This window comes from Dipodomys ordii, unplaced genomic scaffold, assembly GCF_000151885.1.
Source record: "Dipodomys ordii isolate 6190 unplaced genomic scaffold, Dord_2.0 Scaffold105, whole genome shotgun sequence".
NCBI classification, from domain to species: Eukaryota; Metazoa; Chordata; class Mammalia; order Rodentia; family Heteromyidae; genus Dipodomys; species Dipodomys ordii.
In genome coordinates, this window is record NW_012267321.1 from 2865755 (window position 1) to 2937696 (window position 71942).

Sequence of the window (71942 nt, forward strand, 5' to 3'; positions counted from 1 at the left end):
GAGGTCGCAGGTGTGTGTGCCTTGTCTAGGACCTGGCCCCAAGCATGCATGCATGCATGCTATGCAGCGGCTGCTACTAAGTGGAGTATGTGGTGTAGTAGCCAGTAGTGGGCAGTGTGTGTGATCTTACGTGAACTTGGAAAGTGCATTGTTTCTATTGAACTGTGCGCTTCAGGTCAGAGGAGGGCATGGTGGGTGTGCTGAGCGTCTGCTCCCAGCACTGTGGAGCTCCCTTAAGTCTGGGATTACTGACATTCTCCCTCCTTATTCTCTCCTCAGCTTCTCCTAAACAACATCAAGAAGCTGTCCACCATTGCCTTGGCCCTTGGAGTGGAAAGGACCCAAGTGAACTCCTCCCCTTCCTTACAGCTGGGGACTCTTTGGGCCCTGTGCAGTGGGGGTGCCTGGAGATGGCTTCTGCTTAATGAGAGAAGCCCACGGCAGGGGCCTTAGATGATGGGGTACAGAGGCTGAGGGGCAGGTAGACAAGCTTTATGTACTGCAGGACTGTGTTGAGGGGAAGGCTGAGGAAGAGGAAGGTGGAAGCAGGATGTCCTCTTGGAAGTCTGCTGGAAGGCAGCCACAGCCCTGGAGTAGACTCCCAGCCTGAGACCTGCCTTGGGCTCTGCATGGTGGAAACAGTCGTGTGAGTCATACTAGAGGCATGGAGAGCATTCAGTCCATTTAACACATAAGTCTTGGCTGTGAGCACAGTCTCATCAGACAATGTTCTGCCTACCTGGATGGAAAGAACTGGGGCTTGGGATGGGGGAAATGTGGGAGCTTCAGACCAAGAACCCCCGGGGGATCCAGACACTTGGGGTCAGAGTCCCAATGGGAGTTAGGTTCCTTCTTCTCTGGACTTGTTGCCTGGGATCCTCTCCAGTCGCATGTGGCAGGTGCTGTGTCTTTGGAAAAATGAGGTGCTGTCCACACAGAAAAGCAGAAGACTCGGCCTCACGCCTGCAGAACATGCAGGACTGGTTTTGTGAGTGATTACAGCAGCATGATTGTGGGCTAGAGCAAAATGCCAGGCTGGCATCTTAAACAATAGCAGTGTACTGTCGCAGTTCTGTAGGTTGTGCTCTGAGCCCTGGGTGCTTCTCTTCCTGTTGTGAGTCCTAGGTCAGAAAGGAAGAATACCCAAGATCGCTAGTGCCCCAGTCTGGCCTGCCTAGCCATGAGGCCTGAGATTGTGGCTGGGCTTGTCACTGTCTTCGGGTGGGAGCCGGGCACATGGGCTGGTGCTTGTGGGGACGCTGGGGGAGGGACAGCCTGCAAAGCCTCCAGGAGACAGTAGCTGAACCGAGTCTGAACAGATAGAAAAGGATTTTTGGCAGAGAACAGTGCTGAGAGTGTAAGCTGTACCTGAGCAGGAAATCTGCTTGCCACACTGTTGCATAGGATGGGACTCAGTCTCCCCTCCCTGAGGGGTGTAGAGTAGCCCTGTCACACATTGTTCTGCTACCCACCGCCAGCTCATATCTTTTCTCTGTGCTGGCCATATGGGAAAACTCTGGGTACTGACAGCTAGCTTGTGCATCTTGGGGCCGGGATCCCAGGGTGAAGGGGCCCCAGGAAACTGGAAGTGGCACTAAGCTCCAAGTGGTAGAACACTAGCCATGAGTAAAAGAGCTCAGGGACAGCAGCCAGGCTCTGAGTTCAAGGCCCACTACTGATTTTCCACTGCTTCCCTCCCCTGAAAAAAGTCATTATAACAAGGATCCATCTGCTTTAAAGGTTTCTCCACCAAGGCACTATCAGCTGTAAGAAGTGAGTAGTTAGGGATTTTAATGAAGTAGAAACAATGGGAAGGTAGATACAGTCTGGTAGAGACCTGACAAGGCAAGGTGTGTGCAGTGTACAATAGTGGCCACCATCATGCCAGGGCTCGGGTGTGACCCAGGAACACAAGTCACATGGTGCCTGTGCTAGGCGACAGTCAATGGTTACTCCCAGATCTGACCTGGTTTGAGCGCTTCCCCCAAAAACCTCTCCAGGACTTTCTTGGCCCTTCTGGATTCTGCTGTTTTGATCGCAATGACAGCAATTCACCAGACATGTGGTTTTTTGAGAATGGCGACCACAGTGTGGCCTGCTCTACCAGCAGGAGGTGCACAAGGGGTGAGGCTGGAGCCCCTAAGCTACGGATGCAGGGGGGGAGATTGCTATCCTCCCAGCCAGTTCACAAGCTGAGTCACACCTTTGTGTCACAACACATTTTTCTTGGAAATATTTGTCAGGAACGTCAAGTCATCCCCACGAGTGAGAGGTGAGAGTGTCTCATCCCTCCTTCATATTGAGCATAGTTACGAGGTGCTGCAGTGAATGAAGCCAAGTAAGGAGCTGGCTGTGAGCTCTGGCCGGCAGGTGTGTGGCGGGGGAGCAGGAGTCGGGAAGGGTCCGGCCACCGAGTGGAAAGGACACAGGGAACAGGAAAGGGATTGTACAAGATGGTGGCCCAGAACTGAGGGTGCTCAGGAAGAAAGGAGGAGACAGAGACGGAGACAGACATCCTGAATGTGTGACCTCTCAAGAAGGAAGGAGTCCAGGCAGGGCTGCATGTCAGCGTGACTACAGGAGGCTGTGCTTCCAGCAGACTACAGGGGTGTGTGGGGTGCAGAGCCTAACCTTGAGCTGAAGAGGTGAGGGAGAGACAGAACCTAGGCCCAGAATTCAAGCCCCATGACTGAGCAAAGAAAAAAAAAAGAGGAAAAGTGTGTGGAACATTGCTGAGTGCTGTGGGGGAGGGAAGCGCCGGGCGTGGGTTGCCTTGGATTTCGATCATGCTCAACACAGTGTCATGTGCTGGAGGGTGGGGTACTCCTGGGAAACGGGTGCTGAGAGGGGGTGTGGTGGAGGGCAGGGAAAGCCTGTGTCCCCTCACAAGGAAAGGAGCTGATGGAGGACGCGCGCTGCCCCTAGGCCAGGAGGCTAAGTCCATATCCATGCTCTCAAAGGTGATACAGACTGGGAGGATCTCTGGGGATGGGAATACCAGGGGTCAGGAGAGGACCAGGTGTGGGTGAGGTTAATGATGACACTAGACAGCTCCCCATGGAGCCCAGATCACGTGTGTGCTGGGTGGAATGACTTTGGGCTTGATTAATGGCGTGGGGTGTGGAGGGAATTTGGCTGATACAAGTGTGGGGGGAGGCAGTGCAGGGTCCGAGGGGCCTGTGGTTCAAGCCATTCTGTGGTGGGGTGGCTGTGGGAATTTCAGGATCAGGAGGAGAGCCTGGCTCAGAGCCCACAGTCCACTCAACACCCGGCATAGTCCCGGGATGGCTCCTGGAGGCAGGCCTGCCATCTGCTTGCATTCCTTTTCTGTGCCGATCCCAGGACTTGAACTCAGGGCCTGGGGCATGTCCCTGAGCTTTTGTGCTCAGGGCTGGTGACTGTCCCCGGACATCAGTGCTACTTCTGGCTTGCTGTCACCCTGCAATTCATTCCTGCGAAGAGAAGGGTGGAGGTGGAGTGCCAAGGACAGGAGGCTCCTCCTGTCATTGAGCACAGCAGCCCTGACCTGCACCCCAGAGGCTGTGGTAAAGTGACCTCATACCAAGGGACATGAGGAGCACTGCAGGAAATGTCACCATAGCCAAGCAAGGGACTTTCTCAAGGAGCCTTGGTGTTTGAAAAACAACTTTACATTAAAAAATATGCTTTTCATAAATACACTTAATGTCCTTGTTGAATTAGCAGAGAGTCTAGAGATATGTAACATACACCGTCAAGGAAAATAAAGAGTGGTGAAAATAAATTATGTGTAAGAAATAAGCACAGACAAGACTAAGGGAGTAACTGTCAGGAAGGAGCCTTGATGTTTGTGGTCAGAGCTACACCAGCAGGACTCCCTTCCTTCCTTCCTTCCTTCTTTCCTTCTTTGCTTCCTTCTTCTTTGCTGGCTTGCCATCTCTCTTCTCTGTCTGTCTCTATAGGTCTGTCTCTGTGTGTCCCTCATTCTCTCTTTCCTTCTTTGTGCCAGTCCTGGGGCTGGAACTCTGGGCCTCCATTCTATCCCTGGGATGATTTTGCTCAAGGCTAATGCTCTACCACTTCAGCCACAGCCCCAACTCCATCTTTTTTTTTTATTGGTTTACTGGAGATGAGAGTCTCAGAGAGTTTTCTGCCTAGACTGTTTTGAAATGTGATCCTTAGATCCTGCCTCCACAGGAAGTCAGAACACAGGCATCAACCACCAACACCCAGCTGCTATTTTATTTCCAACATCGTTCCTATCCAAAACAGAAAGGGCTTTAAGAATGATTTGCTTCATTGCATAAGGAACTATTAAAGACAGAAAGAACAAAAAATCAAAGACTCAAAATGGAATTAGGAAAACATGTTAGGTGAGTTTAACCAGTTTATCTTGAACTTGACATGACCACCACTTAATGGAGCAGATTCTCTGGAGGAAGTTGACATGATCTAATAAGCATTATTTCAAAATCTAACATTTTCACTTTCATATAGTTTTGTGGGCCAGCACAATAGAGACAGATGAACACACACACAGATATAGAGCACACAAATGGGCAGGTGTGGACATGTGTGCACACCACTATCTCTCAGCAGATGACTTTTATCTAGGTGTGGAGATTGTTGAATGGCCAAGCAAAGTTCAGCAGAGATGCAAGCTTGGTGGTCCTCAGGGGAGGACCACTTTCTTCTTCTTTGTGCAGGTGAAGAAGAGGCTACAGGAAGTGGAATGTCCGCTCATGAGCAGGAAAGGGCTGAGGGATGGGAAACAGCTCATAGCAAACACCCCTATATGGTGCAACACAGGGCTGGGGTTGTAAATCACAGACAAGGAAATCTGATAGATGCAGGACATGGTGTAAAAGGAGACAAAAGTAATCACCAGTAGGAAGATGGTTATGGTAGCTCTGGACTCGAGAAATGCTCTGGTGGAGACACTGGTCCTCTGCATATGTCCCATTCTCTGTTTGTGTCTGTACAGAACAAAGAGCGTGGAGGTGCTGGCCCAGAGCATGAGCCCCAGACAGAGAACATCAGGCACCGAGAGCATGGCCACATACAGCACATCAGCAGCAGGGTCGTGAATCACGGAAGAACAGTATCCATAGGCGTTTAAGCTTGTCATGTTGTAGCGTGCTTTGGGTCCGGTCATGTACATGAGAAAAACAATGCTCACCAAGAGGAAGACCCCCCAGCTGAGATAGACATTTGAGGCAATGTGCTTGTGGGCTCGCCACCTCAGCCCTGCCCACCTGGAGTCCCCCTGTCTGATGCTGACAGCAATGAAGATGCTCAGGGAGCAAGTGCTACCGATCGACACACCCCTGCACACTCGGTAAAGATAGAAGATCATTTTGCACCCCACATCATTGAAGAAATTTCTCCAGCCCCAAGCCACCATGGTTTGCGGAACACCCCTACACAGAAGACTTAGGAAGTTGGCCACAATTAAGTGCCTAAGAATTAAATCTGTGGCTCTCATCCTGTTCCCCATGCAGGAAAGGAATAGACAATTGGAGAGAAGATACAAATTACCCAAAAACCCAACCACAGTCTGGGCTAAGAGGATCACCCCCATAAACACATGGGCATCTCCCATCCTCTCTGTTCCTTGAGTCTCATCCAGAGGCTCTGGCTTGGGACACTGAGTCCTACACAGTGGCAAGGGAACTCAACATTCTCCATCCAGCATTCAGACCACTGGAAATACTCTCCTACTGTCTCTCATGTATTAGGAAAAATACAATTCTGTTCATCCATCGGGAAGAGGAAGATGGCATGTTCAGGGAAATGGGTGAACCTGGAGAAATGGCATTAAGGGAAAGTGAGTCAGGTTCTGAGATGAAGGCGGTTGCTTTTCTCCTCCATAGAATCAGATCTAATCAAGCAAGGCCCTAGTGGCTCAAGCCTGTAATCTTAGCTATTCAGGGGCCAAGACTTTTGATTCCCAATTCAAAGCCAGCCCAGAGAAGGAAAGTCTGTGAGACTCTTCTCTCCAGTTAAGCACCAGCAAACTGGAAGTAAACCTGTGGCTCAAAGTGGTAGAGGCCTAGCCTTGAGCAATAAGGGCTGAAGGAACATGGACAAGCCCTGAATTCAAGCTCTCTGACTGACTAAAGGAAAAATTTGAGGGGCTGAGAAGGTGGCTCAGTGGAGGAGCGCTTGCCTTGCATGCATGAGGCCCTGGGTTTGATTCCTCAGCACCACATAAGCAGAAAATAAAAGCTGGAAGTGGCGCTGTGGCTCAAGTTTTAGAGTGCTAGCCTTGAGCTGAAGAGCTGAGGGACAGCGACCAGGCCCAGAGTTCATGCACACGACTGGACCCAAAAAAAAATTGAAACATGGTGACACGTTCCCAGGATCACGTGCACTTATACCTCAATTCCCTGGGCATGAGAGTGGATCACAGGTGTCACACTTTTCTCAACACAGAGCCCACATTTCACAGAAGAAATACCAAGAAGATGAACCAGGTCTGCGGTGGGGATGGAGCGGGTGAAGGAGGAGGTGGATGGCAGAGATAGAGAAGGTGCAATTTTAGGTTCAAATACCATTCTAGAGTCGCTGATGTGAACACATCGTCCCCAGCCCCTGGACAATCAGGTTTCCTCCTCACTTGTCATAAACCAGGACAGTCTCTGTGAGGGAGAAGTAGTTAGGAACCAACAGGGCTTGGGGGTGAGGGGCCAAGAACCCCAGTTCCTTTCACTGCCCTAGCCCATTCCTACCTTCCTTGTGGCTTTGTCATGCACCCGGGTTGAATCTGGAATCCCTGCTCCTAAGGTGATCCCTTACGCAGAGTGTGGAACCTGGGGTCTCTCCTGCAGGCTGTGCCTCTCCAGTGGCAGTGAACACAAGTGCTCGCCTCTTCTCTCAGGATGTGCATGGCAGGGCGGTCGTTTCTGAGATGCACATGGGCACTTCAGAGCTGCAGAGGGCTCCTTAGATAGGAGTCCAGGAGGGGGGCAGCTGAGGTCGTCTCCCACGGGAGCAGTGATTTTCCCTTCACCTGGTGTGAGAAGCCAAGTTCTCAGTAAACTTTTTCTTTTCCCCCATGTGACAATTATCAAGACACTTTTCACTTTCTCGTGGGTGCTTCTCCAGGGGGAAAAGGAGTGGTGCAGTCACTTATCTCTCCTGGATCCCAGTAGGCCAGCAATAGACACTGAGGCCCAACCAGAAATGACTGTCTGTAAATAACCTCAGTGCTGTGTAAGCCATGTTTCCCCAAAATTCCTTACCCAAAGTGTCCCTTCCCTTTTTTTTCCCTGAGACTTGAACTCAGGGCTTGGGCACTGTTCCTGAACTGCTTTTGCTCAAGGTTAGCACTCTACCATTGGCACGACAAAACAACTTCTGGCTTTTTCTATGTGTGTGCTGCTGAGGAATTGAACCCAGGGCTTCATGCATACTAGGCAAGCACTCTACCACTGAGCCACCTTCCCAGCCCTCCTCATCTCAGTCTGCTTTTGTTTTATCATCATATATGTTGTTAGAAAACAAAAATGAAACCCTGTACTGATGCAATCTCAGGAGCCTGATATCAGAGAATCAAGGTTCAAAGCCAGCCTGGTGAAGAAAGCCCATGAGATTCTTATCTCCAATTCTTATCTCCACTGTCTGGTGGTTAGTGCCAACCTGCAACAAAAAAACTCAGCAACAGCATCCAGGTCCACAGTTCAAACCACTGGACAGGCAAAAAAGAAAGGAAATAAATGAGATATATCTGTGCAGAAATACCTTTGGCAAAAATGGCTATTTTTTCTAAAAATGTTTTCATCCCTAGAGACCCCATTTGGAGATTAGAGGTAAGCATTTCATGCATATTCATGAAAGCAAGGGGACGAGTGATCTCTTTTCATGCCTGTTCGTTATTGGGGAGTTAACTTCAATCTCTAAGTCCCTACTCATTTTCATCATTTTCAGTGGTGATTTTGAAGCAGGAATTTGTCACTATGCTCAGGAGAGGATCAGTAGTGACTCCTTGCCCTGGGTATCTGGTCTACCTCATTGCATGTGACTCCATTCCTCACCTGGACCCTTCTGGTCTTCCTGACAATTCCTTGCCCTATTCTTGTCTGTTTCAAGAAGATGCATTTGCCTTTCTGTGTCTGACTTCTTGCATTTTCCACAGCGATCTGTACTTTCACAGATGTGGCAGCAGATGACAGGATTTCCTTCTTGTTCCTGGCTTAGTCTTAATTTTTGATGCAAATAGGCTACATCTTCTTTATGCATTCATCCAGATTTGGGCCTGTGACTCCACTACTCTGAACCTGCCAGATTTTGCTCCAGACGACCATATCCAGTGTCACTTGTTGGGAGCTGACAGCAAAGTTTAAAGGTCATCTTGACCCTGATGCTCACTTGAAGGCATGTACAAAACACCAGTTGCCCGGGATTGCTTTGCAAGGTTTGTAGAGTTTGTTTTACTTTCTACCAGTTGACCTTGTCTTGTTTTTACTGCATTCTGTTTTTACTGAAATGTTCCTTGTTTTTCTGGACTATTGTAACCTTATGTTACCTCTTGAATTCTAATAGTATATATTAGGGAAAGTTAAAATTAAATGTTGCTGCAGTCTTGAGCTACAGACCTCCGTACCCCATTCTTTGTCTTAGGTCTTTATTTTTCTGCATCCTCCCCCCCTAATTCAGGATTCCCTTTCATTGCCAGCAGACTCCGGTAAGTGGTGCCCAAACAGGACCCTGAAAACCTGGGATCAAGGCAGAGGACCACGCTAAGGTAAGAGGACTTCCAGAACCATAAAATAGAGAGTGGGAGAGAGTATAGTCGGGAGTAAGAAACTATGGGGCAATTAACAGCCACACGCTGTATTTGCAGGCTCTCAAGGGTATGCATCAAGCTGGAGGAGTGAAAGTTAGACGTAGTCATTTGAATGTTTCTTTCACTTTGTTGAGGAAGTATGCCCCTGGTTCCGGGAGGAAGGAACCATTAGTTTAGAAACTTAGCAAAAAAAAAACAAAAAACAAAAAACATTCAGGGACACTATGATGCAAATGCCCTGTAAGTTAAAGCATTTCTGCTTTGTAATTGTCTGGTATCTGTGTAGCCTGCAGGTTCTGTATTGGCGTTGGCAAGAGGTCTTGGCAGAAGGGCTATAAGACAGCCAACTGGGCCGGTGGGAGCCATCCCCCAGATCCCCATCAGGGTAAACTATCCACTAGTGGGGACATTTGGGCCCTTCTGTAGTCCAGCACTTTCTGTCTGACAGTCTACAACGCACATGCTTAAATTTTTTTTGTCTCAATGTTTGTGTGTATGTATTCTGGAATTCTTGGAATGTTTCTTCTCTCAGATTCATCCTGATGCTAAAGCCCAGAGGAGACTGGCTAACACTCCCTTTTAATATCTGTTTCTCTTAGCTCTTTTTTACTTACACTTTAAACTGACCCCCCTTTTCTACCCTTCATTGACACTTCCTCCACCCTCTCTGGATCCAGAAGTAGGGGGAGTTCTGTGGGGTGAAACACCTGGAGGATGTAAGAATAACTTAAAAGAGCTGGCAGGGAGATCTCGCAGCAGGATGAGAATGCCACTGACCACCTGCAAGTGACACCAGCTACATCTTAGCCTAGGGCCTTGGCCCAGGGGGTCTGAGTATGGGGGAGAACCTGTCAGGCTGAAGGGAAGGCCACTAGGGACTTCTTTCCCTTGCCTCAAGATGACTGGGAATTCTCCTCTGACTTAGAAGGCCCCTGGGTCAACGTTTGAAGGAATCTATAAAAAAAATCCTCCGGAGGTGAGTAGAAAGGGTTCCAGTCCCCTGGTAAGTGGATTTGAGTCCCACTTGTGAATGGTGGTGAGATGTTGCCCCATTCACTGAGACCTGATTTTGTCTTCGTGGCCACTTGTTTGTCTTGTTTACTTCGGTGTGTTTTCTGTTCTATGTTTTCTGAGGTAAGGATAAACTGGGGGCCATTATCCCCCAACTCAGCCTTTGGTTGTTGTCTTGTCTACTTCTGTTTTAGATTTGGTACTAGTTTCAAATGTATGTAAAACTGATTTTGATTTTTGTATGCTTTAAGATCTGTGTGTTTTGTATGTGTTTGTCAACATGTTAAAGATAAAGATTATCAGCATGCTGTAACAATTGGGTGAGTTTAAATTTAAAAGGTTATGAGGTTTAGACATCACCAAAAATTGTTAAGAATTTTCACATTGCTTTGAATGACCTTTTAAGGATTCTTTAACTTAAAAAAATCTGGTATTTTAAAATGCATAAGGCTGTTTACACTGTAATCAAATTACCTGGCCTAACAAAAATGTCACCGTTACTCAGAAGAGTTGATTTGGGACTCAAAGTGGCAGAGTGCTAGCTTTGAGCTGTAGAGCTGAGGGACAGCACTCAGGCCCCAAGTTCAAGTCCAGCGACCAGCTAAGAGAAATGTAAATGAAGTATTTATCCCAGTGTAGAGAAGACACTCCTGGGAAAAGAGCAATCCAGAGGAATAAGCTGTGCTTGGATGGCAGAAATGTCAGATTCTAGAGTAATTTGTGCATGGCCCTTCAAAAATTGGTCTGAGCCAAGAGGTCATGGGAAGATAGATTGCCAACATGCCTAATGTCCATGACTATCTACATTGTAGGGACAGAAACTTGTTAGTAATCTGTGATAGTACTAAAAAGCTAAAGTTATAAAATGTGGGGGATGGTTTAAATTCCAACCCCTGTATGTGCCAAAAGGCCTAATTGGCAATAACTTTTGAGCCAACACCAGCTACATGAAATTTATCTGCTCAAGGAAAAAGTTTGTAAACCTGAGAGTGTGTTTCTATTAACATCTGTCTGAAGGCCTGCACAGGTGACATAGGCATTGTTAGGGTTACTAGAGGTCACATTCCTAAAGATGCTTTTACAAAACAGAGTACTAAATAAGCTACACTGCTGTAGCCCAAGAAAAAGTCTGTGCATTTGTCAAAAGTTAAAATATTGTTCTTAATGAATCTAACCCTGGTAAACTCTTTGTAAAATAGACTAAGTTTATAGGTTCCTGGGTAGGTAGGTTCAACAACCCTGAGTCAGTTACAGAAGATGAATCTTTGCCCACCATCCCCTTTTTAGAACAAGGGACCAGAGTCATAAAAAAAAATGTGGCACAATAGACAGAAGCAAAAGGCATGAAAAATAGTAGTACAGGCCCGAGTCCTCTATATCTGCCTTGAAAATCAGCCCTATTAAAAGAACTATCTAGTTAAATAGGTTTTCATCTTGGTAAATTGTCCTGGGATATTATCTAAATAGTCTTTTTTTTATTTTATTTGTGAAGATACTGTACAGAGGGGTTACAATTACATGGGCAGGATAATGCGTACATTTCTTACCAAGCATTGCAGCCTCCTCCTTTTGTTTACTCTTCACATCCCTTCCCAGCCCCCCCCCCCCCCCCAATCCCAATCTTTCTCCTGTCCCCCCTTTCCCCCCCCCCCCGCACCAACGTTGTAAAGCTTGTTTTGGACATGACAACTTGTACTTCTCATTGTTGCAACAGGTCCACCTGTATCTTTAAACAACTGGTTTTTCCCCATCTCCTCCTCAAGTTATACTGACATCAAATATAGTGAAAGCAGGGGTTATACTGTGGGGGAGGGACATACAAAGCAACAAAGAGATAATCTTATAAATGCATTAGAAACACATGCATGAAAGAAAAAAACATTAAGATACATATCTAAGGGTTCAATTTCCTGACATCACATTATCTGACCTTTTCCGCTTGACTCATAGATATACTAGATATTGCAAATAAGGGAAACCATGGGACCTATGATTCTTTGGGCCTGGCTTACTTCACTTAATATAATTTTTTCCAAGTTTTTCCATTTCCTAACAAATGGGGCAATGTCATTCTTTCTGATGGAGGCATAGAATTCCATTGTGTATATATACCACTTTTTCTTGATCCATTCATCTACTGAGGGGCATCTGGGTTGGTTCCATATCTTAGCTATGGTAAACAATGCTGCAATAAACATTGTTGTGCTGGTAGCTTTAGTGTGGTCTTGTTTGTACGCATTTGGGTAAATGCCCAAAAGTGGGATTGCTGGGTCATATGGGAGTTCTATGTGAAGTCTTTTGAGGAACCTCCATACTGCTTTCCAAAGTGGTTGAACAAGTTTACAATCCCACCAACAATGAAGTAAGGTTCCTTTCTGTCCACATCCCCTCCAGCATCTGTTGTTGTTAGAGTTCTTGATTTTTGCCATTCTAACTGGGATGAGGTTCTAAATAGTCTTAAAAACGAGTTGGGCCACAGCCTGCCAAGCCTATGTATTAGTTGTATCCTTAACCAGTCTGTGCAGAAATTTACAGCCCAGCACGAGGTGTGACAGTTCCTTGGAGCCACTGAGAGACCCTGCTGCTGCTGCTGCTACAGCCTGACAGTCATGTGGAGGAAAACTACATTGTTACCCAGACCACCACCACCGTGGAAAAAATTGACTAAATTCCTGCCTTATTCCATTTTTTGGATAGCTTTGCTTTGTCCATGTTACCATATACCTACTCTAATTTTATTATGGCTACTCCTCTTGCCGGGGAGACTAGCAAACATTGTATTACTCCTTCCCTACACTGTTTTGCCACTATGGGACTTCCTAAACATATTAAAACTGATAATTGTCCGGGATATGTCAGACAAGCTTTTCAAACTTTTTGTAAATCTTACCAGATTTTTCACTCTACAGATATTCCCTATATTCCTCAAGGACAAGATATTGTTAAACAAGCCAATGGGCTGTTAAAACACCAAATTTTTAAATTAAAAGGGGGGAATTATACCCCTTCTCTCCTGTTAATATTATTCTCATGCTTTATTTGTACTAAATTTTTAAGCTTAGATTTTTAATGGCCTTTCTGCAGCACAGCGGTTTTTGGAAAAAAGAGAGCAAAGAGCTTTTGCCCAAGTTAAGTGGAAGGATCCTTTAACAGGTGATTGGCACGGGCCTCGATCTGGTTTTAACTTGGGGTCGAGGACATGTTTGTGTTTTTTTCACAGGAAGAAAAGAAATCCCGCTGGTTGCCTGAGCATTGGGTTAGGATTGTGGAGGCTTATTCAGATGACACAAATGCTGACACATTGGGCTTACATGCCGGATCACCAGATTGTGCACCCTGCAACATGGGAGGGAGTTGAAGTACTCATTCATGTCAATAGATCAGCATACAGTACAACCCCCTATCCCTTCATCCAGCACACCAAGATGGGAAATATCTCAGCTTCAGGCATTGGAACTCCTTTTTGCTTTACCACCAGCTCTCAGGCTCCATTCCAGGCTGTATTATAATGCAATCCATGACTAATAAAATTTGGATCCTGGACACAAAATCAGATCTACAATATTCAGATGATATCTTTGCCAACTGCACACCCAGTTCATGCAAATTCTACTCCATCCTATATGATACCCCGTTTCATTAATTCTTCACAAATAGTAGTAACAAAAGGAGAGCCTCATCCAATAAGGTGCAGCCATGTACAGCCATTTGTTACCAATATTTGTGGAACTAACTCTCAATTAATAGACTGGTCTGGAGCTAATCTTACTAATAAGGACAATCTTGGACTGTGGTGGATGAATGGGCATCCTCAACATCATGTTTGGATGCTGGTGGCTGCACTCAACGTAACCTGGCCCAATTCATCCTTTAAAAAAATAATTATGAGTTGTGTATCACCACCTAAGTCATTATGTATGGACTGTTTAATATTTCTGTGGGAGCTAATTATTTTAATGTTACCTGCTCTAATTGTTCTTTTACTAATTGCTCGTATAGTGGCATAACTGAATCCATACTTATTCACAGACAACCATCTTTTGTTATGCTTCCTGTAAATATTTCTGAAACTTGGTATGAAGATTCTGGCATTCAGGTGTTACAACAATTGAAAGAACTAATGCGACCTCATCGATTTGTTGGGCTACTTTAGCTGATGTTTTGGCCTTTATTTCATTAGCTGCCTCAACAGCAGCAGCTGCTGTGGCACTAACACAAAATGTACAAAGTGCCCATTATCTTAATCAGCTTGCTCATAATACTACATAAGTCCTACCTTTGGGATCTAAAATGGCAAAAACTGCTAAAAAAAAACTGTTTAAACAATTTTAATGCTGTATTCCTTCCCTAACTTATGTTAAAGGATTGCTAATGTCATTGCTTGGCCTGGGAATGCTTTTGCTGATGGTTTTTCTATGCCTTCCTTGTATTATACATTCACTCCAAACTCTCTTATGAGTTTAGCCAGCCAGATACATAAAATCAAGCTCCAAATCAATGAATCCTCCCCCTCCCCCAAGAGGAACTGCTGCCAGAGACGGGTAACAGGGGGTGCCAGTCTGACCAACCTAAGACAGGGCCTTCAGCTTCACTCAGAAGTTTCCGATGATAGGAAAAGCAGACAAGGTGATCCACCCAACATAAGACAGGCTGGTTCACTTCTTTAAACAAAGATGGGGGAGATGTTGGGAGCCAACAGTAAAGTTTTTTTTGAGGGGGGTCCGGTCATGGGGCCTGAACTTTGGGCCTGGGCACTATCTCTCAGCTCTTTAGCTCAGGCTAGCACTTTCCACTTGAGCCACAGCACCAATTCTGGCTTTTTTCCTTTTTCTTATGTGGTGCTGAGGAATCGAACCCAGAGACCCTGTGGTAAAGGACATCACTGTGAGTGTCCTTTACAGCTTTATATCATTTTTTTTTTAGTTACTCATGTGTATTGAACTCTAGTTCTGGCTGCTATGCCTCAGCTCTTCAGCTGAGGGTGAGTACTCTAATACCTGAGCCACAGCCTCACTTCTGGTTTTGTGGTGGTTTATTGGAGATAAGAGTCTAATGGACTTTCCTGCCCTGGCTGGCTTTGAACCATGATCCTCAGATCTCAGCCTTCTGAGTAGCTAGTATGACAGGAGTGAGCCACCGGCACAGAGCTAGGTTTGTGTCTTCTAAAGTCTAAAGTATACCTGAGAAAAACATATTTACATTTCTAGTCTGGCTTGTTTTCCTTCCCAAGATGTATGATGAATTCCATTTCCAACCATTTTCCAGCAGGTGCCAGGCTTTGTTCTTCATGGAAATTTGTTTTTTTAGCAGAACAGACAAATATATGAGATAGAAAGGAGTAGACGGCTATAGATAATATATTAAAATTTTAGAACTAGTTGGTGATGGGGAATTGATGTACAACATAAAGCTGACAGTATTTTCTGGATCTGTATACACCTGCCCGAACTGTAAAGCAGTGACCCGGCTCTACCCTGTGCCTGTCAGCCAGAAAGAAGAGCTGACCCTGACCAGTTATAAACCAACACTGCATAGAGATGACACTTCACTAGCCAAGACTAAAAACTGAAAGTTCCAGGTGGAAAACTGTCCCAAGCAAATGGGAACTGACCTGAAAGGGAGCCCCAGTTGCTTGTCCCACAAGAGCAGGGGAGATATCAAACCCAAGTTAGGTTGATGAGATAAAGACCATCACCCTCTCCTGACAGACAGTGAGCCATCACACAGATGCCTACTGCTGTCCCAGTTTCATGAAGTAGTACCACTGGATGCCATGGACCCGTAAGTCCAAACCAAGTTAGAATGTTGGCTTAAGATCCCTCTCATCAAGAGATAGGCTGTCCAGCCCAAAGTGAGCCTTAAGACTTAAGGATCAAATGAAGGAACAAGTTTACAAATTCAAGAATCAAAACCATACCACAACTTTCCAGAAATTCTGGGATGCAGCAAAAGCTTCTCTGAGGGAATTTACAGCTATGCAGGCCTGGCAGGAAAAAAGTCAGGTGTCTCAAATGCCATCGACCACGAAGCACAGTCTAAAAACAAACCCAGAACAGTGGATAGAAAGAGAATCATAAAAATCAATATAGAGCCAGCAAGGCACTGATTGCAGCTCACCACTAATCAGAGCTATTTCAGAAGCTCAGATCTGAGGATTGTGGTTCAAAGGCAGCAGAAAAGTCCATGAGGCTCATTTTCAATAAACTATCCCCAGAATGTACAAAGCAGAGCTGTGACTCAATTGGTAGCGCCCTAGCCTGGAGTGAAAGAAGCTTAGCAACAGTGCCCAGGCCCTGAGTTCAAGCCCTAGGACAGGCACACACATAAACACACACACACACACACACACACACACACACAAATAAGGGTAAAAATGAAAAAAATGGACATTAAAAGAACAATGTAAAAAAAAATCAGTGAAAGAAGCTGAGGCCTGATGGCTCACACCTGTATTCCTAGCTACACAGAAGGCTGAGATCTGAGGATCATGGTTCAAAGCCAGTCGAGGCAGGAAAGTCCGTGAGACTCATCTCCAATAAACCACCAGAAAACTGGAAGTGGCGACTGTGGCTCAAGTGATAGAGTGCTCGCCTTGAGCTGAAGAGTTGAGGGACAGTGCCCAGGCCCAGAATTCAAGTCTCAGGACTGACAAAAAAAATCAGGGAAGGTAAGAACTTTCCTTGGGAAGATAACTAAGACTGATAAATCTTCATCCAAGAACAGTGAAGACATCAACAAGAAATCTAGAATATCATAACAGTTTAAATTCAAATTGTCACTGGGGAATATATTAGAAAATTAGTCCAACACATTAGAAAACACACAAGAAATGGATTCACTTCTTTGCGCGTTTGACCCATCAAGTTTGATCCAAGATGATTTTAGTCACTTAATTTCATCTGTAATCAAGCAGTAAATAGAGTCACTGATGGATTACATTAGGTGTTCAGTTATCACCAATGCCTCTCAGACAGGTTCAAAAACTAGGAAAGGAAGAATGCTACCAAACTCCCTCTCATACCAAAATGAGAACTGACTAGAGACAAGATTAGACACCTATTTCCTTGAAGAGCTCAGATGTAAAATATTTAATATAACATACCTGCAAGTAATTTCAAAAATGCATTGAGAGATCATGCACCATGCCCAGGTTGCATTCCACCCATAATTGCAAGTGTGGCTCAAAAAGTCCTGGATAATTTGAATAGTAAGACCCTAGACATCTGTGGCTCGCACCTGTCATCCTAGCTACTGAGGCTGAGATCAGAGGATCACAGTTCAAAGCCAGCCTGGGCAGAAAAGTCCAGGAGATTCTTCAATTCCTTACCAGAAAACTGGAAGTGGCACTGAGCTCTAAGTGGTAGAGCGCTAGCCATGAGGAAATGAGCTCAGTAACATCACCCAGGGCCTGAGTTCAAGCCCCACTACTCATATCCCACCCCCCCCAAATCATTATAATAAGGATCCATCTGCTTTAAAGGTTTCACTGCAAAGGCACTATCAGCTGTTAGAAGTGAGTAGTTAGGGATTTTAATGAAGTAGAAACAATGGGAAGGTAGATACAATCTGGCAGGGACCTGACAAGGCAAGGTCTGTGCAGTGTGCAATAGTGGTCACCATCATGCCACGAATTGGGTGTGACCCAGAAACAGAAGTCAGATAGCGCCTGTGCTAGGCGTCAGTCAATGGTTATTCCCAGATCTGACCTGGCATGAGCCCTTTCCCCCAAAACCTCCCCAGGACTTTCTTGGCCCTTCTGGATTCCGCTGTTTTCATCGCAATGGCATCGATTGGCCAGGCTGTTCTTTTGTGAGGATGGAAACCACAGTGTTGCCAGCTCTACCAGCAGGAGGTGCATAAGGGGTGGGGCCTGAGCACCCAAGCTAAGGATGTAGGGTGTGGAGGGGGAGCTGACTTCCTAGCCGGTTCACAGGCTGAGTCCCACCTTTCTGTCACAACCCATTTTTCCTGGTAGGCTTTGTCAAGAGGTTCAACTGATCCCCACGAGTGAGAAGTGAGAGTGTCTCATCCCTCCTTCATATTGAGCACAGTCACCAGGTGCTGCTGTTAATGAAGCCAAGTCAGGAGCTGGCTGTGAGCTCTGGCTGGCAGGTATGCGGCGGGGGAGCAGGAGTTGGGGGTTTGACCAACACGAGGCAAGGACACAGGAGACAGGAAAGGGATTCGTACAAGATGGTGGCACAGAACCCAGGGAGCTCAGGAAGAAAGGAGGAGACAGAGATGGAGAGAGACTTCCTGAATGTGCAAACTCTCCAGAAGTAACGAGTCCCATGGCCGACCAAAAAAAGGGGGGAGAAACTGCATGGAGCATTGCTGAGCCCTGTGGGGGAGGGGAAGCGTGAGGCGCGGGTTGTCTTGGATTTGGATCAGGCTCAAGACAGAGTATGAAGAGGTTGGAGTGTGAGGTGCTCCTGTGAATGGGTGCTGAGAGGGGGTGGGGTGGGGGCAGGGAAAGCCTGCATCCCATCAGAAGGCCGGGAGCTGGTGGAGGATGAGCACTGCCCATAGGTCAGGAGGCTAAGTCCACATCCAAGCTCTCCAAGGAGACACAGAAGGGGTGGAACTCTGGGGACTGGAACAGCGGGGGTCAGGAGAGGACCAGGTGTGTGTGTGAGGTTAATGATGACACCAGACAGCTCCCCAAGGAGACCAGAGCATGTGTGTGCTGGGTGGAATGACTTTGGGCTGGATTAAGGGTGTGGGACCGGTATGGAATCTGGCTAAAGCCAGTGTGGGGGGACGGAGTGCAGGGAAGGCAGGGTCTGTGGTTCAAGCTTTTCTGTGGTGGGGTGGCTGTGGGAACTTCAGGATCAGGAGGAGGCGCCTGGCTGGGAGCCCACAGTCCAAAGAACACCTGGCATAGTCCCTGGATGGCTCCTGTAGACAGCTCCTGCCATCTGCTTGCTTTCTTTTTATGTACTGGTCCCAGGATTTGAACTCAGGGCCTGGGGCCTGTCCCTGAGTTCTTGTGTTCAGGGCTGGTGACTGTCCCCGGGGCATCAGCTCTACTTCTGGCTTGCTGTCACCCTGAAATTCATTCCTGAGAAGAAAGGGGTGGAGGTGGAGAGCCCTGCCTGTCATTCAGCACAGCAGCCCTGATCTACACCCCAGAGGCTGTGGTTAAGTGACCTCATAACAAGGGACATGAGGAGCACTGCAGGAAATGTCACAATAGCCAAGCAAGGGACTTTCTCAAGGAGACTTCGTGTTGTAAAAACAACTTTGCATTAAAAAAATGAGCTTTTCAAAAGTACACTTAATGTCCTTGTTGAATTAGCAGAGATTCTAGAGATATGTAACACAGACTGCCCAGGAAAATAAAGAGTGGTGAAAATAAATTATGTGGAAGAAATAAGCACGGACAAGACTAAGGGAGTAACTGTCAGGATGTTTGTGGTCAATGCTAAACCAGCAGGACTTCCTTCCTTCTTCCTTCCTTCCTTCCTTCCTTCCTTCCTTCCTTCCTTCCTTCCTTCCTTCCTTCCTTCCTTCTATGCTGGTTTGCCCTCCCTCTTCTCTGTCTGTCTCTGTCTGTCTGTGTGTCTGTGTCCATTATTCTCTCTTTCCTTCTTGTGCCAGGCCTGGGGCTTGAAATCTGGGCCTCTATTCTGTGTCTGGGAAGATTTTGATCAAGGCTTATGCTCTACCACTTCATTCACAGCACCACCTCATGTTTTTTGGTTTCTGTTTTTGTTTTTTTAGTGGTTTATTGGAGATGAGAGTCTCAGAGAGTTTTCTGCCTAGACTGGCCTTGAAATGTGATCCTTAGATCTCGCCTCCTCATGAACTCAGAACACAGTCATCAACCACCACACTCAGAAGCTATTTACTTTTCTTTATTTTTTTTATTGTGAGATTACCCTACAGAAGAGTTACAATTACATGGGTAAGATAATGAGTACATTTCTTATCAAGCATTGTTGCCTCCTCTTTGTTTCCCCTTCCCATCCGTTCCCATACTCCCCCTCTCCCCCAACCCGATTCCCCCACACACCAAAGTTGTAAAGTTCATTTTTCCACATAAGTACTTGTACGTCTCATTGTTGCAATGAGTCCACCTGTATCCCTAGTTAAATGATTCGTTTTTTCCCTTCCCCTCCATAAATTATACAAACATCAAATACACTGAAAGCATGGGTTATACCTTGGGGGAGGGACATACAAAGCAACATAGAAACCATCTTATAAATATGTTAGAAACAATTGCCAGCTGCTATTTTTTTTCCAACTACTTTCTTCTCCAGAACAGAAAGGGCTTTAAGAATTATTTGCTTCATTGCATAGGGAACTATTAAAGAAAGAAAGAAAAAAATCAAAAGACTCAAAATGGAATTAGGAAAACATGTATGTGAGTTTAACCAGTTTATCTTGAATTTGACAGGACTACCACTCCATGGGGTAGATTCTCTGGAGGAAGTTGACATGACCTAATAAGCATTATTTCAAAATCTCACATTTCCACTTTCATATAATTTTGTGGACCAGCACAATAGAGACAGATGAACACAAATACACACAGATATATAGCACACAAATGCGCAGGTGTGGACATGTGTGCACACCTCTATCTCTCAGGAGATGACTTTTATCTAGGTGTGGAGATTGTTGAATGGCCAAGCAAAGTTCAACAAAGATGCAAGCTTGGTGGTCCTCTCAGGGTGTGCATGGCAGGGCGGGTCATTTCTGAGATGCACATGGGCACTTCAGAGCAGAGGCTGCAGAGGGCTCCTTAGATAGGGGTCCAGGAGGGCGGCAGCTGAGGTTGTCTCGCGCGGGAGCCATGATTTTCACTTCACCTGGGGTGTCAAGCCAAGTTATCAGAAAACTTTTTCTTTTCCCCCATGTGACAATTATAAAGACACTTTTCACATTCTCGTGGGTGCTTCTCCAGGGGGAAGGGGAGTGGTGCAGTCGCTTACCTCTCCTGGATCCCAGTAGGACAGCAGGAGACACTGAGTCCCAACGCGAGATGACTGTCTGTGGTGTGTAAGCCATGTATCCCCAAAATTTCTTACCCAAATTGTCACTTCCCTTTTTTTTCTAGTTCTGAGACTTGAACTCAGAGCTTGGGCACTGTTACTGAGCTGCTTTTGCTCAAGGCTAGCACTCTACCATTAGCCCCACAGCACCACTTCTGGCTTTTTCTATGTATGTACTGCTGAGGAATTGAACCCAAGGTTTCATGCATGCTAGGCAAGCACTCTACCACTGAGCCACCTTCCCAGCCCTCCTCATCTCAGTCTCCTTTGTTCTATCATCATATATGCTATTAGAAAACAAAAATGGAACCCTGTACTGAGGCAAACTCAGGAGCCTGATATCAGAGAATCAAGGTTCAAAGACAGCCTGGTGAAGAAGGCTCATGAGATTCTTATCTCAAATTCTTATCTCCACTCTCTGGTGGTAGAGTGCCAGTCTGGAATAAAAGAGCTCAGCAAAAGCATCCAGGCCCAGAGTTCAAACACCTGGACTGGCACACAAAAAGAAAGAAAATAGAATGAGACATTTTTGTGCAGGAGTTTCTTTGGCAATAATGGCCATTTTTTTTAAAAAATGTTTTCATCCCTAGAGACCCCATTTGGAGATTAGAGGTAAACATTTCATGCATATTCCTGAAAGCAGGGTGATGAGTGATCTCTTTTCATGCCTGGTCATTTCTGAGAAGGTAGCTTCATTCTCTAATTCCCTACTCATTTTCATCGTTAGCAGTTGTGATTTTGAAGCAGAAATTTGTCACTATGCTCAGGAGAGGATCAGCAGTGACACCTCACCCTGGGTTTCTGGTCTACCTCATTTCATGTGACTCCATTCCTCACCTGGACCCTTCTGGTCTTGCTGACAATTCCTCTGCCCTGTTCTTGTCTGTTTCAAGAAGATGCATTTGCCTTTCTGTGTCTGACTTCTTGCATTTTCCACAGCGATCTGTAGTTCTACAGATGTGGCAGCAGATGACACGATTTCCTTCCTTTTCCTGGCCTAGTCATATTTTGTGATGGAAATAGGCTACGTCTTCTTTTTGTGTGTGTGTGAAACATCTTTTTCTTAAACAGCAAAGCAGAAATGCAACACAATTTTAAATATTTGTAAAATTAGGTCACAAAAGGGATGCAAAATGTTTGCAGTATGACTATTACATCTTCATATACTTAAAGTCATTTATGAAATCTTATACTAACACATAAGATTATCCCATGATTAAAGTAGTTCAAATCTAGTAACTGTAAGCTATATTAGTGGATCTCGTTTCCTAGTATAATATCTTAATATTGCCTCTGATATTGATTCCTTTACCAAATGGAATCTATGAACTAAAGTTTAAGAAATTGTTATGAGAATGACTAAAATTCTACCAACCAATTAGTTGCCTTTACAAAATGAGATAAAAATACTGAGCTTACCAATTTTTATTCATATAAAATTCTCTCATTCATGATTCTAATACCAGTACACTCTTCAAGGAATTTGGTAACAGTTAATTGACTAGGTACAACAAATAAACCTTGCAACCAAACCCTAGAGCTGGAATAGCATAGCATGTGGCATATGTTAGATCAGTAAAACTTAAACAATTTTCATATATTTAAATATATATTCCCTGGAAGATCTGTTCTGTGCCAGAGACAAAATAAATCTGGAGTGAAAACATTTAGAGTTGGTTGCTACTTTTATAACGTTATTTTTTTTTTACCTATTTCTATGTATTCTTCCCACACTTTGTACATCTAATCGATACATAACAAAAATTCTTTTTTTTAGGTGGGGTCCAGTCCTGGGGTTGAACTCTAGGCCTGGGCGCTGTCCCTCAGCTCTTCAGCTCAAGGCTATTTCTCTACAACTTGAGCCATAGTGCCACTTCCGGCTTTTTTTCTTTTTGCTTATGTGGTGCTGAGGAATTGAACCCAGGTCCTCATACATGCAAGGCAAGCACTCTACCACTGAGCCACCTTCACAGCCCATAACCAAAATTCTTATCTTTTCAGATATCAAGTGGGTTATTTGTTGCAGAAGCAAGTTGGTTTTTTGTTTTTAAACAGATCTCAATTTGATAATTTAGTTTCAACTTAAAATCCTCTCTATAGCCCAAATCTGTTTTCAAATGATTAAAGAGAAACCATTAGTCCTATCTTATTATTAGAAAGTACAACTGACAAACTTTAGGCAAGTTTTTTGTTAACTTCAGGACTTAGGGATCAGATTACTGTCTGGTGATTACTACTCAAAGTACTTTTACAAATGTGAAATAATCTTTACTTAGGAGAAGGTAAATGGGGAGGATGAGGCAGATGGAGGAGAGGCACACAATGGTGAACAGGTAAATACATAAAGCTGTGCATTCAGTACATGATTTTGGTCACAATTTCACAACATGGTTATTTTCTTGTATATCTTACTAAGTAAGTGTGTAGTAAAAGACAAAGCCTATGTATCAAAGCAAATTCAATAAAACATTCATTTTCAAGTTTCATAAATACATGCAATTCTAATTATAAAGTCTCTACAACACATCTGCACATTTTCTTAGACTAACATAATACACAGACTCATGGAAGTCTCATGTTAAGTAGTTAATTTTGCCTAGATTTGAAATTATTTTCATAAGCATTCAATGAAGCCACAAACAAAGGTACTGTAATGTTTGGAATCTTCCCAAGTTTTAAAGGGGGGAAAGAGGGAAGGTGGGGGAAGGGATGGAGAGAAGGAAAGGGAGAGAGAGAGGTAGAGAGAAGCAGCAATTCCTTAAATGAGAAGGGAACTCAATCCCTTACTTTCTTTTGCTTTTCATGTCAGTTGTTTGGAAAACACTAGAAGCAGACATGAGGTTTTCCATATATTGTTCAAAACTTGGTCTTCTGATTTTAGCTTCAGTTTTCTTCCTTAACTGCATCTACTCTTGCTGAGAGATCTTCAAGTGTGTGTTGGAGTTCCAACACTTGATTAATGTCGTGCTTTTTCCTCCAGTTCCACCTGATTTTCAGCATCAACATCCATGTCCGCGTTCATCATCCTGGGCACTGAACTAGGCCTCAGATAGAAAAATCTTATTGAAAGGTCCTCAGAGGAACCCGGAGGGGCAGGATCTCAAGATCATGCCTCTGGACAAGGACTCCAGCACCGACTGACCAGGCTACATCTTCTTTATGCATTCATCCACAGTTGGGTCTGTGACTCCAGTGCACTGAACCTCTTCAGTTACTATTACATCTTCATATAGTTAAAGTCATTTGTGAAATCAAATACTAACACATAAGACTATCCAATGATTAAAGTAGTTCAAATCTAATAACCCTAAGGTATATTAGTGGATCTCGTTTCCTAGTATAATATCTTAATATTACCTCTGATATTTGTTGAGAGCCGACAGTAAAGCTCTAAGGTCATCTTGACCCCTGTGCTCAGTTGAAGGCACCTATAAGGAGCTGGCTTACTTAAAAAACACTAGGTGCCCGGGATTACTTTATTATGTCTTCAGAGTTTGTTTTACTTTCTACCAGTTGATCTTGTGTTGTTTTACTGCACTCTGTTTTTACTGAAATTTTCCTTGTTTTTCTGGACTATTGTAACCTTATGTTACCTCTTGATTTCTAATAGTATATATTAGGGAAAGTAAAAAATAAATGGTGCTGCACTCTTGAGCTGAGACTTTCCAACCCCATCCTTTGTCTTATATCTTAATTTTTCTCATGCTCACCCCCTAATTCAGGATTCCCTTTCCTTGCCTGCAGGCTCTGCCAAGTGGCACCCGATCAGGGACCTGAAAACCTGGGATCAAGGCAGAGGACCCCACTAAGGTAAGAGGACGCGTCCGGAAAAAGAGAGTGGGTGAAAGTATAGTCAGGAGTAAGAAATTATGTGGCAAAGTAAGAGCCGCACATTATATGTGTTGGCTCTTAAGGGCATGCTTCAAGCTCGAGGAGTGAAAGTTGGACAGAGTGGGTTAGAGAGTTTCTTTCGCTTTTACAAGGAAGTATGTCCCTGGTCTCGGGGTAAAGAACCATTTTTTTAGAAGCTTATTAAAAAAAATCGGGGGGAAAATGATTCAGGGACACTATGATGCAAATGGCCTGTAAGTTAAAACATTGCTGCTATGTGATTGTCTGGTATCTGTGTAGCCTGCAGTTTCTATATAAGGATTGGCAAGAGTCTTAGTGGACGCGCTATAAGACAGCCAACTGGGCTGGTGGGAGAAGTCCACCAGATCCCCATCAGGGTAAACTATCCACTACTGTGGACATTTGGGCCTGTCTATCGTTTGGCGCTTTCTGTCTGACATTCTACAATGCTCATGCTGTAAATATGTTTTGTCTCAATGTTTGTGTGTATGTATTCTGGAATTCTTGGAATGTTTCTTCTCTAAGAATCATCCTGATGCGAGAGCCCGGAGGATGCTGGCTAACACCCCCTTTTAATATCTGTTTCTCTCTAGTTCCTTCTTTTTTACTTACACTTTAAACTGACCCTCCTTTCTACCCTTCACTGCCACCTCCTCCACCCTCTCTGGAACCAGAAGTAGGGGAAAGGTGGGGGGGTGAAAAACCTGGAGGACCTAACAATAACTTAAACGGGCTGGCAGAGAGAACTTACAGCCAGATGAAACTGCCACTGACCACCTGCAAGTGACACTAGCAAGATCTTAGCCTCTAGCCTTGGCCCAGGGGGTCTGAGTATGGGGGAGAACCTGTCAGGCTGAGACGATGGCCACTCTGGACTTCTTTCCCTTGCCCCAAGATGACTGGGAATTCTCCTCCACCTTGGAAGGCCCCTGGGTCAACATTAGCAAGAATCTAAAAGAAAAATCCTCCAGAGGTGAGTAGAGGGGGTTCCAGTCCCCTGGTAAGTGGATTTGAGTCCCACTTATGAATGGTGGTGAGATGTTGCCCCATTCACTGAGACCTGATTTTGTCTTTGTGGCCACTTGTCTGTCTTGTTTACTTCAGTGTGTTTTCTATTATGTTTTGTGAGGTAGGGCTAAACTGGCGGCCCATTAGCCCCCAACTCAGCCTTTAGTTGTTGTATTGTCTAGTTCTGTTTTAGAATTGGTACCAGTTTTAAATGTACATACAACTCATTTTGATTTTTTCATGCTTTAAGATCAGTGTGTGTTTTGTATGTGTTTGTGAACATGTTCAAGATAAAAATTATCAGTGTGCTGTAACAATTGGGTAAGTTTAAGTTTAAAATTTAAAAGGTTATGAGGTTTGGACATTACCAAAAATTTTCAAGACTTTTCACATTGTTTTAAAGGACCTTTCAAGGATTCTTTACAATAAAAATTAAAAAATCTGGTATTTTTAAATGCATAAGTCTGTTTACACTGTAATCAAGTTATCTGGCTTAAGAAAAATGTATTGGCTGTTTGGAATTTAGTTCTCTTGGCTAAAATGTGGGGATAAATATTAAAAGTTCAAATATAAAAGTTTGTTTAACACTGTCAAAGACATTACTTGTTCTGTCTGTCTTAAAATGTGTATTTTCATTCAAAAACCAAGAGATAAGAAAACGAAAAAACTTAAAACCAACAAAAGACCTATCTTTAGGCATAAGGGGTAAACTCGTAAAAGTGAAGTTCAGCATGGTGGGACGGGCCATGGGAGGAGTTCACACATGATAAAAGAGGACAAGCTGGCACAAATGCAGTTCATCTTACCCTAAACAGTGAGATTATTTGTGTTCCCATTCCATAGGAGGGGCCACGTGGCCCAGTTTTGTTCTGTCCTTTTTCTCTACAGATAAATACTAGAAAAATGATGATAAAAATTAGTGATGTGATGATCAGATTAGTATTGCTAAAACTGCTACTTGGTCTTAAAAAGAGGGTTAAAAATGTATTTGTATAATGTGACTTGCTTTCAATGATGTTCTACAATTAGGATATGTTTTTAAAAGTCATAAATGTGTTAAATCTAGCTTCTTGGTATATGGATGTTGATTGTAATGCTTGCATTAAGGAAAAACTGTCATTTGAGTTTAAAAGTTTTAATGTGTATCTGTTTTAAAACGAACAGCCAAGAGACAATGAGTGACACTTGGCCTCGAAATTTAAGGGTTTTTTTTAATGTAACTAACAACTAAAATATAAAATAATAAAAGAGATTAATAGGAAGCTTATAAAATAAGAACAGATTTCTGGATATAAATTTAAAAGTAAAATTGTTCTTAACATTTGCCTCAAAAGAAAAAATTTAGGATTACCAAAATAATTGTTTAATTGCTATTCCAGTTTTGTCTTATAGGGTTTTTTAATTTTCCAGCAAGCCAAGAACAAAGCACAGAGGATTCTTATAAGTTTTTCAGATATAACTTTGGCTCTTAACAAATATCAGGTAAGAGCATGTTTAAAAGCTACTTGTATGTTGACCACCTTGTTGCTTTTCATTGGAGTAAAGTGGCCTTTTATAAACCTCATTGATCTGCAAACTGGTTCAAAGCCAGCCCAGGCAGAAAAAGGTCCCTGTGAGACTGTCACCTCTACTCAGCCAGCAGAGTGCTGAAAGAGCAAGCAGAGTTGCTTTGGGACTCATAGTGGCAGAGTGCTAGCCTTGAGTTGTAGAGCTGAGGGACAGCACTCAGGCCTGAGTTCATGTCCAGCAACCAGCTAAGGAAAATACAGATAAGACATTTATCCCAGTGTAGAGAAGATATTCCTGGGTCAAGAGCAATGGAGGAGCATCCAGAGGCAGTAAGCCACTGCTTGGATGACAAAAATTTCAAATCCTAGAATCATTTGTGCATGGTCCTTCAAAAATTGGTCAGAGCAAAGAGGTCATGGGAAGATATGTTGTAAGCATGCCTAATATCCATGACTATCTACTTTGTAGGGACAGAGACTTGTGATAGTACTAAAAAGCTAAAGTTATAAAATGTGGGGGATGGTTTAAATCCCAGCCGCTATATGTGCCAAAAGCCCTAATTGGCAATAACTTTTGAGCCAACACCAGCTACTTGAAATTTATCTGCTCAAGAAAAAAGTTTGTAAATCTAAGAGTGTGTTTCTATTCACATCTGTTTAAAGGCCTGCACAGGTGACTTAGACATTGTTAGGGTCACTAGAGGTCACATTCCTAAAGATGCTTTTACAAGCCAAAGTGCATAAAAAGGTACACTGCTGTAGCCAAAAAAAAAAAAGTCTGTGCGTTTGTCAAAAGTTAAAATATTGTTCTTAATGACATCTAACCCTGGTAACCTCTTTGTAAAATAGACTAAGGTTATAGGTTCCTGGGTAGGTAGGGTCAACACCCCTAAGTCAGCTTGAAGAAGTTACAGAAGATGAATCTTCTCCCATCATCCCCTTTTTAGAACAAGGGAGCAAAGTCATTAAAAAAAAGTGTCAAATAGACAGAAGCAAAAGACATGGAAAATAGTAGTACAGGCCTGAGCCCTCTATATCTGCCTTAAAAAGTCAGCTTTATTTTTAAAAAACTATCTAGTTAAAAAATTGTCATCTTGGTAATTTGTACTGGGATATCATCTAAATAGTCTTAAAAACTAGTGGGGCCACAGCCTGCCAAGCCTATATATTACTTGTATCCTTAACCAGTCTGTGTAGAAATTTACAGCCCTGCAAGAGGTGTGACAGTCCCTTGGAGCCAGAGAGACCCTGTTGCTGCTGCTGCTACAGCATGACTGTCACCTGGAGTTAATCTACATCATTACCCTGACCACCTCCACCGTGGAAAAAGTAGACTAAACTCCTGCCTGATTCCATTTTTTTGGATGGCTTCATTTTGTCCATGTTACCATATACCTACTCTAATTTTATTATGGCTACTTCTCTTACCGGGGAGACCAGCAAACTTTGTATTGCTCCTTCCCTACACTGTTTTGCCACTATGGGACTTTCTAAACATATTAAAACTGATAATGGTCCGGAATATGTCAGACAAGCTTTTCAAACTTTTTATAAATATTTCCAGATTTTTCACTGTACAGATATTCCCTATATTCCTCAAGAACAAGGAATTGTTAAACAAGCAAACTGGGTATTAAAACACCAAATTTTTAAATTAAAAAGGGAGAATTATACCCCTTCTCTCCTGTTAATATTCTTTTTTATTTGTACTTAATTTTTTAAGCTTAGATTGGAATGGCCTTTCTGCAGCACAGCGGTTTTGGGAAAAAAGAGAGCAAAGAGCTTTTGCCCAAGTTAAGTGGAAGGATCCTTTAACAGGTGATTGGCACAGGCCCAGATCCAGTTTTAACTTGGGGTTGAGGACATATTTGTGTTTTTTCGCAGGAATAAAATAAATCCCGCTGGTTGCCTGAGCATTGTGTTAGGTGTGTAAAGGCTCATTCAGATAACATAAATGTTGACACATAGAGCTTACATGCCAGATCCCCCAATTGTGCACCCTGCAACTTGGGAGAGAGTTGAAGTACTCATTCTCATCAATATCTCAGCATACAGTCCAACCCCCTATCCCTTCATCCAGCACACCAAGATGGGAGATATCTCAGCTTTCCTAATTCAGGATTCAATTTCGTTGCCAGCAGGCTCCGGCAACAAGGACTCCACCGCCTTGGCCCTCACCACTGTCTCCTCCACAGTGGCCAGTGACTCCAGTGTGGGCTGCAGGAGTGGGGAAGGGGTGGGTGGCACTGAGGCTCTGCTCAGCCCTGCAGCCCTGAAGCCATCCCCCTGGACAGCACCCCGTCCTCCCTCACATCATGTTTCCATGGCTCCTGTCTATGTCCAGGGGTTGGGAACAGGGACCCCACATGCCACTCACCAGCAGGCAGTGTACATTCTCTGGGCCCCCACCAGGCCAGTGAAGGTTCCCAGATGCTCAGCCAGAGCAAGAAGGACCTCATCCTCATTGAAGATGGTGTCTATAGGGGCAGGGCATTCCTATCACAGCCTACCCTGGGCCCAGGCACACTGGGATCCGGGCCCCAAGAAACGCAAGCTTGCTCTCAGTACCCAGAGTTTTCCCATATGGTCAGCACAGAGAACAAGATACGAGTTGAGGGTAGGTGGGAGAGTGCTTCATTACAGGGCCACTCTGCACCCCTCAGGGAGGGGAAACTTAGTCCCATACTGTGCAACACTGTGGCAAGCAGATTTCCTGTCCAGGTAAAGCTTATACTCTCAGCAATGTTCTCTGCCAAAAATCCTTTCTCTCTGTTCAGACTTGGTTCAGCTACTGCCTCCTGGAGGCTTTGCAGGCTGTCTCCCCTCAGCCTGCTCCCAAACAACAGCCCCTGTGCCTGGCTCCCACCAGAGGCAGCAGCAAGCCCAGCCACAGTCTCAGGCCTCAGGGCTGGGCATGGCAGGCCAGGGCACCACTGTTCTCTGGGATTCTTCCTTTCTGACCTAGGACTTGCCACAGGAAGCGCAGCACCCAGTGCTCAGAGCACCACCTCCAGAACCGCGACACTACATTGTTGTCCTTTAAGATGCCAGCCTGGCATTTTGCTCTAGCCCACAAGCATGCTTCAGTAATTGCTCACAAAACCAATCCTGCATGTTCTGCAGGAGTGAGGCCGAGGCTTCTGCTTTGCTGTCTGGACAGCACTAGCTTTCCCAAAAGACGAGGCATCTGCCACATGCAACTGGAAAGGCTCCCGGTCAATGCAGTCATTTTGGCCTAGAAACCCCTCCAAGGAGAGAGCAAGATGAGCATTGACTCGATTGAGCCACTCAACAACTGCCACCCAAAAAAGAAAAAACAATTTAGTGAGGATCCAAGCCATAATTCCTTTGGGTTTGGGTTCTTCACTTGACAATAGGAAGTGGGTCTGTCTGAGAGTACACCCGAGGTGTGCCTCCCCAGGGGAGTGTGAACCAACTCTAATGGCTCCCCCCTTTGAAATAAAACTGCAGAACTCAATGGAACACCTGCAAACAACCAAAGGGAAATGGGATCAAAAATAGAATATCTCCTCAGGGAAACTTCATCCAAGGCTTCTTGGAATTGCAAAAATATTGCCCGATGGCTGTCTGTAATTGTAATAACTTCATGGGGCGTCCTGACTTTTAGTAGGGCAAATAAGGGCACAAGACTATCTTTAGGGACAGAAACCCATGGCAACAGCCAATTGATTTCCCCTAAAAGGCTCTGAAGTTGGGTTAAGGTCAGAGAGGCTGGAATATCCAGCAAAGGCTTAAGGGCCTGGCCTGAGTCAAGGTAAGGTGGGTTCCAAGCACCTTAAAAGGTGGTACCTTTTGAAATTTATTGAGGGCTATGTTATGGTGAGAACCTGGGCCAGAAGGCCCTCCAGGCGGCCTGGGTCTTGGTGCCCCAGGATTATATAGGCATAGGCTAGGGAGGTATCTGAACCAAGCATAGGCCCTAAAAGTGTGGCCAAGTATTGTTGGCAAAAGGACGGGCTACAAGGGATGGAGAAACAAACTTCTCTCAGTCATCTGGATGCAGGGGGATATTTTTTTAAAAATCTTGAATATCAATCACAACCAAGATATATTCTGAAGTTATAGCAGGAGTACAGGGCCTGCCTCTTAGGGGCGTTCCTACTAGCTCCATCCTTTCTTTTACCTTACTTAGATATTGGAGCATATGCCAAGCCCCAGAGGCTTTTTGAATAACAAATAGGGGTGTGTTCCAAGGACTCACAGAACGAAGTATGCATCCAAGGTTTTTCTGTTCCTCCACCAGAAGTTGGAGGTATACGAGTTTAGGTTTGGTCAATGGCCACTGCTCCACTCAGATAGGGCTTCCTGGCTTCCACTTAATGGGAGGTACTGAGGGTGAGGGAGTGCCCTTTAGGATTGGGGGTGTACCCAAGTGGGTCCCCTAAGTTCTTCTCTGTAATTATGAAAGTTAAAAAAATCCTTTTCCTTAATTCCCTCTAGATGCTGTTTAAGCCTTTGTGCTTCTTCCCCATCCAAGATATCATCATAGGATGCTCGATGGTCTGTGGTGTCCATGGCATCCATTTGTCTTAGCAAGTTTTGCCCTAGTAAATTGGCAGTGAAGTTCTTTGCCACTAAAGGGTGTATCTTTCCCTGCTCTCCATCTGGACTAGTCCATTTCATAAGGGTGACCATCTCTTTGGACTGGGAGTTGCCCTGTACCCCCAATATCTGGGGCCCAGGTGCAAGCTTACAGTCCAAGGGCACTTCCTCCTCCCTGAGTACAGATCGATCTGCCCCTGTGTCAATTAAGCAGTGAAACTGCTTTCCGCCCATGTTATGAGACTACTCATTATAGGGCGGAGTCCCTCCACCAGGGAGACAGTCCAATGGGCTTGGGTCATCCTGCCATGAGGCTGCCTGGGCTCCCAGCAGAGGGGGTTCCTCCTTGAGTTAACGAGGCCGGAGAATGCCCCTACCCTAGTTTAAAGGCTTTCCATCTAAATCAAACTTGGTTCAACAATCCTTTTTCCAAGGGTATACCTTCCTGCACCTGGGGCAGGGTGTAAGGGGCAGTTTGCCACTTCCACCTCCCCTGGGCCCTTTGGTTGGGGATTGCTGTAAACATTCCCTCTTAAAGTGCCCCTCCTGTAACATTTAAAACAAGTCCCTCTCCCCAATGATATTGGGGTTCCTTGGCCCTGGGCTGCAGGTGATGGGTAATAGCCTCAGTCATTGCCGATGTCTGAGCCTGTAAGTCTAAAGCTAGTTATTGGGACTGGTGCTGTTGCATCCCACATTCTGTGAGGCCACCATTCATCTACTCAGGGAACTCTCTCTCAATCCCACGCAGGCCATGTGGTGGTCTGTATACATCCCTTCCCAGAGCAGCAGCTTTACAAACTGATCTCAGAGGTTTCCTGCTGGCAGCTTGCAGTTAATACTCTGTTGGACTTGGTCTACACACTCAGCTAGAGACTCACCAGATTTTTGTCTCACTCCTGCTCTGGGGGACTCAGTAGGCCCATCATCCAGTTTGTACCATGCTGCAAGTCCTGCCTGCCTCACCTGGTCACAGTACAGACCAGGTATTGCGGCCTGTTGGACACCAGTGGAGTACCCTTCCCACGTTTCTGTTAACATGGAATAAGGAATAGGTATCTCGGGTTGAGGCTGTGGGTTATTCTCCGCCCACACTCGGCATTCCTCCTTAAAGAAAGCACACCATTTAAGAAACTGAGAACTGGTGAGGATGGCTTTGGTCACATCCAGCCAGTTCTTAGGGACACACGGGTGATAAGCAATGTCAAGTAATAGGGTCTGAGCCCAAGGAGAGTTAGGGTCATCCTCCACCACTGCCTTGCGGCACTCTTTAAGGTCCTTAGCTTCCCATGGATACCATTCCAAGGGCCTGTTAGCTCCTGGTGCCAGATTGACCAGATACCCTTGGGGAAGCAAATCCTATGACCTAGGGTCTGGACTCCCAGGTGGCCCTTCCTTTCCAGGGTAGGCCTCTGAGTAGGTTACTTCCCCAGCCCTCAGCCCCTCCGTGGAAGGTTGGTAGGGGTCCAGGTCTTGCAGGTCCCTCTTGCAGGTCGCTTAGGGTGACATACCTCCCCTCCAATCAGGGGAATAGGGAAGAGGCCTACGACCATCAGGGGCACCTGAGTCAGAGGGGGTAACTTTCACCCTTGTTTTGATTTCCACTGTGCATGTTTCAGTGCACTCTCAGTCGAATTTGACCCATTCCTTTTCCTTCCCACTTCCCAAGTCCTCCTTTACTCCCTAAGGCCTAATGTTGCCTCCTCTTCTTCTGTGAGATAGCATTACCCATACTAAGGGTTTCATTTACCCTGAGAGACTGCTTAGCCTAGGCTGGCATCTTTACTTTCATGCCCCAAGTTGGGTGCCAGATATCAGGTCTTTGTCTGTTCCTCGAAGACAGACAGGGTCCGAGGAAAGGTAAGTGCGGCAGCTCGCCCATTCCCCAGCCTCCCTTTGCCTGGGAGACAATCAGACACAGTGGAGAGTCAAGTCAAGAAGGAAAACTTGTTTATTAACACACAACAAGCCCTTTTTAAAGCAAAAAAGAGTGGGTGGCATGGCAGAGAAGGAAAAGGAACCAATCACAGTCAACTTCCCACCCTATCATACACCTAAGCTTCCACGGTCTAGCAAATTGGGTAAAGCAAATCGGGCTCTCTCAGCACCATCTTGGCTGCCCATGTGCTCTACACACAACCGTGCTGTTAGCAACACTATGGGTGAATGGGAACCCAAGACTGTACAGGTGAGACTGGACTGTACAGGTGGATCTGGGTGCTTATTTTCTGGCTCATTAACTCCCTCTGGAATGCAGTCCATAGAACCTGAGCTTTGTTTCAGAGCATAGCCATGGTAACTACTGCACCCAGCTTTTCCATCTCAGAGCCATCAAGCAGAATCCTGACCAGTGTCTGACAGTACATCCCTTTACCAGTTTGGTGAAGGATCTAGCCCCACGTGCCAACATTAGGACCACAGAGTGCAGGCCGAGACTCTGCTAGGCCCCCAGCCTGGCCCTGTCAGCACCCTGTCACACCCTTTCAGCTTCATCACACTTTGACATGGTCTTCCCCATCCAATGAAATCTGCATTAAAAAAGTACAAAATGAAAGATTTTGAGAGCTTCCAGATAGCTCAAGATGTGAGGGTCTGTGGAGCATAGTGAGTGTAGACAAGGCACTCTGCTCCCAGGGCCTTGCCATACATATATTTTCAGTGGCATCCTTTATGGTGAACCTGTGAGGATTTGTTGTCAGTCCTGATTCCTTTGAGCTGATCAGCCCCACGTGGGGGCAGAGTCAGAAACACAGGCAAGAAACCTGGGCCTTCACATCCGCAGCATTGGAAGTTAGGGTGAGGAGTGAACCGAATTAGAGGGGCCAGGCTATGTCTGCTGTTGCATCAGGAAATGCTCGGGGTGGGAGGTATGACTCAGGAGGTAGAACACCTGCCAATGAGCAAAAGCATCAGATACCTACTTCAAGTCCTAGTCTCAGATTTAAAAAAAAAAGGAAATCCGTGCTTGCTAATGGGGAGAAATGCTCAAATTTTCAGGGCCACAGCTTTTATGTTGACTGTGCTGGAAATGTGGAGAAAAGTCAGGGATTTTGTTTTTCATTACACATAGCCTGTAAGCTATTTCCCAGTCCCAAGCCAGTGCTGGTGAACAGGAAAGTAGTGTCTGTAGTTGAGTGTTTCTACTTCACATGATGAGTTCACTCTGAATTAAGGGTGGGTCCTAGAGCCAACCACAGTGTCCTCCTAAGCACCCCAGCTGGAGACGCCCCAGTACACAGAGGGCACAACCTGGGAACAGAGGCAGGGGTTGGCTGAGGATACATCTATAAGCCCAAGAAAATCAAGAACCATTACTGGGCCTCAAGTGAGGAGAGGAGTGCAGAGTAGATCCCCATAGAAGCTGCGAATGTAAGCCACTGTGTGAGGCTATTTGTCCCAACAGACCCAGAGAACAGGTGCATCAAATTTTCGTATTGTGTGCACATGAAGGGAGAAAGCAGCAGTGAGACCCTCCCTCCCCTGCAGAAACCAGACTGGGAGCAAGGGACACCAGCCTAGACCAGCCTGGGAGGACCGTGTCCTAACCTCAATGCTCCGATTGTGACCACAGCAGCGGACTGCAAACCCTCCCCTGTGTGCTTCTCCTGCCTTGCTCCAGTGCAGGGAGCACAATGACGTCACATGTGCTGAGTGCAGTGACATTACTGAGACCAGCTAACCCTGATGGGCACAGAAGGCCTCCTTCCTCAGGGCACGGCAGACCAGCAAGCTGCATTGAGGTGAAGAATGGTCCTATGCCCCAAGAAGGCGAAAAGTGACTGAGAGCTTCCCTGCAGATGATCCTCTGGTCAAGGCATTTAAGTATCTCTTTGGGATCACAATGGAACTGATGAACAGTTAGGTAAAAAATGCAGTTGGGCTTCGTGATGTGCACCTGAAATTCCAGCACTGAGGAGACTTATGCAAGAGGATACTAGGTTCAAGGCTAGCCTGGACTACACAGTTGAGACCCTGTCTTCAAAAGCAAAAGAGGGTGTAGGAAGGTGGCTCAGTGATAGATTGCTTGCCTTGCATGCAGGAGGCCCTGGGTTTGATTCCTCAGCACTACATAAGAGGCAAAGGCTGGAAGTGGCAATGTGGTTCAAATGGTAGAGCACTAGCCTTGAGCTGAAGAGCTGAGGGACAGTGCCCAGGCTGAGTTCAAGCCCCATGACCTACCAAAAAAAAATGAATGGAAAATGAGGTGCTGGGAAGGTAGCTCAGTGGTAGACTGATTGCCTTGCATGCATGATAACCCAGGACAAATTACCAAGATGACAACATTTTTAATTAGATAGATTTTTTTAATAAGGCTGACTTTTTAAGGCAGATATAGAGGGCTCAGGGCTGTACTACTATTTTTCAGGTCTTTTTTGTATATTTTGTCAATTTTTTTTATGACTTTGGTCCCTTATTCCAAAAAGTGGATGATGGCGAAGATTCATCTTATGTAACTTCTTCAAGCTGACTTAGGGGTGTTGATCCTACCTACCCAGGAACCTATAACCTTAGTCTATTTTACAAAGAGGTTACCAGGGTTAGATGTCATTAAGAACAATATTTTAACTTTTGACAGATGCACAGACTTTTTTTTGTCTACATCAGTGTAGCTTGATTAGCACTTTGGTTTGTAAAAGCATCTTTAGGAATGTGACCTCGAGTGACCCTAACAATATCTAAGTCACCTGTGCAGGGCTTTAGACAGATGTTAATAGAAACACACTCTTAGGTTTACAAACTTTTTTCTTGAACAGATAAACTTTGAGTAGCTGATGTTAGTTCAAAAGTTATTGCCAATTAAGGCTTTTGGCACATACAGGGGTTGGGGTTTAAACCATCCCCCACATTTTATAACTTTAGCTTTTTAGTACTATCACAAGTTTCTGTCCCTACAAAGTAGATACTCATGGGTATTAGGCATGCTTACAACCTATCTTCCCATGACCTCCTCTCTCTGACCAATTTTTGAAGGGCCATGCACAAATGACTCTAGGATTTAACATTTTTGCCTCTGGATGCTCCTCCATTGCTCTTGTCCCAGGAATGTCTTCTCTACACTGGGATAAATGTCTTATCTGTATTTTCCTTAGCTGGTTGCTGGACATGAACTCGAGCCTGAGTGCTGTCCCTCAGGTCTACAACTCAAGGCTAGCATTCTGCCACTATCAGTCCCGAAGCAACTGTGCTTGCTCTTTCAGCACTCTGCTGGCTGAGTAGAGGTGAAATTCTCACAGGGACCTTTTTCTGCCCGGGCTGGCTTTGAACCAGTTTGCAGATCAATGAGTCTTATAAAAGGCCACTTTACTCCAATTAAAAGCAATAAGGTGGTCAACATAGGAGTAGCTTTTAAGCATGCTCTTACCTGAAACTTATTAAGAGCCAAAGTTACATCTGACAAACTTATAAGAATCCGCTGTGTTTTGTTCTTGGCTTGCTGGAAACTTAGAAAACTTCTTTTTTTGAGGTGGGGGTCATGGGGCCTGAACTCTGGGCCTGGCCACTGTCCCTCAGCTCTTCAGCTCAAGGCTAGCGCTCTACCCCTTCAGCCATAGTGCCACTTCCGGCTTTTTACTTATTACTTATGTGGTGCTGGGGAATCAAACCCAGGGCCTCATGCATGCAAGGCAAGCACTCTACCACTGACCCACCTTCCCAGCCCCAAGAAAACTTCTAAGAATGAACTGGAATAGCAATTAAGCAAATGTTAAGAACAATTTTAGTTTTAAACTTTATATCCAGAATCTGTTAGTAATTTTTAAGCCTCCTATTAATCTCTTTTATTATTTTATATTTTAGTTTTTATTTACATTAAAAAAATCCCTTAAAACCTTGAGGCCAACTGTCACTCATTGTCTCTTGGCTGTTTGTTTTAAAACAGATACACATTAAAACTTTTAAACTCAAATGACTATTTTATCTTAATGCAAGAATTACAATCATCACTGTACCAAGAAGTTAAACTTAACACAATTATGACTTTAAAAACATATCCTAATTGTAGAACATCATTGAAAGCAAGTCCCATTAAACAAACACATTTTTTAACCTTCTTTTGAAGACAAAGGGGCAGTTTTAGCAATACTAATCTAATCAACACATCACTAATTTTTTCCATCATGTTTCTAGTATTTATCTGTCTAGAAAAAGGACAGAACAAAACTGGGCCACTTGGCCCCTCCTATGGAATGGGAACGCAACTTATCTCACTCTTTAGGGTAAGATGAAGTGCGATTGTGCCAGCTTGTCCTGTTTTACCATGTGTGGACTCCTCCCATGGCCCGTCCCACCATGTATGACCAGCTGAACTTCACTTTTATCAATTTACGCCTTATGTCTAAAGATAGGTCATTTGATGGCTTTTAAGATTTTTCCTTTTCTTATCTCTTGGTTTTTGAATGAAAATACACAGTTTTAGACAAACAGAACAGGTTATGTCTTTGACAGTGTTAAACAAATTTTTTTATTCAAACTTCTAATATTTATCCCCAAATTTTAGCCAAGACAACTATATTCCAAACAGCCAATGCATTTTTGTTAAGCCAGATAACCTGATAACAGTTTAAACAGCTTTAGGCATTTTAAAATACCAGATTTTTTAATTTTTTATGGTAAATAATCCTTAAAAAGTCATTTAAAACAATGTAAAAGTCTTTAAAATTTTTGGTGATGTCCAAACCTCATAACCTTTTAAATTTTAAACTTAAACTTATCCATTTGTTACAACACACTGATTATTTTTATTTTGAACATGTTCACAAACACCTATAAAACACACACAGATTTTAAAGCATGCAAAAATCAAAATCAGGTGTACATACATTTAAAATTGGTACCAATTCTAAAACAGAACTAGACAAGACAACAACCAAACGCAATGTTGTTGGCTAATGGGCCCCCAGTTCATCCCTACCTCAGAAAACATAACACAAAACACACTGAAGTAAACAAGACAGACAAGTGGCCACAAAGACAAAATCAGGTCTCAGTGAATGGGGCAACATCTCACCACCATTCACAAGTGGGACTTAAATCCATTTACCAGGGGACTGAAACCCCCTCTACTCACCTCCAGAGGATTATTCTTTGAGATTTCTGCAAACATTGACCCAGGGGCCTTCCAAGGTGGAGAATTCCCAGTCATCTTCGGGCAAGGGAAAGAAGTCCCTAGTGGTCATCCCCTCAGAATGACAGGTTCTCCCCAATACTCAAACCCCTGGGCCAAGGCCCAAGGTGAACATCTTGCTGGTGTCACTTGCAGGTGGTCAGTGGCATTTTCATCCGGCTGTGAGTTCTCCCTGCCGGCCCTTTTAAGTTATTGTTAGACCCTCCAGGTTTTCACCTCCCACCATTCCCCTACTTCTGGATCCAGAGAGGGTGGAGGACGTGGCAGTGAAGTGTAGAAAGGGGGTTCAGTTTAAAGTGTAAGTACAAAAGAAGGAGCTAGAAAGAAGCAGATATTAAAAGGAGGTGTTAACCAGCCTCCTCCATGCTCTCGCATCAGGATGAATCTGAGAGAAGAAACATTCCAAGAATTCCAGAATACTTACACACAAACATTGAGACAAAACACATTTACAGCATGCGTGTCGTAGACTGTCAGACAGAAAGTGCCTAACTATAGACAGGCCCAAAAGTCTGCACTACTGGATAGTTTACCCTAATGGGAATCCGGGGGACGTCTCCCACCACCCCAGTTGGCTGTCTTATAGTGCTTCGGCCAAGACTCTTGCCAACTCTAATACAGAACCTGCAGGCTACACATATACTAGACAATCACAAAGCAGCAATGTTTTAACTTACAGGCCTTTTGCATCATAGTGTCCCTGAATCCTTTTTTCCTTTTTTTTTCTGCTAAGTTTCTAAACTAATGGTTCCTTCCTCTGGGACCCAGGGGCATACTTCCTTGACAAAGCAAAAGATACTCTCTAACTGACTCTGTCCAACTTTCACTCCTCAAGTTTGAAGCATGCCCTGAAGAGCCTGCACATATAACATGCGGTTCTTACCTTGCCCCATAATTTCTTACTCCCGACTATACTCTCAACCACTCTCTTTTTCCGGATGCATCCTCTTAACTTAGCAGAGTCCTCTACCTTGATCCCAGGTTTTCAGGTCCCTAATCGGGCACCACTTGTCAGAGCCTGCAGGCAATGAAAGGGAATCCTGAATTAGAGGGCGAGGACGAGAAAAATAAAGACATAAGACAAAGGATGGGGTCAGGAGGTCTACAGCTCAAGACTGCAGCACTGTTTATTTTTAACTCCCTAATATATATTATTAGAAGTCAAGAGGTAATATAAGGTTACAATAGTCCAGAAAAACAAGGAAAATTTCAGTAAAAACAGAGTGCAGTAAAACAAGACAAGGTCAACTGGTAGAAAGTAAAACAAACTCTGCAGACATAGCAAAGCAATCCTGGGCACCTGATGTTTTTTAAGTAAGCCAGCTCCTTCTGGTACCTTGAACTGAGCACAGGGGTCAAGATGACCTTAGAGCTATACTGTTGGCTCCCAACAAATATCAGAGGTAATATTAAGATATTATACTAGGAAAGGAGATCCACTAATATAGCTTATGGTTACTAGATTAGAACTACTTTAATCATTGGATAATCTTATGCATTAGTATATGATTTCATAAATGACTTTAAGTGTATGAAAATGTAATAGTCATACTGCAAACATTTTGAATACCTTTTGTGACTTAAATTTACAAATATTTAAAATTGTGTTGCATTTCTGGTTTGCTGTTTATGAAAAAGATGTTTCACAAAAAAAAAAAGATGATGAAGCCTATTTCCATCACAAAGTACGACTAGGCCAGGAACAAGAAGGAAATCGATTTATCTGCTGCCACATCTGTAGAAATACAGATCCCTGTAGAAAATGCAAGACATCAGACAGAGAAAGGCAAATGCATTTTATTGAAACAGAGAAGAACTGGGAGGAGGAATTGTCATCAAGACCAGAAGGGTCCAGGTGAGGAATGGAGTCACATGCAATGAAGTAGACCATAAACCCAGGGTGAGGAGTCACTGCTGATCCTCTCCTGAGCACAGTGACAAATTTCTGCTTCAAAATCACCACTGATAATGATGAAAATGGGTAGGGAATTAGAGAATGAAGCTACCTCCTCAGAAACAACCAGGCATGAAAAGAGATCACTCATCACTGTACTTTCAGGAATATGCATGAAATGCTTACCTCTAATCTCCAAATGGGGTCTCTAGTGATGAAAACATTTTTAGAAAAAAATGGCCATTATTGCCAAAGAAAATTCTGTACAGGAATGTCTCATTCTATTTTCTTTCTTTTTTGTGCCAATCCAGGGTTTGATCTCTGGGCCTGGTTGCTTTTGCTGAGCTCTTTTATTCCAGACTGGCACTCTACCACCAGAGAGTGGAGATAAGAATTGGAGATAAGAATCTCATGGGCTCTCTTCACCAGGCTGGCTTTGAACCTTGATTCTCTGATATCAGGCTCCTGAGATTGCATCAGTTCAGGGATCCATTTTTCTTTTCTAACAGTACATATGATGATAAAAACAAAAGGCAAATGAGATGAGGAGGGCTGGGAAGGTGGCTCAGGGGTAGAGTGCTTGCCTAGCATACATGAAGCCCTGGGTTCAATTTCTTAGCAGCACATGCATAGAAAAAGCCAGAAAGTGGTGCTGTGATGCCAATGGTAAGTAGAGTGCTAGCCTTGAGCATAAGCAGCTCAGGAACAGTGCCCAAGACCTTAGTTCAAGTCTCAGAACTGGAAAAAAAAAGAGAAGGGACACTTTGGGAAAGAAACATTGGGGATACATAGCTTACACACCGCTGAGGTTGTTTACAGTCAGTCATCACAAGTTGGCCCTCAGTGTCTCCTACCGGCCTACTGGGATCCAGGAGAGGTAAGCGATTGCACCACTCCTCTGCCCCCTGGAGCAGCACCCATGAGAAAGTGAAAAGTGTGTTGATAATTGTCACATGGGGGAAAAGAAAAAGCTTTCTGAGAACTTGGCTTTCCACCCCAGGTGAAGGGAAAATCACTGCTCCCGTGGGAGACCACCTCAGTTGCCGCACTCCTGGAACCCTATCTAAGGAGCCCTCTGCAGCTCTGAAGTGCCCATGTGCATCTCAGAAACGACCCACCCTGCCACACACATCCTGAGAGAAGAGGCAAGCACATGTGTTTACTGCCACTGGAGAGGCGCAGCCTGCAGGAGAGACCCCAGGTTCCACACTCTGGGTAAGGGATGGATCACCTTAGGAGCAGGGATTCTGGATTGAACCCAGTTGCATAACAAAGAAACAGGGAAGGATAGGAATGGGCTAGGACAGTGAAAAGAACTGGGGTTCTAGGCCTCTCTCCCCCAAGCCCTGTTGGTTCCTAACTTCGTCTCCCCTCACAGAGTCTGTCCTGGCTTATGACAAGTGAGGAGGAATCCTGATTGTCCAGGGGCTGGGGAAGATGTATTCTCATAAGCGACTCTAGAATGGCATTTGAACCTAAAATTGCCTCCTATCTGTCTCTGACATCCACCTGCTTCTTAACACCCAACATCTCCAACGCAGACCTGGTTCATCTTCCTGGTATTTCTTCTGTGAAATGTAGGCTCCGTGCTTAGGAAAGGATGACACTTGGGACCCACTCCTGGAGCCAGTGTATTGAAGTATAAGTGCACATGACTCTGGGAACATGTCAGTCATGTTTCAAGTTTCTTTCTTTAGTCAGTCAGAGAGCTTGAATTTGAGTCTTGCCAATGTTCCTTCAGCCCTTTTTGCTCAAGGCTAGGCCTCTACCACTTTGAGACACAGATCTACTTTGGGTGTGCTGGTGCTTAACTTGAGAGAAGAGTCTCAGAGACTTTCCTTCTCTGGGCTGGGTTGAATTGGGAATCCAAGGTCTCAGCCCCTGAGTAGCTAGGATTAGTCTTGAGCCACTAGGGCCTTGATTGTTTAGAATCTTAGATCTGATTCTACAGAGAAGAAATGCAGCTGCCTTCACCTCAGAACCAGACTCATCTTCCCTTAATGCCATTTCTCCAGGTTCACCCATTTACTTGAACATGCCATCTTCCTCTTCCCGATGGATGAATAGAATTGGATTTTTCCTAATACATGAGAGACAGTAGCACAGTATTTCCGGTGGTCTGAATTCTGGATGGAGAATGTTGAGTTCCCTTGGCACCATGCAGGCCTCAGTTTCCCAAGCCAGAGCCTCTGAATGAGACTCAAGGAACAGAGAGGATGGGAGATGCCCATGTATCTAAGGAGGTGATCCTCTTAGCCCAGACTGTGTTTGGGTTTGTGGGTAATTTGTCTCTTCTCTCCCATTATCTATTTCTTTCCTGCATGGGGAACAGGACAGCCACAGACTTGATTCTTAGGCACTTAATTGTGGCCAACCTCCTAAGTCTTCTGTGTAGGGGTGTTCCCCAAACTATGGTGGCATGGGCTGGAGAAATTTCTTCAATGATATAGGGCGCAAAATGGTCTTCTATCTTCACCGAGTGTGCAGGGGGGTGTAGATCAGTAGCACTTGCTCCCTGAGCATCTTCTTTGCTGTCAGCATCAGTCAGGGGGACTCCAGGTGGGCAGGGCTGAAGGGGAGAGCCCACAAGACATTGTCTCCACCGTCTACCTCAGCTGGGGGGTCTTCCTCCTGCTGATCATTGTTAATCTCATGTTCATGACTGGGCCCAAAGCACAGGACAACATGACAAGCTTAAAGGCCTATGGATACGGTTCCTCCATGTGTCACAATCCACCTGCTGATGTGTTGTACGTGGCCATGCTCTCAGTGCCTGATGTTCTGTGTCTGGGATTCATGCTCTGGGCCAGCACCTCCATCCTTTTTGTCCTGTACAGAGACAAGCAGAGAAAGGGACAAATCCAGAGGACCAGTGTCTCCACCAGAGCCTCTCTCGAGTCCAGAGCCATAATAAGCATCCTCCTCCTTGTGAGGGCCTTTGTCTCCTTTTAGACTGTGTCCTTCATCTGTCAGATTTGCTTGTCTGTGCTTTACAACCCAGCCCTGTGCTGCACCATATGGCAGCATTTGCTATGGGCTGTTTCCCAGACCTCAGGCCTTTCCTACTCATGAGCGGACACTCCATTCCCTGCAGCCTCCTCTTCACCTGCACCAAGAAGAAGAAAGTGGTCCTCCCCTGAGGACCAACAAGCTTGCATCTGTGCTGAACTTTGCTTGGCCATTCAACAATCTCCACACCTAGATAAAAATCATCTGCTTAGAGATAGAGGTGTGCACAAACATCTACACCTGTGTATTTGTGTGCTATATATCTGTGTGTGTGTTCATCTGTCTCTATTGTGCTGGCCCACAAAATTATATGAAAGTGAAAATGTGAGATTTTGAAATAATGCTTATTAGGTTGTGTCAACTTCCTCCAGAGAATATACCCCTTAATTGGTAGTCATGTCAAATTCAAGATAAACTGTTTAAACTCACTTAACATGTTTTTGTAATTCCATTTAGAATTTTTTGATGTATTTTTTCTTTAATAGTTCCCTATGCAATGAAGCAAATAATTCTTAAAGCCCTTTCTGTTCTGCAGAAGAAAGTAGTTGGAAAGAAAATAGCAGCTGGGTGTTGGTTGTTGATGCCTGTATCCTGAGTTCCTGAGGAGGGGGGAACTAAGGATCACAGTTCAAACCAGTCTAGGCAGAATACTCTGAGACTCTCATCTCGAATCAACCAATTTAAAAAAATGGTGGTGGTGCTGTGACTGAAGTGGTAGAGCATTAGCCTTGAGCAAAATCATCCCAGGGATTGAACGGAGGCCCAGAGTTCAAGCCCCAGGAGTGGCACAAAGAAGGAAAGAGAGAATGAGGGAAACAGACGTATAGATAAATAGAGACAGACAGAGAAGAGAGATGGAAGGCCAGCAAAGAAGAAGGAAGGAAGGAAAGAAGGAAGGAATGAAGGAACGAAGGAACGAAAGAAGGAAGGAAGGAAGGAAGGAAGGAAGGGCAGAAGCAACGAAGGAAGCAACGAAGGAAGGGAGTCCTGCTGGTGTAGCCCTGACCACAAACTTCAAGGCTCCTTCCTTACAGTTACTCCCTTAGTCTTGTCTGTGCTTATTTCTTTCACATAATTTATTTTCACAACTCTTGATTTTCCTTGACAGTCTATGTTATATATCTCTACACTCTCTGCTAATTCAACAAGAACATTAAGTGTACTTTTGAAAAGCATATTTTTTTAATGCAAAGTTGTTTTTAAAACATGAAGGCTCCTTGAGAAAGTCCCTTGCTTGGCTATTGTGACATTTCCTGCAGTGCTCCTCATGTCCCTTGTTTTGAGGTCACTATACCACAGCCTCTTGGGTGCAAGTCAGGACTGCTGTGCTGAATGACAAGCATGGCCATCCAGTTCAGGGTTCTCCACCTCCACCCTTTACTTCTTAGGAATGAATTTCAGGGTGACAGCAAGCCAGAAGTAGCACTGATGCCCTTTGGACAGTCACCAGCCCTGAGCACAAAAGCTCAGGGACAGGACGCAGGCCCTGAGTTCAATTCCTGGGACCAGCACAGAAAAGGAAAGCAAACAGATGGCAGGCCTGCCTCCAGGAACCATCCAGGGACTATGCCACGTGCTGAGTGGACTGTGGGCTCTGACCCAGGCGCCTCCTCCTGATCCTGAAATCCCCACAGCCAGCCCACCACAGATAGGCTTGAACCACAGGCCCTGCCACCCCTGTACTCCCTCCCCCAACACTCGCTTTAGTCAGATTCACTCCACACCCCATGCCCTTAATCCAGCTCAAAGTCATTCCACCGAGCACATGTGTGCTGGGGTCTCCTTGGGCAGCTGCTGGTGTCATCATTAACCTCAAGCACACCTGGTCCTCTCCTGACCTCTGGTGTTCCCATCCCCAGAGATCCTCCCCATCTAAGTCCCCTAGGAGAGCAGGGATGTGGACTTACCCTCCTGACCTAGAGGCAGCATGAATCCTCCACCAGCTCCCTGCTATCTGAGGGGATGCAGGCTTTCCCTGCCTCCACCCCGCACCCTCTCAGCACCTGCTCCCCAGAAGCACCCCACCCTCCACCCACCTCACACTGTCTAGAGCAAGATCCAAATCCAAGACAACCCACGCCCTGTGCTTCCCTTCTCCCACAGCGCTCAGCAATGTTCCACGTGCTTTTCCTCCTTTTTTTTTTTTTTGGTCTGCCATATGGCTTGATCTCTGGACCGAGGCACTGTCTCTCAGCTCTTCAGATCAAGGTTAGGCTCTGCACCCCATGCACTCCTGCAGTCCTCTGGAAGCACTGCCTCCCGTTGTCACGCTGACATGCAGCCCTGCCTGGACTCTTTTCTTCTGGAGAGTTTGCACATTCAGGATGTTTCTCTCCATCTCTGTCTCCTTTCTTCCTGAGCACAATCAGTTCTGCGCCACCATCTTGTAAGAATCCCTTTCCTGTTCCCTATGTCCTTGCCACGCGGTGGCCAGACCCCCGACTCCTGCTCCCCTGCCTCACACCTGCCTGCCAGAGCTCACAGCCAGCTCCTGACTTGACTTCATTCACAGCAGCACCTGGGGACTATGCTCAATATGGAGAGATGAGACACGCTCATCTCTCACTCGTGGGGATGAGTTGAAGCTCCTGACAAAGCCTTCCAGGAAAAATGGATTGTGACACAAAGGTGGCACTCAGCCTGTGAACCGGCTGGGAGGTCAGCTCCCCCCCCCCACTCCCTGCATCCTTAGCTTGGGAACTCTGGGCCCATTCCTTGTGCACCTCCTATTGGTAGAGCAGGCCACACTATGGTTGCCATCCTCTCAAAACCACCAGCCTGGCAAATAGCAGCCATTGTGACCAAACCAGCGGAATCCGGAAGAGCCAAGAAAGTCCTGGGGAGGTTTTTGGGGGAATCATTAATGCCAGGTCAGATCTGGGAGTAACCATTGACTGACACCTAACACAGGCACCACCTGACTTGTGTTCATGGGTCAGATCCGAGTCCTGGCATGATGGTGGCCACTATTGCACACAGCACACTCCTTGCTTGTCAGGTCCCTGCCAGACTGTATCTATCTTCCCATTGTTTCTCCTTCTTTAAAATACCTAATTACTCACTTCTTACAGCTGATAGTGCCTTGGCGGAGAAACCTTTAAAGCAGATGGATTCTTGGTATAATGACTTTTGGGGGGGGGAAGGGGAATCAGTAGTGGGGCTTAAACTCAGGGCCTGGGTACTGTCCCTGGGCTCTTTTCCTCATGGCTAGCACTGAATCACGTGGAGCTTAGTGCCCTTTCCAGTTTTCTGATAGGGAATTGAAGAGTCTCCTGGACTTTCCTGCCCAGGCTGGCTTTGAACTGTGATCCTCAGATCTCAGCCTCAGTAGCTAGGATGACAGGGATGAGCCACAGGTGTCCAGGATCTTACTCTTCAAATTGTCCAGGACGGGTTGAGCCACACTTGCAATTATGGGTGGAATGCAATGTGGGCATGGTGCATGATCTTTCAATGCATTGTTGAAATTACTTGCAGGTATGTTATGAAATATTTTACATATGTGCACTTCAAGGAAATAGGTGTCTAATCTTTTTTTTTTTGGTCCAGTCGTGGGGCCTGAACTCTGGGACTGGGCGCTGTCCATCAGCTCTTCAGCTCAAGGCTAGCGCTCTACCACTTGAGCCACAGTGCCACTTCCAGCTTTTTTCTTTTTGCTTATGTGGTGCTGAGGAATCAAACCCAGGGTCTCAGGAATGCAAGGCAAGCACTCTACCACTGAGCCACCTTCCCAGCCCCAGGTGTCTAATCTTGTCTCTAGTCTGTTCTCATTTTGGTATAAGAGGGAGTTTGGTAGCCTTCTTCCTTTCCTAGTTTTTGAACCTGTCTGAGGGGCATTGGTGAATTGATATACTGCTTGATTACAGATGAAGTTAAGTGATTAAAGTCATCTTGGATCAAACCTGATCGGTCCAACTTGCAAAGACTGAATTCATTTCCTGCATGTTTTCTAATGTGTTTAACTAATTTTCTAATATATTACTCAGTGACAATTTGAATTTAAACTGTTATGATATTCTAGTTTTCTTAGTTGATGTTGTCACTGTTCTTGGATGAAGGCTTATCAGTCTTAGCTATCAAGGAAACTTCTTACCTTCACTGATTTTTTTTGTCAGTCCTGAGACTTTAATTCTGGGCCTGGGCACTTTTCCTCAGCTTTGCAGCTCAAGGCGGACACTCTATCACTTGAGCCACAGTTGCCACTTCCAGTTTTCTGGTGAGATGAGTCTCATGGACTTTCCTGCCTCGGCTGGCTTTGAACCATGGTCCTCAGATCTCATTTTTACCCTTATTTGTGTGTGTGTGTGTGTGTGTGTGTTTATGTGTGTACCGGCCTAGGGCTTGAACTTAGGGCCTGGGCACTGTTGCTAAGCTTCCTTAGCTCCAGGCTAGTGTGCTACCACTTGAGCCACAGCTCTGCTTTGTACATTCTGGGCATAGTTTATTGAAAATGAGCCTTGTGGGTCTGGAAGGGTGGCTCAGTGGTATAGCTCTTGCTTGCATGCCTGAGGTCCTGGTTTCGATTCCTCAGCACCACATAAGCAAAAAGAAAAAAGCCGGAAGTGGCACTGTGGTTCAAATGGTAGAGCACTAGCCTGGAGCTGAAGAGCTCAGGGACAGTGCCCTGGTCCACAGTTCAGGCCCCATGACAGGACCCAAAAAATAAAAAAATTAAAAAAAAAAAAAGAAATTGAGCCTGGTGGACTTTTCTGCTGCCTTTGAAACACAATCCTCAGATCAGAGTTTCTGAAATACCTCTGATTAGTGGTGAGCAGCCATCAGTGCCTGACTGGCTCTATCCTGATTTTTATGATTATCTTTCTATCCACTGTTCTGGGTTTGCTTTTAGACCGTGCTTCATCGTCGATGGAATTTGGGACACCTGACTTTTTTCCTGCCAGGCCCGCACAGCTGTAAATTCCCTCAGAGAAGCTGTTGCTGCATCCCAGAGTTTCTGGAAAGTTGTGGTATGGTTTTGATTCTTGAATTTGTAAACTTGTTCCTTCATTTGATGCTTAAGGCTTATCGCTGACTTTGGGCATGACAGCCTATCACTTGATGAGAGGGGGTCTTAAGCCAACATTCTACCTTGGTCTGGACTTATAGGTCCATGGCATCAAGTAGTACTCATTCATGAAACTGGGACTGCAGTAGGCATCTGTGTGCTGGCTCGCTGTCTGCAGACAGTGACGGCTTTATCTCATCAACCTAACTTGGGTTTGATGTCTCTCCTGCTCTCGTGGGACAAGCAACTGGGGCTCCCTTTCAGGTCAGTTCCCATTGGCTTGGGACAGTTTTCCACCCAGAACTTGCAGTTTTCAGTCTTGGCTGGTGAAGTGTCATCTCTATGCAGTGTTGGTTTATAACTGGGCTGGTCCATTTCTCCCTCCTGGCTGACAGGCACAGGATAGAGCCGGGTCACTGCTTTACCGTTCGTTCAGGTGTATACAGATCCAGAAAATACTGTCAGCTTTATGTTGGATATCAATTCCCCACCACCAAATAGCTCCAAATTTCTAATATACTATCTAGTGCCATCTACTCCTTTCTATCTCATATATTTGTCTGTTCAACTAAAAAAAAAATTCCATGAAGAACAAATCCTAGCACCTGCAGGAAAATGGATGGAACTGGAATTCACCATACACTTTGGGAAGGAAAACAAGCCAGACAAGAAACATAAATAGGTTTGTCTCAGGTATAATTTAGACTTTAAAAGACAAACCTAGCCACCTGCCGGTGGTTCACTCCTATCATCCTAGCTACTCAGAAGGCTGAGATCTGAGGATCATGGTTCAAAGCCAGCCAGGGCAGGAAAGTCCATGAGACCCTTATCTCCAATAAACCACCAGAAAACCAGAAGTGAGGCTGTGGTTCAGGTGGTAGAGTGCTCGCCCTCAGCTGAAGAGCTGAGGCACAGCAGCCAGGACCAGAGTTCAATCCACATGAGTAACCAAAAAAATGAAAACATATACAGCTGTAAAGGAGACTCACAGTGATGTCCTCTACCACAGGGCCCCTGGGTTGGATTCCTCAGCACCACATAAGCAAAAAGAAAAAAGGCCAGAAGTGGCACTGTGGCTCAGTTGGGAAAGCATTAGCCTGAGCTGAAGAGCTGAGGGACAGCACCCAAGCCCAGAGTTCAGGCCCCATGACCGGACCCCCCCAAAAAAATACAAACTTTACTGTCAGCTCCCAACATCTCCCCCATATTTGTTTAAAGAAGGGAACCCGCCTGTCTGAGGTTGGTTGGATCACCTTGTCTGCCTTACCCGTCATTGGGAATTTCTGATTGCAGCTGTAGGCCCTGTCTTATGTTGGTCAGCCTGGCACCCCTCTTACCGATCTCTGGCAGCAGTTCCTCTTGATGTGGGGAATTCATTTATATGTAGCTTGATCTCATGTAGCTGGCTGGCTAAACTCCTAAGAGAGTTTGGAGTGAACATATAATAAAAGGAAGGCATAGAAAACCGATCAGAAAAAGCATTCCCAGGCCAAGCAATGACATTAGCATCCTTTAACATAAGTTAGGGAAGGAATATAAAATTGAAATTGTTTAGTTTACTTAGCAGTTTTTGCCACTTTAGAGTCCAGAGGTATGGCTTGTGTAGTATTATGAGCAAGCTGATTAAGATAATGGGCAGTTTGTACATTTTGTGTTAGTGTCACAGCAGCTGCTGCTGTGGAGGCAGCTAACAAAATAAAGGCCAAGGGGCTGGGAAGTGGCTCAGTGGTAGAGTGCTTGCCTTGCATGCTCGAGGCCCTGGGTTCGATTCCTCAGCACCACATAAGCAAAAAGAAAAAAGCCGGAAGTGGCGCTGTGGCTCAAGTGGTAGAGCGCTAGCCTTGAGCTGAAGAGCTGAAGGACAGCGCCCTGGCCCAGAGTTCAGGCCCCACGACCGGACCAAAAAAAAAAAAACAAAAAACAAAATAAAGGCCAAAACATCACCTAAAGTAGCCCAAATCGACGAGGGCGCATTAGTTCTTTCAATTGTCTTAACACCTGAATGCCAGAATCTTCATACCAAGTTTCAGAAATATTTACAGGACGCATAAAAAAAATTGGTTGTCTAACAATAAGTATGTATTCAGTTATGCTGCTATATGAGCAAATAGTAAAAGAACAATTAGAGCATGTAACATTAAAATAATTAGCTCCCACAGAAATATTAAACAGTCCATACATAATGACATGGGTGGTGATATTCAACTCATAATTATTGTTTTAAACGATGAATTGGGCCAGGTTATGTTGTTGATGCAGCCACTAGCATCCAAACATGATGTTGAGGATGCCCATTCATCCACTACAGTCCGAGATTGTACTTATTAGCAAGATTAGCTCCAGACCAGTCCATTAATTGAGAGCTAGTTCCAGAAATATTGGTAACAAATGGCTGTACATACCTGTACCTTATTGGATGAGGCTCTCCTGTAGATACTACTATTTGTGAAGAGTTAATGCAACAGGGTATCATAGAGGATGGAGTAGCATTTGCATAAACTGGGTGTTTAGTTGGCAAAGATGTCATCTGCATAGTGTAGATCTTATTTTTTTGTCTGGGATCCAAATTTTCTGAGTCATGGATAGCATTATAATATAACCTGGAATGGAGCCTTAGAGCTGGTGGTAGAGCATAAAGGAGTTCCAATGCCTCAAGCTGAGATATTTCCCATCTTGGTGTGCTGGATGAAGGGATAGGGGGTTGTATTGTATGCTGATGTAGTGATATGAATGAGTACTTCAACTCCCTCCCAAGTTGTAGGGTACACAATCAGGGGATCCGGCACATAAGCCCAATGTGTCAGCGTTTGTGTCATCTGAATGAGCCTCCACAATCCTAACGAAATGCTCAGGCAACCAGCGGAATTTATTTTCTTCCTGCGAAAAACCACAAACATGTCTAAAACCAGATCAGGGCCCGTGCCAATCACCTGTTAAAGGATCCTTCCACTTAACTTGGGCAAAAACTCTTTGCTCTCTTTTTTTCCCAAAACTGCTGTGCTGCAGAAAGGCCATTCCAATCTAAGCTTAAAAAATCTATTACAAGGGCTGGGAAGGTGGCTCAGTGGTAGAGTGCTTGCCTTGCATGCCTGAGGCCCTGGGTTCGATTCCTCAGCACCACATAAGGACAAAGCAAAAAGCCAGAAGTGGCGCTGTGGCTCAAGTGGTAGAGTGCTAGCCTTGAGCTGAAGAGCTGAGGGACAGCGCCCAGGCCCAGAGTTCAGGCCTCATGACCGGACCCAAAAAAAAAAAATCTATTACAAATAAAGCATGAGAAGAATATTAACAGGAGAGAAGGGGTATAATTCCCCCCTTTAAATTTAAAAATTTGGTGTTTTAACAGTCCATTGGCTTGTTTAACAATTTCTTGTTCTTGAGGAATATAGGGAATATCTGTAGAGTGAAAAATCTGGTAAGATTTACAAAAAGTTTGAAAAGCTTGTCAGACATATGTTTAGGAAGTCCCATAGTGGCAAAGCAGTGTAAGGAAGGAGCAATACAATGTTTGCTAGTCTCCCCGGCCAGAGAAGTAGCCATAATAAAATTAGAGTAGGTATATGGTAACATGGACAAAGAGAAGCCATCCAAAAGTTGGAATCAGGCAGGTGTTTAGTCTATTTTTGCCACCATGGGGGTGGTCAAGGAAACAATGTAGATTTTCTCCAGGGGACTGTCAGGCTGTAGCAACGGCAGCAGCAGGGTCTCTCAGTGGCTCCAAGGGACTGTCACACCTCATGCTGAGCTGTAAATTTCTACACAGACTGGTTAAGGATACAAGTAATACATAGGCTTGGCAGGCTGTGGTCCCATTAGTTTTTTTTTTTAATTTTTTATTGTAAAGATACTATACAGAGTATAGTTACGTGAGCAAGGTAATAAGTACACTTCCTATTGAGCATTGTTTCCCCCTCCATTGTTTTCCCCCTTCCCTCCCTACCTTCCCCGAGGTTCTTTTTTATTTTAGTTGTGATTAAGTGATTACATAATTTCCCGAATTTCATAGTATTGTAGAATAATAAGGCTCATTTAAAGTCAAAAGTTCATTCTAACTTTCCTGGAGCAAATTGTCTATCACAGTCTATAACATATAACGGTGTAGAGGGGGGACCAAGATGGCAACTGGGCAGTAGGGAAATGCCACAGCTCTCCCCAACCAAAGAGAGAGTTCGAGTTCCAATGCTTAATCTCCCCAAGAGACTAACAACAACAAAAAGACTCAGAGAAAAACAGGAGGTGAAAAATAACAAAAAAGAAAGAGAGGAAAAGAAGAATTTCAGAACAGAGAAGAGTGAAGACCCCTCCCCCCAACCTTCACTGGCTGCTCGCCAGTGCACTAAGCTGAGGACAGCCAGCCTGGCTGGGGATGCTGGAGTTCCAGAGACACAGGGGGCTGCCCGCAGATCACCTGGGCAGAAGCTGCCTGAGGTACCGGTTTGCAGACCCGCTGATGCCCACAAACAGGGAAAACTACCAGCTGGGATTCTCCAGGAAGATCCCACCCCCACCCCTCACTCTCCATCCAAGCAGAGAGGCTCCATCCCGCCAAAGCCGCCTGGCACCAGCAGCTCATCAAGCTACTGCAAGCTGGCCATGTGGTGGCTACTGGAGTCCCAGAGACACAGGTAGCTGCCTGCAGATAACCCACGCAGAAGCCGCCTGAGGTACCAGTGTCAGACCTGCCCACTGAGATAAACAGAAAAAACTCCGAGCCTGGAACTTGGCCCCATGACGGGAGCCCCCAGATCTACATGGGACACCCACAGAACAGCAAAGCAAAAGACCTACAAGGAACTGGTGCTGATATGGAGGGTGCAAACCCCAGCACTCAGAACTTGTGTGGAGGCCCAGCCCCCACCCTTGCCTCACTAGTTTTTGAGACTATTTTGACAATAGGCCAGGACAATTTACCAAGAAGACAACCTTTTTAACTAGATAGTTCTTTTAATAGGGCTGATTTTCTAGGCAGATTTAGAGGGCTCAGGCCTGTACTACTGTTTTCCACGCCTTTTGGTTCTGTCTATTTTGCCACATATTTTTTTATGTCTCTGGTCTCTTGTTCTAAAAAGGGGATGATGGGCAAAGATTCATCTTCTGTAACTTCTTCAAGCTGACTCAGGGTGTTGATCCTACCTGGCCAGGAACCTATAACCTTAGTATTTTACAAAAAGGTTACCAGGGTGAGATGTCATTAAGAACAATATTTTAACTTTTGACAAATGTACGGACTTTTTTTTTGCTACAGCAGTGTAGTTTGTTTAGTACACTGGTTTACAATAGCATCTTTAGGAATGTGACCTCTAGTGACCCTAACAATGCCTAAGTCACCTGTGCAGGCCTTTAGACAGATGTTAATAGAAACACACTCTTAGGTTTACAAACTTTTTTTCTTGAACAGATAAATTTCATGTAGCTGGTGTTAGCTCAAAAGTTACTAGGGCTTTTGGCACATACAGGGGTTGGGATTTAAACCATCCCCCACATTTTATAACTTTGGCTTTTTAGTACTATCACACATTACTAACAAGTTACTTAAGCTCTTGAGGGCAAGTGTCACTCATTGTCTCTTGGCTGCTTGTTTTAAAACAGGTACGCATTAAAACTTATAAACTCAAATGACAATGTTTCCTAATTGTACAACATCATTGAAAGCAAGTCACATTATACAAATACATTTTTAACCTCTTTTTAAGTCCAAGGGGCAGTGTTTGCAATACTAATCAAACCATCACATCACTAATTTTTACTATCATGTTTCTAGTATTTATCTGTAGAGAAAAAGGACAGAACAAAGATGAGCCACGTGGCCCCTCCTATGGAATGGGTAGGCACCAAATCTCACTCTTTAGAGTTACATGAACTGAGTTTGTGCCAGCTTGTCCTCTTTCACCATGCGTGAACTCCTCCCATGGCCCATCCCACCATGTATGACCAGGTGACTTTTGCCTGTGTACCCCTTACCCCTAAAGATAGGTCTTTTATTGGCTTTTAAGTTTTTTCCTTTTCTTATCTCTTGGTTTTTGCATGAAAATACAGTTTTAGACAGACAGAACAGGTAATACCTTTGACAGTGTTAAACAACTTTTATATTTAAACTTTTAATATTTATCCCCAAATTTTAGCCAAGAGAACTAAATTCCAACCATCCAATATATTTTTGTTAAGCCAGATAACTTGATTACAGTGTAAACAGCCTTATGCATTTTAAAATGTCAGATTTTTTAATTTTTTTAAGTTAAAGAATCCTTAAAAGGTCATTTAAAACAATGTGAAAATTTTTAAAAATTTTGGTGATGCCCAAACCTTATAACCTTTTAAATTTTAAACTTAAACTCACCCAATCGTTATAGCATGCTGATAATCCTTATCTTAAACATGTTCACAAACACATACAAAACACACACAGATCTTAAAGCGTGCAAAAAATCAAAATCAGTTGTATGTACATTTAAAACTGGTACCAATTCTAAAACAGAACTAGACAAGACAACAACCAAAGGCTGAATTGGGAGCTAATGGGCCCCCAGTTTATCCCTACCTCAGAAAACATAGAACAGAAAACACACCGAAGTAAACAAGACAAGTGGCCACAAAGACAAAATCAAGTCTCAGTGAATGGGGCAACATCTCACCACCATTCACAAGTGAGACTCAAATCCACTTACAAGGGGACTCGAACCCCCTCTACTAACCTCTGGAGGATTTTTCTTTTAGATTCCTGCAAACCTTGACCCAGGGGCCTTCCAATGTGGAGGAGAATTCCCAGTCATTGGGGCAAGGGAAAGAAGTCCCTAGCGGCTGTCCCCTCAGATTGACAGGTTCTCCACCATACTCAGACCACCTGGGCCAAGGCCCAAGGCTAAGATCTTGCTGGTGTCACTTGCAGGTGGTCAGTGGCATTTTCATCAGGCTGGGAGTTCTCCCTGCCAGCCCTTTTAAGTTATTGTCTGATCCTCCAGGTTTTTCACCCCGCACCACCCCCTACTTCTGGATCCAGAGAGGATGGAGGAAGTGTCAATGAAGGGGGGGTCAGTTCAAAATGTAAGTAAAAAAGGAGCTAGAGAGAAACATATATTAAAAGGGGGTGTTAGCCAGTCTCCTCTGGGCTCTCGCATCAGGATGAATCTGAGAGAAGAAACATTCCAAGAATTCCAGAATACATACATACAAACATTGTGACCAAAAAACATTTAAGCATGTGTGTTGTAGACTGTCAGACAGAAAATGCCAGCCTACAGATGGGCCCAAATGTAACCCACTAGTGGATAGTTTACCATGACGGGGATCCTGGGAATAGCTCCCACCGGCCCAGTCGACTGTCTTATAGCGCTTCCACCAAGACTCTTGCCAACCGCAATACAGAACCTGTAGGCTACACAGATACCAGACAATCACAAAGCAGCTATGTTTTTACTTACAGGCCATTTGCATCATAGTGTCCCTGAATCCTTTTTTCCTTTTTTTTTTTTTTTTTTGCTAAGTTTCTAAACTAATGGTTCCTTCCTCCAGGAACCAGGAGCATACTTCCTGACAAAGCAAAAGAAACTCTCTAACTGACTCTGTCCAACTTTCACTCCTCGAGCTTGAAGCATGCCCTGAAGAGCCTGCACATATAACATGCGGTTCTTACCTTGCCCCATAATTTCTTACTCACAACTATACTTTCAACTGCTCTCTTTTTCCAGACATGTCCTCTTACCTTGGCGGGGTCCTCTGCCTTGATCCCAGGTTTTCAGGTCCCTGATCGGGCGCCACTTGTCAGAGCCTGCCGGCAACGAAAGGGAATCCTGAGGTCGAGGATGTGGAAAAATAAAGACATAGGACAAAGGATGGGGTCGGGAGGTCTGCAGCTCAAGACTGCAGCACCGTTTATTTTTAACTTTCCCTAATAAATACTATTAGAAGTCAAGAGGTAACATATGACTACAATAATCCAGAAAAGCAAGGAAAATTTCAGTAAAAACAGAGTGCAGTAAAACAAGACAAGTTCCACCGGTAGAAAGTAAAACAAACTCTGCAGACATAGAAAAGCAATCCTGGGCACCAGGTGTTTTTTAAGTAAGCCAGCTCCTTGTACATGCCTTCAACTGAGCATAGAGATCAAGATGATCTTAGAGCTTTACTGTCGGCTCCCAACAAATATCAGAGGTAATATTAAGATATTATACTAGAAAATGAGATCCATTAATATAGCGTAGGGTTACTAGATGTGAACTACTTTAATCATTGGATAATCTTATGTGTTAGTATATGATCATAAATGACTTTATATGAAGATGTAATAGTCATACTGAAAATATTTAGAGTCCCTTTTGTGATTTAATTTTACAAATATTTAAAATTGTGTGGCATTTCTGCTTTGCTGTTTAAGAAAAAGATGTTTCACAAAAAAAAAAGAAGATGTAGCCTATTTCCATCACAAAGCACGACTAGGCCAGGAACAAGAAAGGAAATCATGTCATCTGCTGCCACATCTGTAGAACTACAGATCGCTGTGGAAAATGCAAGAAGTCAGACACAGAAAGGCAAATGCATGTTCTTGAAACAAACAACACGGCAGAGGAATTGTCAGCAAGACCAGAAGGGTCCAGGTGAAGAATGCACATGCAATGAGGTAGACCTGAAACCCAGGGTGAGGTGTCACTGCTGATCCTCTCCTAAGCACAGTGACAAATTTCTGCTTCAAAATCACCACTGATAATGGTGAAAATGAGAAGGGAATTAGAGAATGAAGCTACCTCCTCAGAAAGGACCAGGCATCAAAATAGATCACTCATCTCCCTGCTTACCTCTAATCTCCAAATGGGGTCTCTAGTGATGAAAACATTTTTAGAAAAAAATGGCCATTATTGCCAAAGAAACTCCCGTACAGGAATGTCTCATTCTATTTTCTTTCTTTGTTTGTGCCAGGCCAGGGGTTTGAACTCTGGGCCTGGATGCTGTTGCTGAGCAGTTTTATTCCAGACTGGCACGCTACCACCAGGGAGTGGAGATAAGAATTGGAGATAAGAATCTCATGGGCTCTCTTCACCAGGCTGGCTTGGAACCTTGATTCTCTAATATCAGGCTCCTGAGATTGTATCAGTACAGGCATCAACTTTTCTTTTCTAACAGCATATATGATGATAAAACAAAAGGATACTGAGATGAGGAGGGCTGGGAAGGTGACTCAATGGTAGAGTGCTTGCCTAGCATGCATGAAGCACTGGGTTCAATTCCTTAGCAGCACATACATAGAAAAAGCCAGAATTGGTGCTGTGGTACCAATGGTAGAGTGCTAGCCTTGAACAAAAGCAGCTCAGGAACAGTGCTCAATCCCTGAGTTCAAGTCTCAGAAAGGGGGAAAAAAAAGGGAAGTGACACTTTGGGTAAGAAACTTTGGGGACACATGGCTTACACACCGCTGAGGTTGTTTACAGACAGTCATCTCAAGTTAGGCCTCAGTGTCTCCTGCTGGCCTACTGGGATCCAGGAGAGGTAAGCGACTACACCAATCCCCTGTTCCCTGGAGAAACACCCACAAGAAAGTGAAAAGTGTCTTGATAATTGACACATGGGGGAAAAGTAAAAGTTTACTGAGAACGTGGCTTGCCACCCCAGGTGAAGGGAAAATCACTGCTCCCGTGGGAGACCACCTCAGTTGCCGCACTCCTGGACCCCTATCTAAGAAGCCCTTGGCAGCTCTGAAGTGCCCATATGCATCTCAGAAACGACCCGCCCTGCCATGCACATCCTGAGAGAAGAGGGGAGCACTTGTGTTCACTGCCACTGGAGAAGCACAGCCTGCAGGAGAGACCCCAGGTTCCACACTCTGGGTAAGGGATCACCTTAGGAGTGAAAGACCCTAGCCCCCTAGGATACTTCCGGCGACGGGAGAGCGCCCCAGAAACTCAGACTCCACGCTGGGAGATGCAACAAGCAAAGAGGAGGTTGCACAAATGGACTCTCTGCCTTGGGAAGGGAGAGAGCCACGAGCAGCGGTTAAGGGCATTTTTAAAAGCAAAGACCACAAGATTAACACAAGGCGTCCGGGATTGGCCCGTTTCGAGGTCACCATATACCCCAGCAATCATGTTTTTTTTTTTTACGCGGGAAATTTTGTAACACTCTTTGTAAAGTGACTGTCGCAGGGGGACTTAAGATGGGGTAGTTACTTTAGACAATAAGGGTTAGGGGAATTCACATAGTTACAGGCTTGTGATTGGTTGATATTTGGCCTAGTTTGCTGGTCCTGCCAGATGGTCGTTATCTCAAGGTCCCCTCTGAGGAATTTCTAAACTGGAACTGGAAAACACGAACTGTCTGTTCTTTATTTATGACCACAGACTTTGTCCTGGGGCCTACATCGGGGCTCTGAGACTTTACCCAATTCCTTATTTCCAGGGAGGGGGATGGTATTAGCACAAGCAAGTTTACAAAAGAAAAATCAGCAGTTACCAATTATAAAAAGTAACTCTAATTTTTAATCTTTCATTTCCTCCTTTTTTTGAATAATTTTAATCTTAAGATTTAGGGGGTTATCTTTAATGCCTAATATTGCTGGGTTAATACCATGATCTGTACAATGGAAAGCCTTTCTCGGATAAATTGTAATAGATTGTTAAAAATTCAGGGGCCAAGAGTGAGGAGTAAAAGGATAAGCAGGGGTCCCATTATAGTGGAGATTAGGGTAGTCATCCAGGATGATTTGCTGAACCATCCTTTAAACCAACCCTGCTGGGCTTCATGGTCTTTTTGTCTCTTGTTAAGCCTGTGTCTAAGTTTTGCCATAGAGTCTCTAACTAGTCCTGTATGATCTGCATAATAACAGCATTCTTCTCCCAAGGCAGCACACATTTCCCCTTCCTTTAGGAACAGCAAATCTAGGCCCCGCCGGTTCTGCAACACTACTTCAGAAAGGGAAGTCAGGGACTGTTCAAGCTTTGTTACTGACTTTTCTAAAGCCTCTAAGTCCTCATCCACCACTGCTTGGAGGGCGGAGTATTGTCAGTCTCCCTGTACTTAAGCAGCCGTTCCGGTACCCACCCTGGCTGCGATTCCTATCCCCAACATAACTGCTAGAGTGAGGGACACCGGCTCCCTATGGTATCTGGTGGGATGTTGTTCGTATCAGGCCTCCACGGTTCCAGCTGGGTGGTAGAAGATTTTGGGGAGCACCTGGACCATAATTCAGAAATAACTGGTAAAATTTAAAACATGGGTGGCTAGGCAGGGGGAAAGTCCTTTGTTGCAGTCCCATGAAGCTCCAGTGTGCGGCAACAAGTAGGGACCTGGGCCAGGACTGGGACTGGTGGAGTTGCAAAAGTTGTTATATAGCAGGGGTGGATATCCTATACAAGTTCCTTGGCCAGATATTTGAGTCAAGGTTAGCATAGGCGGGGAGCTGTGGCACCTACTGGGGTCTGAAATGCTGGTGTAAGGCCCTGGGACTGCAATGCCTTCATAGTAAGGGGGGTTTGAAGCTAGGCATAACCAGCAAGACTCATTCCCCAAAGACAGAGTCTGATTTAGAGCCAAATATGCACCATTTACCAGATTAAATAAACGCTGCCCTGTGGAGGAAGGCAAGGGGCTGGCTTGGGGTGGTGGGGGAGACTTAAAACCTATAGCCGGGGGTTTGGCGAAAGCATGGGGGGAACGCGGGGGATCTTCCTCTGGTCTCATTTTGAGGGAACCTTGTTCTCCCAGCACCAGATTTGCCCTTAAAAGTTGGGGTGTGAGGGTATCTACTCGTAGCCGGATGGTCATGAGAACCCCATCATCATGTAAGTCCTTGTACAACCTGATGCCCCAAGAAAAACCAGTGACCCATCCCACATTCGATCTTTTTTCCTTAGAGGTAAATTGTAATTTGAGGGGTTACACCAAGCTTGGCACTCGTTAAGGAGCGCAGGATTCACCATGTCAGGCCCCTTGGATTTGTGGATGGATGGATCCCGCAGAGGAGGGTGTGTGTAGTTTGCCTTTACAGTTATGTAATCCCAAGAGGAGGACTGCTTCCAATAGGTGTCACCTGTGGTCTCACAGCCCCAAGCCTTACAAAAGTCGTCACTCCTTCCCCCGCAGCGGTTGGTGGAGCAGTCCCCATGATATCTAGGATAAATGTATATTGAGTGGGATCTTAGGTCACTCCTACCTTCTGCTCCCCCGCAGCCCCCCCCATTTTGTTTTCAGGGATAGGGCCCGAGGGGGGTTTGACCGGGTCAAAATATTGCCCTAGGTCCCAGTAGCGACGCTTTCCCAGTGCTAGCTTGCAAAGGTCTGGATACAAATCTGGCCACCAAGTCCACAGGGGGGCTATGGTAGAGGTAGACCATATTACAGCCCCCTGCCCAGTCACTACTTGTCACATCTGGTTTTGGGGAAAGTGTGGGTTTATGCCTGCCAGGGGATGGACACTGCATCCTTCTGTTATGGTCAAAGCCACAATAGAAAAAAACATTAAACAGTTTTTAAGAGTCTTATCTTGAGAGGATTTTGAGTACACTGCAGCTTCCATCTCTGCGATGCTGTGGGATTCTCGATAATCTCAGGTGGTGCACGTTTAACATGGGAGGTGTAAATCCAGGCTGCAATCCCATCCACCTTTAATGCTGTGGGGGTGGTCAGTAGTATGGTATATGGGCCTTTCCAGCAAGGCTCGGGAGTCCTGGACTGATGTCTCCTCACATACACCTCATCACCCATCTGGAAGGGTTGTGGGACGGTGGAGTTCCCGGCTGCATAGGCTGCTGCCAGAGGTCTCCACACTTGATTTTGAATGAGTTGCAGGGCGCCATTCCCTCCTTTGGCTTGTGGAACCTTTATCTTAGAGCAGCCTTAAGGCACCACTGTGATATTGAAGTTAAGGCTAAGAGTACTACTTCCATTGATAACACACTCAGGTTATTACCATACCAGAGCCAAACTAGGCTGTGACTATAGAGTGGATTTCCAGTCACTATGCATGGAAGTGCCTAAGGTAAGCAAGCCAGTGATAGCCTTGTCCCCAGTATCCATTGTGGGAATAGAGAGAATTTCTGGATAACACCCAAAGGAATGTCCCACAAGAGCTTAGATTTAGCAGCTGTCAACCAGGAAGCCGACTAAGGTGATGGAATCAGGCAGGTGTTCCTCCAGGTGACTGTCAGGCCATCGTTGAACTTTACCCATTAGGTGTACAGTAGCAGCAGGATCTCTAAGTGGCTCCAAAGGACTGTCAAACCTCATGCTGGGCTGTAAATTCCTACACAGACTGGTTAAGGATGCAAGTAATATGTAGGCTTGGTAGGCTTTGATCCCGCTGGTTTTTAAGACCTTTAAACAATAGCCCAGGACAATTTACCAAAAGTACAACTTTTTTTTACTAACCAGATATTTTTGTAAACAGACACAGAAGGCTTAGTCTTGTAACTATCTCCGACAGATGCAGTCTCAACACCTGCACACCTCTTAACACTATTTTTTATGACTTTAAAAAAAATATTATTTTATTTAGTTTGCCTCATTTTTTTAAAACTGTCTCTAGACTCTGTATCTTAAAAGGGGGTTGATAGGTGAAGGTCCATCTTCTATAAATTCTTCAAGCTGACTTCAGGGCCATTGATCCTACCTAGCAGGAACCTATAACCTTAGCCTATTTTACAAAGAGGCTATCAGGGTTAGATGTCATTAAGAACAATATTTTGACAACTGCACAGACCTTTTCTCCAGCTACAACAGTGTAGTTTGTTTAGCACTCTGGTTTGCAAAAACATCTTTTTAGATGGCTTAGGAATGTGATGTCTAGTGACCCTAAAAATGCCTAAGTTACCTTTGCAGGCCTTTAGAAAAAGACCAATGGACTCTCATGTTTACAAAGTTTTTCCTGAGCACATGACTTTCATGTAGCTGATGTCAGCTCAATAGTTACTGATAATTAAAGCTTTTGGCACATAAAGGGGTTGAGATTTAAACTATCCCCCATATTTTATAACATTAGCTTTTTACTACTATCACAGAGGACTGGCAAGTTCCTGTCCCTTACAAGGTAGATAGCCATGGACATTAGGCATGCTTACAAACTTTTTCCATGACCTCCAGGCTCTCACCAGTTTTGAAGGGCCATACACAAAGGACTCTAGGATCTGACATTTCTGCCATCCAAGCAGTGGTTTACTGCCTCTGGATGCTTCTCCATTGCTCTTGTCCCAGGAGTGTCTTCTCTACACTGGATAAATGCCTCATTGACATTTCCCTTAGCTGGTCGCTGGACTTGAACTCGGGGCCTGAGTGCTGTCCCTCAGCTCTCCAGCTCAAGGCTAGCACTCTGCCACTTTGAGTCCCAAAGCAACTCTGCTTGTTCTTTCAGTACTCTGCTGGCTGAGTAGAGGTGACAGTCTCACAGGAACCTTTTTGTGCCCGGGCTGGCTTTGAACCAGTTTGCAGATCAATGAGTCTTACAAAAGGCCATTTTACTCCAATTAAAAGCAACAAGGTGGTCAACATAGAAGTAGCTTTTAAGCATACTCTTACCTGAAACATATTAAGAGGCAAAGTTACATCTGACAAACTTTTAAGAATCATCTGTGCTTTGCTCTGGACTTTGCTGGAAACTTAAAAAACAACCTATAAGAGCAAACTAGAATAGCAATTATTTTGGTAATCCTACTTTTTTATGCACTTTGAGGCCAATGTTAAGAACAATTTTATATTTAAACTTTATATCTAAAAATCCATTTTTAATTTTTTAAAACCTCTTATTAATCACCTTTAATATTTTATACTTTAGTTTTTCTTTGCGTTTTAAAAAACATCTTAAAATCTTGAGGCCAAGTGTCACTCATTGTCTCTTGGCTGCTTGTTTTTACACATTAAAACTTTTAAACTTGAATGACAATTTTTCCTTAATGCAAGAATTACAGTCACCATCATTATACCACGAAGCTAGACTTAACACCTTTATAACTTTTAAAAACATCCTAATTGGAGAACATAATTGAAAGTAAGCCACATTATACAAATAACTTTTTAACCCTGTTTTTAAGGCCTTCCTAATTTTAACATTAACACATCCAAGGGGAAGTTTTAGCAATACTAATCAGATCATCACATCACTCATTTTATCCATGTTTTTAGTGTCTATCTGCAGGGAAAACAGAGAACAAAGATGGGCCACTCAGCCCCTTCTATGGAATGGGCACACACCCAATATGACTCTTTAGGGTTAGATGAACTGCATTTGTGCCAGCTTACCCTCTTTTATCATGCGTGGACTTCTCCCAGGGGTTGTCCCACCATGCATGACCAGTTGATCTGCACTTCTGCCTGTTCACCCCTTACCTCTAAAGAGAGGTCTTCTCTTGGTTCTTGAATGAAATACACAGTTTTAGGCAGACAGAACAGGTACGGTCTTTGACAGTGTTAAATTAACCTTTACATTTAAATTTTTAATTTTTATCCTCAAATTTTAGCCAAGGGAACTAAATCCCAAACAGCCAATGCATTTTTGTTAAGCCAGATAACTTGACTACAGTATAAACAGTCTTATGCATTTTAAAATATTAGTTTTTTTAATACCAGATTTTTTTTTATTTTCCAAGTTAAAGAATCCTTAAAAAGTCATTTAAAACACTATGAAGATTTATAAGAAAAATTTTTGTCAATGTCCAAACCTCATAACCTTTTGAATCTTAAATTTAAACTCACCCAATTGTTACAGCATGCTGACAATTTTTATCTTTGAACACCTTCACAGACACACAAAACACTCACACAGATCTTAAAGTGGGCAAAAATCAAAATCAGTTGTAGGTACACCTTTGACAGTTTTTAAACAAAAATTTAAGACAGTGTTTCTTTTAAACCAATACCTTCGTTGGGCTTCATTTTCCCAGAACTTGCTTATTTAGCAAGACAATTCACTGGGGGAGGGGGTCACCTAAAACTAAACTGGCCAGATTTTTTTTATCCAATTTTAGACAAGAGCACTTTACAAATTGTTACATTGTCAGGACTAGCTGAAAATGTCCAAACCAGGCACACAGCCTTCTACACCCTCCCTGCCAGCAGCCTCCACAAGGAGAAAATGCAGCCTGAGGCTTGAAGGGAACCAAACTAGCCCAGTAACCTTCCATGCCTCACAGGGAGGGTGGGCATAGCAGGTCTGTGACCCAGCCCAGCTGGAACTCCTATTTCCCCAGAGATGTTCAAATAAATAAATAACAAAAACACAGATAAACACAAAAACCAAGGATCCACATTTAAAACTGGTACCAATTCTAAAACAGAACTAGACAAGAACCAAAGGCTGAGTTGGGGACTAATGGGACCCAGTTTATCTCTACCAAAACTCTGTGCTGCTCCCACTCAGCAAGCTGACTCCAGAGTCTGCTGAATGAGCCTGTCATGCTCACCCAAAACTTCCCTACCTCTGGAAACAGAACAGAAAACACACTGAAGTAAACAAGACACACAAGTGGCTACAAAAACAAAATCAGGTCTCAGTGAATGGGGCGACATCTCACCACCATTTACTTACCAGGGGACACAACCCCCCTACTCACCTCTGGAGGATTTTTCTTTTAGATTCCTGCAAACATTGACTCAGGGGCCTTCCAAGGCAGAGGAGAATTCCCAGTCATCTTGGGGCAAAGGGAAAAAAAATCCCTAGCGGCCGTCCCTTCAGACTGACAGGTTCTCCCCCATGCTCACACCCCCCCCCCCGAGCCAAGCCCCGAGGCTGAGATTTAACTGGGGCCACTTGCAGATGGTCAGTGACAGTTTCATAATTGACAAACAAACAAGTTACAAAAGCAGAACCAGCAGTTTTTGTTTTTGTTTTTAAACGAACTAGGACAAGGTCTAGGGGTGTCCTGGAAATGGGCTCACTTGTTGTCCCATCTCTATAGAGAATACAAAACATACACTAAAAACAAGTAACACTAAACAGAGACAGACAGAACCAGACAAACAGTGCATGGCAGCTGAGCGACTACAGATGAGGAAGGAAACTACAGATGAGAGTGGCCGGTCGCCCCTTAACTCCCCAGTACAGAGAGACACTCAGGTCTCGTCCTTCTTCCAAACCACCTGAGAGTGGGACTCCAGGGTGGGGACCAGGGGTTTCAGGGCACGTCTGCCTCCCCCACTGGCCCAAATTCACAATACAGGTCCTGTACAGGCACTTTTGGATCCCAGAATGCAAAACGAACGTGACAAACACGGAAGATGCGAAACACAAGAGAACTATCTTACCTCCTGCCGGTCCTGGAATTTGGGGTCTGGGGGCGCTGGTATCCCAGACGAGCCCCCACTGAAAGACCCTAGCCCACTAGATACTTCCGTCGATGGGAGGGTGCCCCACAAACTCAGACTCCACACCGGGAGATGCAACAAGCAAGAGGAGTTTATTTGATGTTTGCAAAAATGGACTCTCTGCCTTGGGAAGGGATAGAGCCCCAAGCAGCGGTTACAGGCATTTTTAAAAGCAAAGACCACAAGATTAATGCAAGGCGTCCGGGGATTGGCCTGTTTAAAGGTCACCATATACCCCAGCAATCATTGTTTTTTTACGCGGGCAATTTTGTAACACTCTTTGTAAAATGACTAGCACGAGGGGACTGAAGGGGTGTGGTTACTTTGGACAATAAGGATTAGGGGAGTTCACATAGTTACAGGCTTGTGATTGGCTGATATTTGGCCTAGTTTGCTGGTCCTGCCAGATGGTCGTTATCCCAAGGTCCCCTCTGAGAAATTTCTAAACGGGAACTGGAACACACAAACTGTCTGTTCTTTATCTATGACCACAGACCTTGTCCTAGGAACTACATCTGGGCTCTGAGACTTTACCCAATTCCTTATCTCCAGGGAGGGGGTTGGTGTTAGCTCAAGCAGGTTTACAAAAGCAAAATCAGCAGTTAGCAATTGTAAAAAGTAACTCTAATTTTTAATCTTTCAAGGAGCAGGGATTCTGGATTGAACCCAGTTGCATAACAAAGAAACGGGGAAGGATAGGAATGGGCTAGGACAGGGAAAAGAACTGGGGTTCTAGGCCCCCCACCCCCAAGCCCTGTTGGTTCCTATCTTCATCTCCCCTCACAGAGTCTGTCCTGGTTTAGGACAAGTGAGTAGGAATCCTGATTGTCCAGGGGCTTGGGATGATGTGTTCACATCAGTGACTCCAGAATGGCATTTGAACCTATAATTGCGCCCTATCTGTCTCTGTCATCCACCTCCTTCTTAACCCGCAGCATCCCAAATGCAGACCTGGTTCATTTTCCTGGTATTTCTTCTGTGAAATGTGGGCTCTGTGTTGAGGAAAGGGTGACACCTGGGACCCACTCCTTTAGCCAGCCTATTGAGGTATAAGTGCATGTGACCCCGGGAACATATCACCCATGTTTCAAGTTTCTTTCTTTAGTCAGTCAGAGAGCTTGAACTTGACTCTTGCCCATTTTCCTTCATCCCTTTTTGCTCAAGGCTAGGCCGTTACCACTTTGAGCCACAGATCTATTTTCGGTTTGCTGGTGCTTAACTGGAGAGAAGAGTTTCAGAAACTTTCCTTCTCTGTGCTGGCTTTGAATTGAGAATCCAAGTTATTAGCCCCTGAGTAGCTAGGATTACAGTCTTGAGCACCTAGGGCCTGGCTTGTTTAGAATTTTAGATCTGATTCTACAGAGGAGAAAGACAGCTGCCTTCACCTCAGAACCAGACTCACCTTCCATTAATGCCATTTCTCCAGGTTCACCCATTTCCCTGAACATGCCATCTTCTTCTTCCCGATGGATGAATAGAATGGGATTTTTTCTAATACATGAGAGACAGTAGGAGAGTATTTCCAGTGGTCTGAATGCTGGATGGAGAATGTTGAGTTCCCTTGGCACCATGCAGGCCTCAGTTTCCAATCCACAGCCTCTTAATGAGACTCAAGGAATAGAGAGGATGAGAGATGCCAATGTGTTTATGGGGGTGATCCTCTTAGCCCAGACTGTGGTTGGTTTTGTGGGTAATTTGTATCTTCTCTCCCATTACCTATTCCTTTCCTGCATGGGGAACAGGATGAGAGCCACAGACTTGATTCTTAGGCACTTAATTGTGGCCAACTTCCTAAGTCTTCTGTGTAGGAGTGTTCCCCAAACCATGGTGGCTTGGGGCTGGAGAAATTTCTTCAATGATGTGGGGTGTAAAATGGTCTTCTATCTTCACCGAGTGGGCAAGGGGGTGTCAATCAGTAGCACTTGTTCCCTGAGCATCTTCCTTGCTGTCAGCATCAGCCAGGGGGAATCCAGGTGGGCAGGGCTGAAGGGGAGAGCCCAGAAGCACATTGTCTCCACTGTCGACCTCAGCTGGGGGGTTTTCTTCCTGGTGAGCATTCCTAATCTGAAGTTCACGACCGGACCCAAAGCACACGACAACATGACAAGCTTAAAGACCTATGGATACTGTTATTCTACACATCAGGACCCAGCTGCTGGTGTGCTCTACGTGGCCATGATCTCAGTGCCTGATGTTCTGTGTCTGGGGCTCATGCTCTGGGCCAGCATCTCCATGTTGTTCATCCTGTACAGACACAAGCAGAGAATGCGACACATCCAGAAGATCAGCGTCTCCACCAGAGCCTCTCTGGAGTCCAAAGCTACCATAATCATCCTCCTCCTGGTGAGCGCCTTTATCTCCTTTTATACCATGTCTTGCATTTGTCAGATTTGCTTATCTGTGATTTACAACCCCAGCCCTGTACTGCACCATATGACAGTGTTTGTTATGGGTTGTTTCCCCTCCCTTAGTCCTTTCCTGCTCATGAGTGGACACTCCACTCCCTGCAGCCTCCTCTTCACCTGCACAAAGAAGAAGAAAGTGATCCTCCCCTGAGGACCACCAAGCTTGCATCTCTGCTGAACATTGCTTGGCCATTCAACAATCTCCACACCTAGATAAAAGTCATTTGCTGAGAGATAGAGGTGTGCACACATGTCCACACCTGTGCATTTGTGTGCTATATATCTGTGTTTGTGTTCATCTGTCTCTATTGTGCTGCCCACAAAATTATATGAATGTGGAAATGTGAGATTTTGAATAATGCTTATTAGGTCATGTCAACTTCCTCCAGAGAATCTGCCCCATTAATTGGCAGTGGTGTCAAATTCAAGATAAACTGGTTAAACTCACTTAACATGTTTTCTTAATTCCATTTTGAGTCTTTTGATTTTCTTTCTTTCTTTCTTTAATAGTTCCCTATGCAATGAAGCAAATCATTCTTAAAGCCCTTTCTGTTCTGGAGAAGAAAGTAGTTGGGAAGAAAATATCAGCTGGCAATTGTTTCTAACATATTTATAAGATGATTTCTATGTTACTTTGTATGTCCCTCACCCACGATATAACCCATGCTTTCACTGTATTTGATGTTGGTATAATTTGTGGAGAGGAAGTGAAAAAACAAATCTTTTAACTAGGGATACAGGTGGATCCATTGCAACAATGAGACGTACAACTCATTATGTCTAAAAATGAACTTTACAACTTTGGTGGTGGGGGGATTGGGTTGGAGGAGGGCAGGAGTATGGGAAGAGTGGGGAGGGGAAAGAAAGAGGAGGCATCAATGCTTGATAAGAAACATACTCATTATCTTGCCCATATAATTGTAACTCCTCTGTAGGGTATTCTCACAATAAAAAATAAAAATAAAAAGAAAATAGCAGCTGGGTGTGGTGGTTGATGCCTGTGTTCTGAGTTCATGAGGAGGCGAGATCTAAGGATCACATTTCAAAGCCAGTCTAGGCAAAAATCTCTCTGAGACTCTCATCTCCAATAAACCACTAAAAAAAAAAAAACATGGAGGTGGTGCTGTGGATGAAGTTGTAGAGCATTAGCCTTGAGCAAAATCTTCCCAGGGACAGAATGGAGGCCCAGATTTTAACCTCCAGGCTTGGCACAAAGAAGGAAAGAGAATGAGGGACACAGACACACACACAGAGACAGACAGAGAAGAGAGAGGGCAAGCCAGTAAAGAAGGCAGGAAGGAAGGAAAGAAGGAAGGAAGGAAGGAAGGAAGCAAGGAAGCAAGGAAGGAAGGAAGGAAAAAGGGGAGTCCTGTTGGTGTACCAGTGACCACAAACATCAAAGCTCCTTCCTGACAGTTACTCTGTTAGTCTTGTCCGTGCTTATTTCTTACACATAATTTATTTTAACATCTCATTCTTTTCCTTGGCAGTCTATGTTACATATCTCTAGACTCTCTGATATTTCAACAAGGACATTAATTGTACTTTTGAAAAGCACCTTTTTTTGATATAAAGTTGTTTTAAAAACACAAAGGCTCCTTGAGAAAGTCCCTTGCTTGACTATTGTAACATTTCCTGCAGTGCTCCTCATGTCCCTTGTTATGAAGTCACTTTACCACAGCCTCTGGGGTGCAGGTCAGGGCTGCTGTGCTGAATGAGAGGAGGGGCCTCCTGTCCAGGGCTCTCCACTGCCACCCTTTTCTTCTCAGGAATGAATTTTAGAGTGACAGCAAGCCAGAAGTAGCACTGATGTCCCGGGGACAGTCACCAGCCCTGAGCACAAAAGCTCAGGGACAGGACCCAAGCACTCAGCAATGCTCCACGCTCTTTTCTTCTTTTATTTTTTGGTCGGCCTTGGGGCTTGAACTCTGGGCCTAGGTGCTGTCCCTCAGCTCGATCAAGATTAGGCTCTGCACCCCACAAACCCCTGCAGTACACTGGAAGCACAGACACCCATCATCATGCTGACATGCATCCCTGTCTGGACTCGTTACTTCTAGATATTTCCCACATTTAGGAGGTCTTTCTCCAACTCTGTCTCCTCCTTTTCTCCTGAGCACCCTCAGTTCTGTGCCACCATCTTGTAGAAATCCCTTTCCTGTCCCCTGTGTCCTTGCCACAATGTGGCCGGACCCCCCGACTCCTGTTCCCCCGCCGCACACCTGCCGGCAAGAGCTCACAGCCAGCTCCTGACTTGGCTTCATTCACAGCAGCATCTCGTGACTATGCTCAATCTGAAGGAGGGATGAGACATGCTCACTTCTCACTCGTGGGGATGATTTGAAGCTCCTAACAAAGCCTTCCAAGAAATATGGGTTGTTACACAAAGGTGCGACTCAGATCATGAACCGGCTGGGAGGTCAGCGCCCCCCACACCCTGCATGCTTAGCTTGGGGGCTCCGGGCCCCACCCCTTGTGCACCTCCTGCTGGTAGGGCATGCCACACTGTGGTTGCCATCCTCGCAAAAGAACCAGCCTGGAGAATCGCGGCCATTGGAACCAAAACAGCCGAATCCTGAAGGGCCAAGGAAGTCCTGTCCTGGGGAAGTTTTGGGCGGAAGCCCTCATGCCCGGTTAGATCTGGGAGTACCCATTGACTGACGCCTAGGACAGTCGCCATCTGACTTCTATTCCTGGGTCACACCCGAGTCCATGCATGATGGTAGCCACTATTGCACACTGTACACACCTTGCCTAGTCATGTCCCTACCAGACTGTATCTACATTCCCATTGTTTCTACTTCATTAAAATCCCTAACTGCTCACTTCTTACAGCTGATAGTGCCTTGGTGGAGAAACCTTTAAAGCAGATGGATCCTTGTTATAATGACTTTTTTGGGGGGAGGGGAGCAGAGGAAAATCAGTAGTGGGCCTTGAACTCAGAGCCTGGATGCTGTCCCTGAGTTCTTTTACTCATGGCTAGGGCTCTACCACTTGGAGCTTAGTGCCACTTCCAGTTTCCTGGGGCCCCTGCACCCTGGGACCCCAGCCCCAAGATGCACAAGCTAGCTGTCAGTACCCAGATTTTTCCCATATGGCCAGCAAAGAGAAAAAGATATGAGCTGTGGGTGGGTGGGGGAGCACTCTGTGACAGGGCCACTCTACACCCCTAAGGGAGGGGAGACTGAGTCTCATCCTATGCAACACAGTGGCATTCAGATTTCCTGCTCAGGTACAGGTTACACTCTCAGCACTGTTCTCTGCCAAAAATCATTTTCTATCTGTTCAGACTCGGTGCACCTACTGCCTCCTGGAGACTTTGCAGGCTGTCCCTCCCCTAGCCGGCCCACAACCACCGGCTCCTTTGCCCCGCTCACAGCTGAAGACAGTGCCAAGCCCAGCCACAGTCTCAGGCCTCAGGGCTAGGCAGGACAGGCTGGGGCACCGGCGATCTCAGGGATTCTTCCTTTCTGACCAAGGACTCACCACAGGAATCACAGCACCCAGGGCTCAGAGCACCACCTAC

The 71942-nt window shown here is 44.9% G+C and overlaps 2 protein-coding genes and 2 pseudogenes across 2 annotated transcripts; 2 read left to right on the top strand and 2 right to left on the bottom strand.

Moving 5' to 3' along the window:
• Positions 1 to 4651: 4651 nt before the first annotated feature.
• On the bottom strand, positions 4652 to 5383 carry LOC105994211 (vomeronasal type-1 receptor 4-like). The gene has a single exon (XM_013027627.1). The coding sequence runs from the start codon at positions 5381 to 5383 to the stop codon at positions 4652 to 4654; it is 732 nt and encodes a 243-aa protein (XP_012883081.1).
• An 18178-nt stretch (positions 5384 to 23561) lies between these two features.
• On the bottom strand, positions 23562 to 23803 carry LOC105994342 (annotated as a pseudogene).
• Positions 23804 to 42942: 19139 nt separating this feature from the next.
• Positions 42943 to 43866, top strand: LOC105994212 (annotated as a pseudogene).
• Positions 43867 to 67637: 23771 nt separating this feature from the next.
• On the top strand, positions 67638 to 68567 carry LOC105994213 (vomeronasal type-1 receptor 4-like). The gene has a single exon (XM_013027628.1). It carries the CDS (start codon positions 67638 to 67640, stop codon positions 68565 to 68567), a length of 930 nt encoding a protein of 309 aa, XP_012883082.1.
• The last annotated feature ends 3375 nt before the right edge of the window (positions 68568 to 71942 follow it).

Bases quoted from the DNA above. Each gene is read 5' to 3' on its own strand.
- LOC105994213 (XM_013027628.1), top strand. From the start codon at position 67,638: ATGAGAGATGCCAATGTGTTTATGGGGGTGATCCTCTTAGCCCAGACT.
- LOC105994211 (XM_013027627.1), bottom strand. From the start codon at position 5,383: ATGGTGGCTTGGGGCTGGAGAAATTTCTTCAATGATGTGGGGTGCAAA.